This window comes from Ruditapes philippinarum, unplaced genomic scaffold (assembly GCF_026571515.1).
Source record: "Ruditapes philippinarum isolate M1 unplaced genomic scaffold, ASM2657151v2 ctg1338_1_1_1_1, whole genome shotgun sequence".
NCBI lineage: Eukaryota > Metazoa > Mollusca > Bivalvia > Venerida > Veneridae > Ruditapes > Ruditapes philippinarum.
Window position 1 is genome coordinate 20402 of NW_026858838.1, and position 72089 is coordinate 92490.

At 32.5% G+C, this 72089-nt stretch overlaps 8 protein-coding genes across 10 annotated transcripts in view; 5 read left to right on the forward strand and 3 right to left on the reverse strand.

The window, feature by feature from the left end:
- Positions 1 to 1696: 1696 nt before the first annotated feature.
- Positions 1697 to 5298, forward strand: LOC132754447 (uncharacterized). Its single transcript, XM_060745074.1, has 5 exons — positions 1697 to 1838; positions 2340 to 2497; positions 2920 to 3027; positions 3815 to 3997; positions 4303 to 5298. The coding sequence occupies exons 1-5, from the start codon at positions 1830 to 1832 to the stop codon at positions 4577 to 4579; spliced, it is 735 nt and encodes a 244-aa protein (XP_060601057.1). The 5' UTR covers positions 1697 to 1829; the 3' UTR covers positions 4580 to 5298.
- A 4748-nt stretch (positions 5299 to 10046) lies between these two features.
- Positions 10047 to 13981, reverse strand: LOC132754448 (uncharacterized). Its single transcript, XM_060745075.1, has 5 exons — positions 13843 to 13981; positions 13434 to 13636; positions 12595 to 12702; positions 12075 to 12239; positions 10047 to 11527 (listed from the first exon to the last, which is right to left on the reverse strand). The coding sequence occupies exons 1-5, from the start codon at positions 13939 to 13941 to the stop codon at positions 11056 to 11058; spliced, it is 1047 nt and encodes a 348-aa protein (XP_060601058.1). The 5' UTR covers positions 13942 to 13981; the 3' UTR covers positions 10047 to 11055.
- A 7741-nt stretch (positions 13982 to 21722) lies between these two features.
- Positions 21723 to 30547, reverse strand: LOC132754450 (cystatin-B-like). Its single transcript, XM_060745078.1, has 5 exons — positions 30443 to 30547; positions 30127 to 30220; positions 27174 to 27278; positions 25607 to 25674; positions 21723 to 24049 (listed from the first exon to the last, which is right to left on the reverse strand). Exons 2-5 carry the CDS (start codon positions 30196 to 30198, stop codon positions 23986 to 23988), a joined length of 309 nt encoding a protein of 102 aa, XP_060601061.1. The 5' UTR covers positions 30199 to 30220; positions 30443 to 30547; the 3' UTR covers positions 21723 to 23985.
- Positions 30548 to 30549: 2 nt separating this feature from the next.
- On the forward strand, positions 30550 to 38593 carry LOC132754449 (xaa-Arg dipeptidase-like). Its single transcript, XM_060745076.1, has 5 exons — positions 30550 to 31010; positions 31559 to 31707; positions 33002 to 33144; positions 35194 to 35348; positions 37162 to 38593. Exons 1-5 carry the CDS (start codon positions 30627 to 30629, stop codon positions 37537 to 37539), a joined length of 1209 nt encoding a protein of 402 aa, XP_060601059.1. The 5' UTR covers positions 30550 to 30626; the 3' UTR covers positions 37540 to 38593.
- A 5371-nt stretch (positions 38594 to 43964) lies between these two features.
- LOC132754451 (ganglioside GM2 activator-like) lies at positions 43965 to 48599 on the forward strand. The gene is made up of 4 exons (XM_060745079.1): positions 43965 to 44271; positions 46253 to 46451; positions 46924 to 47095; positions 48139 to 48599. The coding sequence occupies exons 1-4, from the start codon at positions 44190 to 44192 to the stop codon at positions 48250 to 48252; spliced, it is 567 nt and encodes a 188-aa protein (XP_060601062.1). The 5' UTR covers positions 43965 to 44189; the 3' UTR covers positions 48253 to 48599.
- A 7424-nt stretch (positions 48600 to 56023) lies between these two features.
- Positions 56024 to 66584, forward strand: LOC132754452 (ganglioside GM2 activator-like). Of its 3 annotated transcripts, none has more exons than XM_060745082.1 (4): positions 56024 to 56184; positions 61073 to 61277; positions 61761 to 61947; positions 62369 to 62507. In XM_060745082.1, the coding sequence occupies exons 1-4, from the start codon at positions 56109 to 56111 to the stop codon at positions 62492 to 62494; spliced, it is 594 nt and encodes a 197-aa protein (XP_060601065.1). In that variant the 5' UTR covers positions 56024 to 56108; the 3' UTR covers positions 62495 to 62507. The 3 variants fall into 3 exon arrangements, with proteins under 3 accessions (XP_060601065.1, XP_060601064.1, XP_060601063.1); XM_060745081.1 differs by lacking the exons at positions 61073 to 61277; positions 61761 to 61947; positions 62369 to 62507 and adding exons at positions 65049 to 65253; positions 65806 to 65992; positions 66446 to 66584 and having other exon boundaries at positions 56046 to 56184; XM_060745080.1 differs by lacking the exons at positions 56024 to 56184; positions 61073 to 61277; positions 61761 to 61947; positions 62369 to 62507 and adding exons at positions 63861 to 64021; positions 65049 to 65253; positions 65806 to 65992; positions 66446 to 66584.
- Positions 66585 to 69607: 3023 nt separating this feature from the next.
- LOC132754454 (ganglioside GM2 activator-like) lies at positions 69608 to 71385 on the forward strand. Its single transcript, XM_060745084.1, has 4 exons — positions 69608 to 69765; positions 70379 to 70592; positions 70929 to 71115; positions 71255 to 71385. The coding sequence occupies exons 1-4, from the start codon at positions 69690 to 69692 to the stop codon at positions 71378 to 71380; spliced, it is 603 nt and encodes a 200-aa protein (XP_060601067.1). The 5' UTR covers positions 69608 to 69689; the 3' UTR covers positions 71381 to 71385.
- An 84-nt stretch (positions 71386 to 71469) lies between these two features.
- Positions 71470 to 72089, reverse strand: part of LOC132754453 (uncharacterized) — a 5275-nt gene continuing 4655 nt past the window's right edge. Inside the window, exon 7 of the mRNA XM_060745083.1 lies at positions 71470 to 72089. This exon is cut by the window's right edge and continues 21 nt beyond it. Within this exon, the coding sequence (XP_060601066.1) occupies positions 71922 to 72089 (168 nt within the window). The 3' untranslated portion in view covers positions 71470 to 71921.

Sequence of the window (72089 nt, forward strand, 5' to 3'; positions counted from 1 at the left end):
GACAGGTGTTATAACCATAGAAGGACATGCAAAATTATTAGAACTGGTAAAATACAGATTAAGTGGGATTCAGAGACTTTTCATTTTGTTACGATATATACAGCCATTCTGTGATTTTCATTTTGCAGTAGCATATTTGTTTAGTTATTTTCTCTTTTTCCGTGTCAATGAATTGTGAATAAAATTCTAAGTAGTAAGTCTAATATGTTGAATTTTGTATGGTCCAAAGTTGAACAAAATCCGTTCACAAATAACCAATTTATATCGAAAGATATAAATGTCGGTTATAATTGCTTCTGAGTGTATAGCACGTGCATGGACGCCGACGTGTTCCTACAGCAGTGAGGGGTTTAAAAAAAAAGAAAGAAAGAAACTGAGTTGTTTTGAAATGATCTTCACGGAAAATAATGTCTTCACAGGAAACTACGTTTTCACAGGAAATCACATGTGTTTCCTTTATCCTCATTTATTGATGTATTTTATTGCTGAACATGTCAGTTACATTATTTACAATCAATATAGCAGACTGAAATATACATAATGGTGTATGGTAGCAACATAAAGGTGTATTTTATTAATCATTTTAGCCACACGGAAGAAGCATAACGTCTATACATATTGAAATTATGGTGGCTTATTTGTGCCATCTCGTTTGATCGCCTTGCGCCCCATTGAGCGAAAGTACGACTAAGTGGTGCCTTTGGCGCCCCGCAGGGTGAAAACACGACATGTCACAAATCAGACACCATAAGAAATTGATTGCATCAGAACTTTCATATAAAAAGAGCATGTCTTCACGAAGTGTACCGATTTGCTAACAACAGATACAAAACAGATACATGAATACAAAATGTAATTTTAGGTAGCGATGAAAACATATAAGTCCTAACGAAGTTACAGAAAAGTTCTCCAGTTTGGCTACATTTTGAACATACATGTACATGTTAATATCTTATAAAACACGTTCAAACCCAGATCCCATGCTTTTCTTTGAGGCTGTAGGGGCATAAAATTAAGTCTACGCGGATTTTACGTTCTCATCAATTCTCAACAGAAATTAGCTTTAATATATTTTCGTTCAAAATTAACCAATCGTTCACTTAATAAAACAATCCGGTTGAATGCAGAACAAATTTTTTTTATTTGAAAATGAATAATTTTGTTTATGCAAACGCTAATTAATCAACATGAAAAATCTCGATGACACACAATATTAATTAATATTAATTATTATAATGCAGTGTATATAATTGTATAAATGTGTTTAACATTACCATCACAAAATAACAACCATACCCACAAAGGTATGCTTAAGTGATACAGAAAATGTGAAATAGTCTTTATTTTGAACTTTTGTTTACCTCAATGTAATATAAAACATAGAAATATACATTTAAAAGCCTCTTAAGACTTTGTTTTGATTTCCTTTTCTCCCATTTCCTCTTCTAATTGTTGTTTTGTTTTCAAATCTATTCAATGCAGAAAAAAGGACTACGTATTAAACGACTGCGTAACAAACCGCTTTTTTGCTGAATCGCGGTCGAAGATTTTACACTCTAGCATTAAATTCGTTTAAAGCACTTGACAAAAATAATATATTTAATGAAGACAAATGGCAATTAAATTGTCAAAAATACGCAAATCGTCGAAACAATTAACCTGCGTCAACACATTGCCCGAAGCTAACGCTCATTAACATGAAATTGACGTCAGAATCGTTATCCAATCAAATGCTCCGTTGCAAAAATCGAAAAGGTCAAATTTGTTGTACTTGTTAATATATAACTCGTGAAGTGCATGAATGAAAACATAACATAGGACTTAGCGAAATGTACCTGGTAAGTCTGAATCTATTTAGTTATCATTTCTATAATTCCAACAGGGGAAAAAACAACTTGTTCGCAAATAGTGAACAAGATAAAGTTCATATTGAACCTGCTAATATACTAATGATTTATATTCATCAATATTAAAACTTAAAAAAAAAACTTGAAATGTTTGAGCATTCTTTTTGCCGCATCTTTTTTTCTCGTAATTTGATATAATTTTGATGGCTTAACAGTAGATACGTTAATGTACAAATTTCAGTTCTGAAGAGGTTCATAACAAGCACAAAAAGGACCAAACACTTTCTTAAAGCGTAAATGTGTACATCTTTTGACAAAAAATGTTCATTTATATATGCTTGGATTTTGCTAATTACACTATTTACAAATTACATAAAATGATTTCCTTCCATTTTAATGGAAACGACTTTTGCGATGCTCAGTCAACTAATTTTTGTTACTTTCATTTTAGCTATTTAATCCTTATACAAATGTTTGTTCTTTATTTTACAGAGCACGCTTTTAACATTGTCCGTGGTGATCGGAGTCTGCCAGGCTCTGTCATCCACTAGTTACATCCCAAATGCACGCAGCTGTGAAGTGACATTTGGAAAAGTACTGAAGCCACACAACTGGGTATGCAAAGACAGCCAGTTCCAAACATATCCAAAGTAAGAAATGTTTTAGTTCTTAATTATTATAGTATCTATAACTGATTATCTCAGAAAATTAATGTCATAAAAATGCTTTTTTCTTCAACAAAAATGTACTTTTATGAGTATTAATTTCGTAATTTGTTTTCATTTAACTACAATGTACATACTTTAGGCAAAAAGTGAGACTAAAAAAGTGTTGGTGCACCGCAAGGCGCTTGACTAATTAAATGCTAAAAATCTCGCCTTTTCATCCGCCGAAATGCACTTTAAATCGTCGAATTCAATTTTATTCGATAATGAATGAAAAATGTAAGAATCGGCGGGATCTTCTTTGCAATCATGATTTCTGCAAGTGTCTAAGGGTAATGCTCTAATACTGTAGTGAGTTAAATCCTAGGCAACTGAGTATTTTAATAAATATTTAATTCTTGTTTCAGAACAAACGTGGACAATCTTTTAATGACTGATAGATATAATGATACCTACGATTACCTAATGGTCACTCAAGGTTGCCAGAAATACAACGATCGTGATCAAGTGTATGGGTAAGTTTCGTTTAGAAAATAGTCTTTAACAATGTATCATATAAGAATAATAATGAATGACTCTAATTGTAATTACTGAATGCCTTTTTACAAATGTACATAAGATATCTATTTTCGTGACTTTGTAATTTCATCGATATTGATAAGTAAAGGTTTTTTTTTAAGAAAAATTGCAAGACGTATTGAGAATAAAGTTTCATTTAAGGTTCGATTTCTTAGCATTGTCGAATTAAATTAAGTAACTTGTCTTAGATACATATAAAGAATGCATTTACAAAGCATTGGTTTAAACATGTTTATATTTATGGAAAAGGATGAGAATGAAAGACAATCCTCAAAGAATTCTTTTATAGCATGATACTTTTAAATTAAAGTGGATTGGTCTACAATGGACATATTTTCAATATATATTTCAAATATTGATGAAAACAATAGAAATATATCGTTTGGATATTTTTTAAACATATCTTAAAAACAAAATGTTGATAGAGTTCTAAGTGATTTAGTAGGAGCATTTTTATGACGAAAATTAATATTTTGTTCTTGAATAATTTATCAACTGCTATCTATATAAAGATATGCAATATCGCATCATGTATTTCGCAATCATCAACAGTATCCATATATAATTATTTTATGGTTTGTTGTCAATTATGATACTTAATATCATCAGCATATTTATTTATGTTATTACAGACCTTCCTTTATGGACCGTTTCACTTTAATGTCAATAGATACGTAAAACAGTTCAAGTACTGTAACTAATTATTGACATTTTGCATTTTAGGCAGAACCAATATTACACCTACGAATCCATATGTCAGATGATCCGGAAACCAATCCGTGTTATTTGGGCACAAGTACCACATTACACCGTGCCCCAACATCTCATGAATCTAAATGGTGGTCTGCTACCGTGTCACGTGCTTGAAGGTCAAAACCTTTTTGACGTTGAATGTGTACATCCATGGTAAGTTTTATATCAAATCCTTCTAAATCTGCGTCATTTATTTACGATAAATTATGTACAGGAAACCACGAAACGTTATACAAATTTCACGTGAAATTTCAAACGCATGTGTAGATCTACTAACTTATTTAGTCACCACATTTAGTCATATCAGTCTCTATCTAATAATACTTTTCATTGTCATTTCGAACTTCTTTTTCTTGTATTTTTACATTTATAGAAATTTTATTGATAAAAATAGTAAAGTGTTATTTTCAAATCATTTCTCGGGAAAAATTATAACAGCATCGTTGTTTTAATTTCAGGGCTGTAAGTATACCTAAACATTACCCAAGAAGAATGCAAAGGCGTTTGAAGCGTATCAGGTTTGATGGAGTGAAGCGAAATCTTTGCCTTGTCGGGTACTCCTACAACTATAATATGATCTGTAAACCGACGGGATATATGACCAGAGAGGTGCTCGTATACAGTGAGCATGCCGACATGATCTTTACTGCAGTTATTGATGACGTACCCACTTCTTGCGCATGCGCGTATTGCAAATGTAATGACAAATTATCACAAACACCGGCAATTGTATAAACTATTGCTTATTTTATTTTTGTTATAAGAAAAAGAATCAAATATTTAAAAAAAAAACAAAAAAACAATTGAAAATCATTGACATCAAATGACGCCATTGTCTAAAAATAAAATATTTATTTTTTAAACAAACATTAAAAACTGGAATACATAATTCGAAATTAGTGACTTCTAAAGTTGTTAATAATGTAAGATTGCTGTAAATATTGTAAATAATTCTTTCGATGTATTGCACTTAAAATTTATGTTCTCTGTTTTGTTGTGATATCGGGACAGTGCAATTTTTGATGCTTGTTTTTTTTATTATTATTGTTTCCATTTAATTGTGTATGTTTGTACGTATACTTGGGTTGAGTTGTGTGTCTGTCATTTTTAAACAGCAGTTGATTTTTTTATCTAAATACAATAAAAGTATAAAATTACATAAAAGATTGTGACGAATTATCAAAGATTTATGTTTTATCATTTTTTGACAATATTCACTGAAATTCATTTATCCTATGTTCAAAGAAAATCGAAAATGATGGAATGTCCCGAGAACTGCATTTGAAATTCATATACAAATGTAAAAAAGTACACTATCTGATATCTTATGTGTCATAAATCTTTATTATTATGTTTGAATAAGAAGAATGCTTTGCGTGTAAATTATGGATCTGTGTTATGTAATATGCTAAAAACATTTTATGAATGTGAAATAAAAAGTGAACAACATAGAAGTGTTTGTTTTACAATATATTGATCAAAGCAGTTGTTAATAACTGTATAAATCCTAAATTTTAATCCGTATTTTAATTCTTATACCAGGAAATATTCTTGCATGACCTCTATGTTATAAGAAAGATTTGCTGAAAGAATAAATATATTACTTAAAAAGATGCTACTTGGCATGGCAAAAAGCCAGCTGTTTCTTCAGGAACAGTAATTTCTTTATCAGTTGCACTTAGACCCAAAAACATAAAAAATACTGAGTCAATTGCCCGTTTAGGCCTCTGAAGTCGACGGATAATAAAAGTATATCACATATGTGAGCAACTATTCGAATACCTTGTAAATGAGAACAAGTTAAATGTTGATGCTGCACATCAAAGACGCCGCCAAATGATGTGAACAGTCAATCAACATTGAAAATCGTTCACTATTACAGTTGAATATCCGAAGCACAAATCAATTTTTTCTCCATGTTCTTGGTATGTGCTGGTTGTTTAATATTAAAGTTGCATATTGAACCAAATGCATAAATTCACAAAGTAATGCCATGTCTGAAATTCTAAAATGTTTTTCTGTTGCGACAAAGATTGAAACGTCTGGTCGAATCAAAATAAATTGGATAACAAGTAAAATTTAAATGATTGGTATACCTAAAATGAATTCAAGACAATATGTGCCGAGAATATATCCATTTAAATATTGGTACGAATTGCATAATGTTCGAATGATTTTGAGGACGAACTGTTCTGCAGTGATATCCCCTTACTGGCCGTAGCGTAACGAGTTTACGGTTGCGAAAGAACCGCCTCTCTGATAATGGGCATGATTTAGGCTTTGTAATTTAATGATTCGAAAAGTGATATTGATCAAAGTTGTCCTGGTATGCATACGGAGCATCATTTTAAATTTTTTGCGACAATTTAAGGCGGAGCAGAACTTCAAAAGAGGCGGAGCAAACGAAGTAAGTGACACTGCCTCAGTTGTAACCTCTTTCAACGGTTAAGTTTTAGAACGATTGACTATAGACTGGCTCATTGGCACGTTATTTATTATGTAGTTATGATAAAAAGAATATGATATTCAAACATGGCATTATAATTTCAGTTAGGCGTTTATTCAAATCCCTTAAAGCAACGTGACATGTTGTACATCAGAAAAGCTTTTTTTATTAGAAAATGTGAGAACAGTGTGACTTTGTTAAAACAAAAAAATACACAAAATCAAGTCTAAAATTTTCCCCATTGCTGTATGGACAACTGCATATCTACACGAAGCCGCTTGCAAGCGGCGTCTAATTATAAACTACGTAACGTGACGGAAATGGTTTAATCAATGCAAGTCAACATCGTCCACTTTAATCCGAACTTCAAAGGGTTACAGGAAATAACATACATGTACGTCATGTAAAATGGTGCTAGTATTTGAAAATACATGAATTTTGAACAAATCAGGTTGATCATCTCATTTTACCACAAGAAGGCATTACATGAACAAAGTTACAAAAACGAGACATCTGAGTTACAAGAAATAAGGGTATATATAAAATACACGGCCACAAAGTGCGATCGGTTTTCTATTTTTACCTTCTTTTTTTTCGCATTGTTACATTGTCACTTTCTGCATTGTTGTTGTGTTGCAAAATCGCGTCACGGTGGCAGAATTATGGCACACGTGTCACATGTCACAGCACGGGAATAACGGTGTCGAATCAGAAGAGTAAGATGATTTCTTACTGAAACTACAATTACGAGATTGATTTGTATCATGTAAACTATACGATGTTATCACATTTTAAGTCCTTGAGTTGTTATTGCATGCCTGGTTAACGATAGAGCTACCTCTTTCGGAGGTCTTTCGGAGGTATACGGTAAATCGCTCTGTCTCTACTTCCGAGCTAGAGCATGGTGCTAAAACCGGGTGTCAAACCGGGTGTCAACAAAGGTAAATGGTTGTCATTTTTTATATATTTGTAAACACTACATCAAATTTCGAAATTCGGAGAATGCTATACCATGTAGATTTCATTATAGTTTCCAGAAAATGTAAAGTTGTTACATTCGTGTTTGAAATGCAGTTGTGGCAACGTTTCCCATTAAAGGAATTCAGCATTGAAATAGACCATTTCATCTTAAAACAGATTATTTTTCCTAAACGGCGATTCAGATTAGAAACAAACACGTTTCAAGCAGATAAAATGTCTTCAAACCAAATAAAATTGAAATCAGATCAAAACATTACTTATTGAAGAAAATATGGGATATTTGCACTGCGAGACAGCTTGTGAATTGACTGAACATGCCGCAAAGTAACAAATCATGTTTTCGTATTTTCGAAACGTAAGCGCATTATCGAGACGTTAAAGCGAAAATATGAAAAGGGCGGATATACGATGCAGCATAATAATTATGTCTTTGCACTGTTGAATATATATTTGTTAAATTTGTCTTAGTGTAGCATTTTCGCATAAAAGCATCTAAAAATCGTTGCATTGCTGCTTTTTAGCATTGTTGTATTATCTAATCTTCGCGTTACGGTTATACATGTGCAGATTTATTTCACATAATATGTCATATGCCAAAGCATGGGCATATCGGTTCCAAATTTAATGACTGAAACTAAAATGGTTTGCATAACCTTAAACATTTGAATTATATAAATTTGTCATCTCATTCTGTATCCTCTCCTTGTTTCTATCGATGTGCACGTGCACTTGTAAAACCACTGGAACGCGATAACGCCAAAACGCAACAAACCGAAAACTCGAAAATGCAATATCAAAATGTAGCTATCGCCTCGAAAATTCTACAATGTTTAAAATACTAAAATTGAAAACAATGCAAAAATGCAACTATGCGAAAAAAGCATATGTAAATATAAATGATTTCAAGTCTCCAATAACAGCAATATATTCTGTTAAGTATTGCTCTACTGAGTTTTTAAAAGTACAGAAGGAATAGAATAACTGTAAGAAAAGGTCAACAAACATTAGATAAAGAACAATTTGCATATTATCTCACGCGTTGCCATCTGCATTAATCATAATTCTCAAAAAGTGTGATATATCTACGGATTTATACAAAAATAAAACCATTTATGACTTTATTTAAACATTTTTTATTCAAATCGAAAACAAGTTTGCAGCTCGGAGGATTTTATGACAGTTTTTTTTGCTATAAACGACATAATTTATTTCCATCATGTCGTAATTAAATGTATATCTTGATGACGCTCGACATTTAGAAGATAAATAAAGGTGAAATATAATATAAAAAAAGACAGGTTAAGAGCTTTTGGATGAAAAAAAAACAACAAAATTTAACACAAAAGCAATTTCAGTAAAGCAAATGCAATTAAATATTTTCATTTATAGTACGACTCACGTGGGTACTGCGGTCCTTTTTGCCGACCCAAAATGTAATAAGAACAACGACTTTCATTGTTTTTGTAATGTGTAGAATAGGTAAGATGCCTATTACCTGAAGAAATTAATATTGAATATGAAATTATTTGTCGTTAAAGTAGCACAATGTAAACAAAGTATCATACTAAATCACTATAACTGTACCAATTGCCAAAAATGCGCCAGAAGCGTCATATGATTCAGGTTATAGGAGAATGAATAACATTTTGGAAACTTTAACAGAACACTGAAATAAAAACAGCTTTTTTGGAAATAAAAGCTTTTCTAGGTGTAATGGGCCTTTTACAGGTACATGTATAAATGAATATCAGTGAAATTACACATTCGTAGGTGGTGGTATAATTGTGTGCGCAAGTTTCCAAAAACATTTCATTTGTAATCTGTATCGCAGTTTTTCAAAACACTGAGCTTGCCCATAGTTCGAAATAAAAAAGAATAAAAACACTAAGGTAACGTCAAAGAAATATTTTGACATGTATCTAAATGTATTAGAATGTATCAACCTTGCCTAATCAACCACCAATTTGTACATGTGTGTCGTGAGCACATGATCTTTGGTATTCGTGTGGTATGCGACCCCACCAAACATAACTGAATCTACAGTATTTAATAAATAACACATAGGTTTACATATAGGCTAACGCCATGGTAACAGTATTTTCTTCGGAATGATATTTTTACTGCGACCCACAAACTTTTGTGATTTTAACTTTTTCATAAATCATTTTACAAACCTTTCATTATGGACTAATTTAATTCAATTTAGGCTTATTTGGTTTATTGTACAAAGTATTACATCACAAATCTATATTTGTTATGGTAATCAAAGAAAAGAAAGAAGTTGCAAAATGTATAAAAAAAGTAATAAAGATTAAGAAGATGTATTTTTTTCTCTGTAACAGATGAAGATGTATATAGATTCGGTTATGTAAAATAAGATGGCGGAATTTGGCCACATTTAAGGATTGTGGGTCAGGATTTGAAAATATTATATTTTTAGAGCTTCTTATCTCTCTGTAATAAAAGTCTCTGATTACATATACAACGTCAGACTTCTCTTCAGCTTTATTAACTAACCCTGAATATGCTGAATATTTTAAATGGACTTGTCCCACTTCCATCTTTGGGACTGTCCATTATCAATTTTAGGGATATCAATTTGAATATTTCAAGTTTGTCAGCCAACAGTATAGAGCCTGGTAAGACTGCACGGATATGCAGGCTGGCCTGGCTCTATACTGGTGGCAAAGGCTGGACGCTTTCGGTTCCAGCACTTTAAGGGTTAAGCAAAGAAGTCATTTGTTCTGGATCCAATAAATAGTAAAGACAAAAAAGTTGTTTAAGAAAATCATCATTTTATTTCTGTCAAAATATTGCACTTAAAATTATATACACAAATTTGTACATGTATTAAATAACAGTAACAGACAATGTTGTGATATCGGGAGCAAATTGGCACAATATATTTTCATTATTTACAACTATTTACACATGACATACAAACGACATTTCAATACATGTATATATCAATATACAAGAACAAGATCAACAAGAATCAACGACACAACTCAACACTTCTATACTAACACAACTACAACGTACAACACAACACAACACATTCCATCAAAAATACGTTTAAAAAATCACACTCACACACACATAACCAAAAAATAATTTAGACTTTAAGCCTCGAAGTTGCTGCAAAAAAATGCAAAATGTGTATTTAAGTTAAGTTAATATCGTATTCTTGTTAGTACAAACAATTTTAGTTGCTTAAATTTCCTGACAAACAATATAAATTCCTGTAAATGCGTGATGTAAAATTTCGTTAGTTTAGCGTTGTTGATGTATATTTTCCTTGTATAAATTTAAATATTAGAAAAAAATTTAAATGCCGATTTATAATATATCTCTTCTAATTCTTGGCTTTGCTAGAAACAGCTGTAAAATTATTGGTACTAATAAAGCAAACTTCATTTCAACTCAGATACTATTTGTAATCATAAACAGCTTTAAAATTTCGGATTTCAAAGCAAGTAGTCCTGTTACTTGTCGTCTATAAATATTTACAATTGTTTTAGAAGAAACGAGTATGACTGACGAAATGAGTAAAAATTACAAATATCTGTTTACAATATTGTTTGGTAAATTTCTTTCTGTATTTCTTTAAAAAAAACATTTACATTTTAACTTGCTTCTATTTAAAATTTCTGTAAACATATGTCTGTATTTATAGATATGCAAGAAAATTGCACTGAAACAAAGGCGAGTTGACGGTGAAAATATAAAATTTGTCTTAATTGTTTTAAACAGAAATGATATGTTGTTTCGGCTGTAAACAAATTTACTTGCCGCCATGACCATGGGGGTCTAAACCTGAAAGTTGGCCTGCTCCAATTCGAACAGGACCTAATGGTACTGGTCCACCGTGTGGTCCACCGTGTGGCCCACCGTGTAGTCCACCAATCGGTCCACCGTGTGGTCCACCAATCGGTCCACCGTGTGGTCCCCCATGTGGTCCACCAATTTCCATTTCTGAGAGGAATTTTGGATCCATCGGAAATCCAGGATTTATTGGATCCCAGTCAATTGGCTTCATAGGAAGAACTGGAGTAATTGGTAGCGGTTGTATTTGTGGTAGGTCTTTCTTGCATCGGAATTTCTTGCATGAACATGATAAAGGCAAATCGAATTTAATCTTGTGGCACTTCTTGGGTTTCGCGTCGGGGCAGAAGACCCAGATGTCAATAGTGACCACCACGTCCGGTACACAATAGCTGTCTCCACTACCACCATAGGGCAGTTTACACTTGCCTCTGTAATGTATGAAATAAAGACTATATTAATATGTGTTTTTCTATTCAAATTTTCTCACTCATATGGTAATTATTCCGGCGATGAGAGTAAATAAACCTAAACACACACTCTATAGTTGGATTTTCACTTGGAAGTCGAGTGTTTATTGACACCAGAGTAAATCCGCATTTACTTCCACATTTATTATTTCTTCATTTAAAAATGTCAAAATTGTTTTCTATAGCAACATGGGTTACATTTATTTGAATTTTAAATTTTCTGCAGTAACTTAAGATAAAATGATTTTTAAAGATTTCATTAATTTTCTGGCGGCATTTTGTTATTGGTATAAAAATGATATAAATAGTTTGTTTAACTTTGTTAATATGCTGTCAACCCGATTTTCTAAAAGATGCAATTAATTAACCTTTCTTTGGTTACAAAACATCAATAACTAATGAGTTTTATTTTATATCAGAATTTGGTGGGGGTTTATTTTGGCATTTTTGAATGTTAACAGTATGGTGGGGCATTATAACCATTAAAGTAAAAAAGTATGGTACATACTCGCACTGTTGATAATAGATATCAGGTCCAATAACGATACACATCAGCCGTTGTGGCTCCATAGAGTAGGTGTTTGGATTCATCGTGGGTATGTTAACAAAGACACGCTCTAATTGTAGAGATCTAGCGTTCTCCTGACACGCGCCTTTACACGAGTAGGGAAGTCTGAAATCATCAAAGAAATTTACCTTGATGTTGTGGGTAATAATATTCACATTATCATTTAATTCTGTTAATTTGAAATGTAACGAAAAATGATTCTAGCCTTATCGATTTATAAAATAGATTTCATCTAATACAACCGTTGCAAACGATATCGAAAGTTAATTTTTAATGATTTTCTTATAAAAAAAAACAAAAACAAACAAAAACACTTACAGCGTCGTAAGAAAAAAATCGAAAAGAACAAAGTGAGAAAATGTCAACTGGAACATATTTTATAAGAAAAAATGCTTAAAAAATTGTTAATGATATGTAATTATGATTGTTAAAAATATTAATATACCGAAATTTAACTTACGTATTTCTTGGTTGGGGGATCATGGTGTTGAAGTACTTTTTAAGGTATTCTATTTCCATTAATATGTCTTCAGGCATATGACCCATTGCTTGATCCATAATATAGTCCCTGAGATAGACATATAAATATACATGTATATATCAGAAAATATTTATTATAGTACGAACATCAAATAGCGAAAAAATTATTGTTTAAGAAAAAACGCAGAAAATGGAAAAAAAAACGAAAATAATTCAGGCTCGGTTTGATAGAGTCCGTTTATGAACGGTAGTTGAAAATTGCACAGCCGTGTCAACGAGTTAAAAAAACAGTCACAATTGAAATTGAAATTAGTGTCTATTTGAAAGACCCTGTTGAAATGTATATAAAAAAATTTAAGTCCGAACGAAAGGAAAATTGTATTCTAAAAAGCATTACTTGATAACGGAAATAAAAAAGAGAAAACATTTTAAATGCTCACTCATACTGAAGACGCGGAAAGTACAGTTATCGGTCATATTAAACAATAATATGATTTTTATTGGTAAAATTCTTCAATGCTTTGTCATGTACGTTTCATCTTTTATATATATTGACGTTCTTTAAAGTTAAGTCTATCTGTTTACGCTATACATGAATTTAATTTTGTTCGTCTTCAAAACCCAAGGAGGTCCGAAACAGTCATATGACGCTCGGTGCATGCATTATTTATAAAATTCATGTTTAATAATGTCAAAATAGACCTAGTTCTAAAGCTTATCATTTCTAATAGATGAATAAATAGATTTCTACCAATATATATTATGTAAGTTGTTACATGAAAACTTAAAAACAAATTGTCAATAAAATCTAAAACTTACTTTGCAACACCGCATTTTAGCCATGGATAAGTTTGACACAAGGACTTAGTACAGATATTTTCGTATCCTGGCCAATAAAACATGGAATGCACATCGTTTCTAAAGTTCAAAGAACACTTTTTATGCATGGCGCTGCCTGGTCTCCTACGTATTTGCCCCTCCACGACTGCCGCGCAAAAGAGGGCAAAGGCTAATAACAAGTTCTGAAAATAAATGCATCATATGAAATCAATGATATCATAAAAAATTAAATAAATTAAAATTCAGATACAGACATTGATTTTATTAACATATTTTTGTGCTGAAATTAGAAAATGCATCAATCTAAGACGAATCTTAATCTGAAATTTTAAATTAATTGTTATGTTAACAGTTTCTTATTGATTTACTCAATAATATGATTTCTTACCACTTTCTGCATGTTCATCTGATGTATGTTGGTAAAGAAACGACCATCACAAGTATTTAAGTAAATCAGGTTTAACGTCAACGCGCTTGACCTTTTCATTCGACCAATCACAGCCTTCGTTACAAATAATCTAACCTGCGTATACCATTAACGTAACCTTCGTCAATACAATTGTCTCAGCTCGTTCATAATTAATGTACAATAATTACGTTAAATGTCATACGTCGACGAGGACTGTTCAAAACGTTTAACGTTTTACGTCTAGACTAGTGAATCGTCATGTAACGTGATGATTGCACGTATATATTCAACGTTGATGGTGTCGACGTTAAACCATAACATCTACACTTTGATTCTCTTAAAATTACGATGATTGCACGGAAACTAGATATAATTTCTACAGTATTTTTTGTATCTATAATTCGGTTTAATAAAAGCAAAGCGAAACGATTACTTAACAATTTAAACAATATGCAAATGTCTATTTAAGATCACTACATGTCATTATCAAAAGGGGGATTTGAGGCCTGTTTTATATCCCCTACTTTTTTATGAAGTAAATTCACAATGCAACAAGTATGCGTCGCTTTTTATTATTATGTGCATGACAAACCACCTTTAAAACTCCGTGTTCTTAAAGGCCCATTGTGCATCAGAAATGTTTTTTCTCATCAACTTTAGTGTTCTTTTATACTGTCCAAAAAATAACTCATTGGCCAATTTCAGAAACCATCTTTTCCATCTGTTGCTTTTATGTAATAAGTGCAATTATAGTGAATAAGTAAGTATGAAAGGCAAAATATAACTTTGTTTACATTTTGCTACTTTTATGACGAATTATTTCACATTTATCGCTACTTTTAGGTAGTCAGCATCTAAAATTTCTCTAAAACCATTATTTTAACATTTTAGAATTCTGTTCAACTTTTCTAAAGAATTGCAAATTTATTTGTTTCTGCGGCATAATGTGCCTTTAACGTCGCTCTCATAAAAAAGATGTTGATGTCATTTAAACGAATTGGCAAATTTACATATAAAAAACACAGGCACGCACAAATACACACATAAAACAGTTTTTCTCATTTGTGTTTGAATAAAAAAATAAAGGAAATCTAAAACTTTGTGACCGACCCTTAATAAACAAAACATGCTGTTTAAGGAAACTGTTATTATTTCTATGGACCGCAACGTTTCCATGAATACATGAATTAATTACGTTGAATACGTCTGAAAACATTGCGTTAGCAAAGTTAAGCTAACCCATAACGATTAATTAAAGCATTTTTTGAAATTATAAAAAATGCAAGTTTAGCATCATTATTGCACAATTTAAATACATTGTACATGTATCTTCTGCACTTGTAACTCGCCACATAAAAAATATAATAATACAATGCATTTTGCAATTTTCGATACTTAAAAAAGAAATGATAAACGACTAAGCGTTACTTAATATGTTTTCTTTCTTTTTTAATAGGATTTTTTTCTCAAATATCTATAATTTTGCATTAACTTAATAATTAAATTTTATTATTAATTTATACATTTTAACCACGTTCACTTCATGGTGTTTGATTAAATATTGCGGTTTTTCTATTAAATCCCTTAACATTCAATATATATTTGAAAAATGATAAACAATGTAGCTGTTAACATGTGTTATAATAAAGTTATAGGCATACAGTAAATATTTACCAGCATATATTAGTATTTTCATAGATATAACAAATACACACTAAGTCATTTTAACTTTGAATCATTTATTCTTTAACAAAAGAGATGTCTTGTTTTCATCATTACTCTCCATTATCATTTTCATCATTACTATCATCAAAAACATCATATTGATATAATTCACGACATCCTTAGACTATATGATATATTCAGAAGAGGCAGATGATGATAATAATGATGATGATGATGATGATGATGTAGATATGTTGGTGGTGGTGATGATGATTATAAAGATATAATGCTGCTGCTGCTGCTGCTGCTGCTGCTGCTGCTGCTGCTGCTGCTGCTGCTGCTGCTGCTGATGATGATGATGATGATGATGATGATGTTGATGATGATGTAGATATGTTGGTGGTGGTGATGATGATTATAAAGATATAATGCTGCTGCTGCTGCTGATGATGATGATGATGATGATGATAATAATGATGATGATGATGATGATGTAGATATGGTGGTGGTGGTGATGATGATTATAAAGATATAATGCTGCTGCTGCTGATGATGATGATGATGATGATGCTGATGATGATGTAGATATGTTGGTGGTGGTGATGATGATTATAAAGATATAATGCTGCTGCTGCTGCTGCTGCTGCTGCTGCTGCTGCTGATGATGATGATGATGATGATGATGATAATAATGATGATGATGATGATGATGATGTAGATATGTTGGTGGTGGTGATGATGATTATAAAGATATAATGCTGCTGCTGCTGCTGCTGCTGCTGCTGCTGCTGCTGCTGATGATGATGATGATGATGATGCTGATGATGATGTAGATATGTTGGTGGTGGTGATGATGATTATAAAGATATAATGCTGATGCTGCTGATGATACTGCTGCTGCTGATGATGATGATGAAAATGATGATGATGATAGTAATGAAGATGATGATGATGATGTAGATATGGTGGTGGTGGTGATGATGATTATAAAGATATAATGCTGCTGCTGCTGCTGATGATGATGATGATGATGCTGATGATGATGTAGATATGTTGGTGGTGGTGATGATGATTATAAAGATATAATGCTGCTGCTGCTGGCTGCTGCTGCTGCTGCTGCTGATGATGATGATGATGATGATGATGATGATAATAATGATGATGATATGATGATGATGTAGATATGGTGGTGGTGGTGATGATAATTATAAAGATATAATGCTGCTGCTGCTGCTGATGATGATAATAATAATGATGATGAGATGATGATGATGATGATATGATGATGATGTAGATATGGTGGTGGTGATGATGATGATTATAAAGATATAATGCTGCTGCTGATGATGATGATGATGATGTAGATATGGTGGTGGTGGTGATGATGATTATAAAGATATAATGCTGCTGCTGCTGCTGATGATGATAATAATATTGATGATGAGATGATGATGATGATGATGATATGATGATGGTGGTGGTGGTGGTGGTGATGTTGATGATGATGATAATGATGATGATGATGATGATGATGATATGGTGGCGGTGATGATGATAAAAAATATGTTGATGATGGTGGTGGTGATGGTGGTAGAAAATCTGGTTATAATGATTATGCCATTTATGAAGGTTAAAATAACTACGGTAATGATATAATGAATCTTTAAATAGTGGTGTTTTAATCTGGGACCCGTTGAAACAAATAAAGACGTGTAAGGATAACAATAATTTAAGGTCAGAAAATGGTCAGTGAATGTCCGAAATCACCAAACATGTCTACGATATTTATAGTTGCTGTCAAAATCAGAAAGAAACTGTTTCTATATCTATACCAATAGGTCAGTTATTGGTCAGTCATTGGTCAGTTACAGTTATATACATGTAAATGTTTTGAATTCGATTGTGGCAGCTATAGTTAAAATTTGAGATTGGCAAAATCAAATTAGGCTTATTTATTCTATATATCTAGATCCTATATTGTGAAATGTACTTGTCGGTTATACTGTAGATGTTGCACTTTAACAGATGTAGATCCCTTCGTGGGCTCTATATCGGTTGTAAACCAGGGGTGGTTTCAATGACAAGAAGATTAGGGTTTCACTGTATGGAAGAGAAGAGGACACAGTATCTTCATTTAACACCCGACTTCAATCATTGACTGAAATATCTTTGAAGGAACAGCACAAGCAAAGAAAATCTTTAGTTACTGATAATTGTCAGATTAATTTTTATGGCTATGCACGGCTGAAATTACAGGCTGTAATGTATACAAATCACGTGGCTTTCATTCATTTTTTCTTTAACTGAAATGTGATCACCCACCCAGTCTATAATTGAATGATATTTTATTGCATTGTGGTGTAGAGGTTTTTGTTTTATAATTATAGATTATAAAGATTGCAATTTTATTACATGGGGTGTCACGGTTCAGAACTGTTCACTATGTAGGAAAGATTTGTAAGCGGCCGGATAGCTCAGTCGGTAGAGCCCCCGTATTTCGAGGGTCCCAGGTTCGAGTCCCGGTCAGGCCGCACATTTTTCTCACACTGTGACATATTGATGATCAGTCATTATCAAGCAGACTATAGACAATTTTCCTTATAAGGCACATTTTGCCTTAAAAATAAATGAATATTTCCTTCTTTAGAAAGGGCAAGCTGTACTAATTGTCAAAAGGAACAGTAGCAAAAGCTGGTTCGGTAATTTGCCAATGAGTAACTTTTGACAGGTCACCAAAAATAAAAAGCATTTGAGATTTAAAAATAAAAACATTTCTGATCCATAATTGGACTTTAAACCATAAAATTCATTGTCGAACCCTTATTGTGTCATAAGGACTTATTATCATGACATTCTATAAATGTTTGCCAGTGTTTTTAATGGCAGAAGGTCGTGCGTGACCCATTTTGCTATACTAGCAAATGAAAGGCCGTGAAAAAAATATATTGTAACTGCATACAGAGTTAGAGTTAAGTTGCTATGTTAACTAATTACGGTGAATGGCGAATTTTCTTTTCTTAAACAAGACCAAATAAGTACGAGGATTAATTGAATATTAGGGTATTAATTTACAACTGAAAAAAATAAAATTATCGGCAAAGGTTGTTGCCAAAGTGGATAAAAAATGTTTCTTTATGTTTATTTAGTGAACGCTGTACTTTACTTTTGTCTTTTCAAGGTTTTCCGAGTTTTATAATGCATCACGACTTTGTATAAATTATTTTTTATATGTTAATTTATACAAAAACAAATATGACAGAAAAGTTGGATCAAGAGAAAGGTCGTAACAATAGATATTTCAACTTTTATGAAAACAGATTAAGTCGCTTTTCGACATTAATGATTCTTTTTACATGTTGAATATGGCACAGGTTAATGAACTCTGTATGTAGGGCAGAATCTGCCGCCGCATATATAACATATCTTCAAATAATAATAATAATAATAATAATAATAATAATGACGACGATGACGATGACGATGTATAATAATATCTTATTATGATATATTTGAAGTGTATTCATAACTTTAAAGGACCTATTTTTTATCAGAGCTCTTCCGATTTTCAACCGTTATAAAATCAGAAACGTTATTTGAAACTAAGACTACTTTTTTCTCTTCTTTATTTTATTTTTTATCCAATTTTTTATTTTGAAGTGTTGTCAAGCGAATGTTCCGGATTCTTGACCGTTTCCGTCAAACTTCGGATAATGACAGATTATGAGTTATTATATTTGTATATAGTCGGTTGCATCACCACGTAAAGGTACAAAAATAGCTTTCTGGCCAGATGTCCCTCAAGATTTAGTAATGAAACGCAAGTCGTGGTATATTTTACCTCCGTGCATTTTCCACCGAGTTTTGAAAATAAACTAATTTTAAACAGAAAAGTTGGTAATTGTGCAGTGGCCTATGGTTCAAAAACGTACAGTAACTTGTGACAATTACTAATGAGCGTAAGAAACAGGAAAACACTGTCGGGTACGTGAAACGGTGCGGTTTCTCCGTAAAAAGCTGTAAGAGGTAAATTGCATGAAACCACGATCCCTTGGTAGAGGCAGCCAATTTTACCGCCCTTGACCCTTGCGAGCTAGGCTTTAACACAATTTAATTAAATTTGCTGGAATTTTTTAAATACCGCTTAACACAATTCATTTATTTTGGGTCACAAAAAGACTATATTTATGCATAATTTTTCCACTACCAGTTTTTTATTTTGCCGGTTTAGAAACAAAATGAGCTTGATGTTTTCAGATTTCAGAAGATTATACCTGAAATACTTTACAAATGTTCACGTATGTTTTGAAATAAACAGATTTGCATGATAGAACATATGCATGTAGAACATGTTCACTTTTTGTAAAACATCCAATTGATATACAAATATATTTATAAATAAAGGTAAGCAACTCTTACGGAAAACATAATCGCATTAAATCATGAATTATTTCCCATTTTGAACCTTTCAACGTGCACTTTAGTGTATGACAGTTCAAGACCTAGCCAAAAAATAATATATTTTATTGCTCGATATGTGACTAAATCACATTTTAATACACGAGTTTATGTTTATAACGGTGGGTATAAATAATTAAATACAAACCGTTAAACAGGGAAAGAAAATATTGTGAAACTGAAAGTATACATGTTTAAATAATGGTCAAATCTATGCAGTATCTTCTTTTAAATGAATATATCTTCACCAATCTTGAGAAAATATGGTATATATTATATATTTATTACTCTTCCCAGGAAAAAGATGTCCTACTACCGGTAGTTGGCCTATAATTATTCAACAATATTTTAAAGAAAATGTACACCTGTAATTTAGTTCAAGTGAAATATGAAGTAAAGCCCTGGTAATACCATGTGAAGCTTAATTGGAAATAATTCAGATACAATCAATGCTAGTGATGGGTCTAGACGAGGACTTTACTTTCAGTAGAGATAAAACTGGCTAGCAAAATGACAAACCATCTTCACTTTTCGGATTACACCAGTAATACAGTTCGGTAAAAGTACCTGCTATTAGGTGGTATTGGTAGTGAGGCTGTCAAGCAGTTCACCAGTACTAGTTGCCTTCACTTTCACAAGGCACTGGAACTTCTGTCAATGCCAGTGCAATGGTACAGTGTGAATGACCGTTGAGAGGATTTCATGATCAATCACAGCGTAAGTGACCTGTGAAGTCCGGACGGCTAAAGTACATGCTATAGTTGGTAGATGATACAACCAGCCCCTTACCGCTGTGGGTTCGAATCTCCGACATTGACTTTGGATTCTTTTATGTGAGGAAGCTATCTAGCTACCTGACGGATTGCCGGTTGTTCTGCTCAAGTGCCCGTTCCTGCCTAAAATAATGCACGGAAGGACACCCGAGGTCTTTCTCCACCTGTAATGCAAGAAAGCCGCAGTATGACCTATGTGTTGTTGCGAACAAACTACAATCACGATCTTGAAGACAAATGAAAACTCGTTTACATTTACATCGGTTTAGGAGGGAAAGTCTTAACCAGGAATTTTCACCGTATAATAGATATCTAGTGGGTTTGTAACTAAAGAATGTTATTTTCGTATTGCTATTGAATCACATGTTATTCAATATAATTATCGACACAGGGTTTTCACATGGATTTTCAAAGCAAGAGTGCTTGGATTTTAAAGCCTGAAAAAGTTGGGGATCTAAAGAAAGATGCAATTACATTACGCCATTTTTGCTGCATTTTGTTTTTGATAAATAAGTGAGAGGTTGGTAAATAAGTGAGAGGTTGGTTGATAAGTGAAATATATGTAAATAAGTGAAGTTGGTAATAAGGGAGGGGGGCTTGGTAAATAAGTGGAAGGTGAAGAAAGCAAATGCCAATTAAGAAAATAATGGATTTATATAGTTGTACCCATTATCCTTCATGCTTTAAGTTAATTCCATACATAGTTTTCTTCCAAATGTTCATGTTTAATTGTTCAATAGTATTCAAATATTGTAGATCATAAAGAATGAAGGCAGTAACTAATATTCTTGGCAATGGCTCAATACACATATAAAATACAATTTCAAATTCCAAGGCTTAATATCGATAAAGAGAATGTATATTGCATAAAAGTTTCACTATGTGGGGGGATTTTGATTTATACCTGAATGTATAATTCATAACCATTATGATAGTTCCATGTTTCAGGCAAACAAATAACACACATTTCTGACAAATATATTCATTTATTTGTGAAACAATCTTTAATGGTCATAAAGATAATCAACCTGCCTCAAAATACTTTAAAGACCTATCATCATGTGCTTTTATTAAAGTTAGACAAGGTTTTCTCTTAATCATACGTCAAGTAACCAAAACGGTTCGAATCCACACAATGCTCATACTTTTTTTATTTCTGTGTCCCAACGTTAAGATCAGTTCAAATATGTATTACAATTTAAATTTTCAGCTATAAACAGAACATACTTCCTCAATACAAAATAGTAACACATTGCAAACTGTGTTGGTGGACATTGGCCTTTAAACCTTACATCTTTAATCATCTAAATTCATCCTTTAAAGTAAGTCGGACAAAATTATATGAAATGTAACAAATAAGAAAGGTTTTGAACATTTTTTTAATATTTTTTTAATACCCAATGTTAACAATAATTCATGAAAGTTTAATAAATCTATGTGAAGTACCTTTGAAGCAGTTAATTCAGATTTTCATAGTGTTATAAAATATTCTATTTTTAGACTACATGCTAATGACTTTAGTAACCAAAATGATTATTTCTAATTAACCTAAACAGAACAGAAAATTAATTCTAATAATAACATAATAGTTATTGAAAAATGCAGTTTCTCTAATCAGTTAACAAATATATAGAAAATATAAACAATCAATTTCATGTTATTTTATTTTATCAAATATACATTACAAACCTGGACAGAGAAAATAAAAGTGTATTTTATAAGATAATCTATTTTTAGATTATGCTAATGAATTTAGTATCCTATGACTATTCATCAATTTCAAAATGTCAGTTTAACAATATATCAAAAATATAAAAAATCAATTTCATGTTCTTTTATTAAATATACATTAAAATATAAGCCAAAAATAGAATAAAGTAAAATGTATTGTGAACTATAAGCAATATAGCATTGTAAGTTTAAGTTTTATGTAAACATATGATATGTAAATATGGCATAAATATCAAATGCAACAAGAATAAGTCATTAGATTATCATTTTTGAAAGTTCCATCATTTACTTAATATGAGAAAAAAATTGAAATGAAGTATAAAACATGTATGAGTTATTTTGACAAAGATCACATAATTTGTTCGGGTGAAAAAAAGTAGAAATATTAAATAAATATTAAATTATGTGAAAAATTAACTACACAGCTTACTGAACATATAAATGTAACAAACTAACATTGCTCTAGCTGTAATTATTTGGTCCAGTTAAATTATTGTTTTCCTCTTTCTTTCAAATATTTATATAAATGCCACTAGTTCACAAATTAAATGTATAAATAGTTTATATTTCAAATATCTAAGAGAAAATATCATAACCAATAAGTTTCAAGGTAAATGCTGAAGAAAACGGAATGACCCTTATATTTCACTCCTGGTTTAGACCCAGTGTTCACAAAGATTTAAGGATCAAGATCAGGATCAAATTTAAAAACTCAAATATTCTCCATTGTTTATCCTCATAGATTAAATATTCAATATAAAATTGATAAAACTGGACTTCATGTTTATGAAATTTTAGAATAAATTTATTGGTTTTTTTTACAAGAAATGGGCATTTTACAGTTGATACAAATTTTGATCTTGATCCTTAAATTGATCCTCATTTTGATCTGATTATTTTTGTATTTGTTTTGTTAGTTGACTTTATCCCAAAATAGGTTGGTTTCTTTGCAAATAAGCAATTATTTACAATTGGAAAATGTACTTATTAATTCTAGCATAATACAATCAATTTTAGTTTTATAAAACAATGAAAATAAAATCAGGATCACCTGATCCTGATCCTGATCTTTTCTTTGTGAACATGGGGCCTGGGGTATTTTCAAGGATATAGGCAGTTTCAAATAAAAAAAATTAAACCAAAACAAAATTCACATTAATGTAAAGATCTACAAAATTCTGTTAATTGCAGAAATGTTAATACTCTAATAAAAGAATAAAGAAATTGCACATCTTATATAGTGTATCTCTCCCTTAACCTTGAATTGAATGTATCAAGGCACAGAACTTAAATTACGAATCATTATACTTGCTTTACCAAGATGGAATTAAAATAACTTTGCTCTGTGGTCACAAAAATGCATTATATATTTTTTTTTAAGTTGAGTATTTACTATTGTAATATTTAGAGGTAAAAAGAAAGCCCTTAAATCAAGCTTGGCTAATTATTGACCACTGTTGTGCAATCAAGTGTCCCTGCTTAATCTGCCTTTCAACAACTAGAAATATTCAACAGCATCTTCTACTTTCTTATTTGTTTGTACACTGCTCACTTCTAAGTTCCTGGAAAACAAAATAAAGTTGTAATATATATGAAAATTTTGTTTATATTTGCATGCATGACTATAAAAGCCTTTATCCTAAACATGTGCTGCTTTTAAAAATAGTATTGCTAGACTGTACCACGACATCATCATATAGCATAAAGATATGCTAAATATTGGAATACACATAAGTACATCAATGAAAAAGTGATGCTTTTTTACTGTAAACAGTTCTTTTCGAATCAAATATTATTATACACAAGACATTACAGTATATATATATGAATACATGACACATTACAGTTCATAGGCATGAAAACACAACGCATTACAGTGTATAGGGCTGAATAAATGACACATTACAGTTCATAGGCATGAATATACAACACATTACAGTTTATAGGCATTTATACACAACACATTACAGTTCATAGGCATGAATATACAACACATTACAGTTTATAGTGATGAATATATGACACTTGACAGTTTATAGGGTTGAATAAATGACACATTTACAGTTCATAGGCATGGATACACAATACATTACAGTTTATAGGCATTAATACACAACACATAACAGTTCATAGGCATGAACACACGACACATTACAGTTTATAGGCATTAGCACACAACACATTACAGTTCATAGGCATGAAAACACAACACATTTCAGTTCATAGGCATGAAAGCACGATACATTACAGTTTATAGGCATTAGCACACGACACATTACCTTTTTTCTTGATGATTACATGACACATTGCAGTTTATAGAGATGAGTACACAACACATTAGTTTATAGGGATGAGAATATGACACATTACAGTTTATAGGGATGAATACACAACACATGACATTACAGTTTATAAGGAAAAATACACAACAGATTATAGTTTATAGGGACAAATACACAACACATTGCAGTTAATTTGGATATACATGACACAATGCAGTTCATAGGGATGAGAATATGACACATTACAGTTTATAGGGATGAATACACAACACATTAGTTTATAGGGATGAGAATATGACACATTACAGTTTAGAGGGATGAATACACAACACATGACATTACAGGAAAAATACACAACAAATTATAGTTTATAGGGACAAATACACAACACATTAGTTTATAGGGATGAAAACACAACACATTAATCCTGGTCCTAGACAATTTTGTGTAATGGACCTGGCTTGACAACTAACCCAGTAGTCCATAAGAAATTAAAGTGCTTTAACCATTAGACTGCTGGCAGCTTTAGAATCTCCCCATATTATCAGGGCAGACCAAGTTCAGCATGCACATCTGTGCCATCTGATCATGGTCTGCACTGTTATTCTATTCCCTACACAGCCAGTATGAAGTATTTTGAAATTTTCCCTAAAAATGATGTCTTTTTAAGATATTTAGTGTGGTAAGATTTATGCCAATTAATTATAGGTAAGCATCCAACTGTGAAATATCTGGCTCTATACTGACAACACAGGTATGTTATAATTGCTAGTATTGATCCATAGGTGTGCTATAATTTCTAGTATTGGTCAAATGGTTAATTCAGTATCTACATACCCTCCTGTATGAGGAAGACCCTTGAAAATTCTAGCATGTAAACATTCTCCACCAGAGCCAATTCTGATCTGTAAAATAATAAAAGAGTTCTCATCCGGATCCATAAAAAAGTGTCTGTTTCATAAAATTCAAACATAAGTGGAGATTATGGTACTAAGTCAAAGGCATGTATACTATCTTTAACCAAGTGGATTATAAAGAAACTTAACTTAGTCATATAACTTAAAAGCAAAAACATTTATTAATAATTTTCATTGTTTTTAAAAATACACAATACTTCATCTATCAATCATTGATACAATATTCTGGCACATTAAACACACTCAAACTGTTTTGTACAATGGAAATATTCATAACATTTAAATGTTTTAATATTTTAATCAATTCATAGAGTTCCATCTTTTCCCACCCTGCCCTCACAAAAAAATGTCATTTTTCACATAAAAACTATGATTTATAAATGCATGGATTGATGACTTAAGTAAAAAGAAATTATCTCACACTACTAAGGTGTGTTAAATGTACAAACTAGATTTGTGTCCATAGGGCACGGGTGCCCCCACACGCCACTGTTCTGTCAATCTTATGACTCTAGGTCAAATATTTTTTGGACTACATGTGCCATAAGTTGAAAACTAAAAATCTTTTACTAAGTAAAGGGCAAGAACTTTACAAATACTGAATAAATCCACAAGCAAAACCCAAGGTGCATTAAGTACACATGCTGACCAACATTCTTGTAAACTTTCAGGCCTACAAGTCAAATACTTTTTGAGCTATGCATGAACAAGTTGAAAATTGCAAATTTATACTACTGTAAATCAAAGGCAATAACTCTAACAAAACTGAAAAAAATCCACATGCAAAGTCCCAGGTGCATAGCTTCAAAATGATGTTGATCATTATTCCTGTAATTTAGTGATGTTGATCATTATTCCTGTTAAGTTGGTTGATTCTAACTCAAGCACTCAAGGAACAAATAACACAACATAATGAAACGGTTTTTACTAAGTCAAGGGCAATAACTCTACAAATACTGAGTTACATGCAACACAAGTTGAAAATTGCAAAATTTTACTAACTCTAAAAATACTATATAAATCCACTCAAAAATACCCAGGTGCAAAACTGCACATGCTGATCAACATTCCTGTAAAGTTTCATGACTCTAGGTCAAATACTTTTTGAGTTACGTGTGACACAAAAGAGAACGGACAGACGGATGGAAGGACAGATGAACGGACAGACAAAGGTAAACCTACATGCCCCCCTAAAGTGGGGGCACAATAAAAGTAATTTGTATACTGTATATTAGATTATTCTACACCCTCACTTCCCTGAATGGCTCCACAATGTTTCTGATTCAAATTTACATTCCTGTGTATAAAGTTTCATACTTAAACCCAAATAAATCATTTCAAAAGCAAACCTTACATTAATTAAAAATTAAATCAAATTCTCTTGAACAAATTGATTAAACTTTCTCATCAAATGATTTAAATATTTCAGTTTTATACTGATCTACAAAAGCAACTCCTCACAAACTACAGGTATTTTTCAAATTTACCTTTACAAAGTAATTGACTCCAGCTACAACCTGGCTTCTGTAGTGGACAGGTTCAAATATTTCCACTGAATCTTTTCCTGCTTTCTTCAGTATGTCAGCTTTCACCTGTAAGAGATTAGTACATCTCTCAGTGAAACATAACACTTCTAAATTGTGCGAATCAGTTCTAAATATTTCTTCACTTGAAATTTCATTTCTCTGAATTTCAAACAAAAGAATTGCAAATAAATCCTTTACTTGAAATATCATTTCTGAATTTCAAACAAAAGAATTGCAAATAAATAATTGCTTTCAATTTTGAAAATGCTAGTGTTAAATTCTAGCCTTGATGTTGGAAATTTTTTTTAATTAAAATTGGGAAGAAGAAGGTTGTTTTGGATCAAGAATGGGGGCTAAAACCCCAGTCACACTAGAGCTTACGATTACTTGCGACCACCGGCGACTTGTAAAACTGACGATCATCAGCGATTGTCTGCGACCGAAACCATTTTTGCACAGATAAATTTACTTTTGCAAGTATCGTAAGTCAAGTCATCATTGACAATCGCACGACAGGTCATAAGTAAACGTACGATGGTCTCAAGATTGCCTGGGATTACTTACGACTACCCGTGACATAACATGCGATCGCCTACAACTTGTCGTACGAGCATCACACGATTACTAAAGACTACTTAAGATTATCAGTGACTAGTGGCAATTTGTAAAGACTGTCGTAAGATTGTCGCACTTCCGAACGACCATCTTGCGACAGCCTTAAGACCTTATAAGATCACTAGCGACCTGTTTGATCGCAAGGAGGTTTTTGTGCAAGCTCAAAAACCTCTCTACGACTGAAATTGGTCGTGGGACCTAAATAAGATAACCTGCGACTGTCAAAGATCATCGATGACCATCGTAAGACGTTTTAAAGATTGTCCGCGACCAGAGGTCACTGGTGATCGTGAACTGGTCTTCACTGGTCGTAAGCTCTAATGTGACTGGGGCTTTACATTTGTATGTATTGACTTTGTTCCTCTGTGATATGGCAAAAATGTCTATAAACAAATGCTTGTAAACTTTTACTTAATGATTTGAATACTAATTGGAACATTATTGAATTTTATTTCAATAAACTATTATTAAACTATAATTGTTAATGCTGCTGTGGATAAATTTTATTAAGATTACTTTGTATCTATCAATGAAAATCTCTTAATAAATTAAATTTCAAATATGACATTTTTTTTGTACACAAATTACTCCTCATTCGTTGTTTTAAAAAATTCAAAAACATATTGGAATGAAAGTAATTTAGTTATTATTAACAAATAGTTAATACCGACATAAAATTGATCTTTAAAGCTTCAAAGGTAAAAATATATGTATACATCTTAAGAATGATTAATATTATGATAAAAATAACAGTACAAATGAAACACTCCTCTAAAGGAAATATGTACTTCTTCATTTCCTGAATCAATAACGAAAGTTCAGCTACTGTCCATCAATTGATAATCTTAAAGTATTTCCTATTTCACTATAATATTTCATGATTGTAATTATCATTACTAGATAAAAATTGCAAGAAATGTTAACTCAAGTTTAGAACTATGTTCTTTTAGATATCATCTTTAAAGTGTTTAATAGCAAGCTTTACGGTGAATACCTGCTAGTGATGGTTTTGAAAACTTTCGTCCGAAGTACTGAATAAACGCATCGCAACTTTTCAAATTATAAGATAACCATAAAAACCAAGGAATTCCGATTGAAAAGGGGAGCGTAGACTACTAGTATCCTGCGCACTTATATGTGAACCATAATTGGACAGGGAACCAGAATAAACGGAAGCAGTGTATAAAATACCAAATGACAATTTTAAAACGGAAAATGTAAAATAAAAATGACAATTTTAAAACGGAAAATGTAAAATAAAAATGAACGATTAATTTATACTATTTCACGGTAAAAGTAAATCGAGCTCGCTTCGAGGCTTTGCCTATTTTCATATTAATATAAGGAAGTGGCTAGCCGTACGGGCCCGTACGGCTAGCCAAAAGTTCTAGCCGTACGTGAGTCACGTACGACTAGCCAGGACTCACTGTATTGTCTAGCCGTACCGCACTTTTCAAATTTATATGGAAGTCGAACATGCATATGTTATTTTATGCCTCGTGATTATAGTTTGTTGTTTTATTTGTATGAAAGGTGAAATTTTGTTAATTAAGCACAATCATGGATCGAATAAATAATGATAGGAGTGGATAAAAAGGACATTGAAAAAAAAAACCAAAAAAAAAACCGGTGAAATGCAAAATAATTGTATAATTTTCAAAAACAGTAGAAAATATCGAACATAAAAGCACAATCAATTAATTAGCCTTATTTAAAGCCTACCCAGGGACTGACAATAGAATTTTAAAATGCGTTTCACAAAACATGCAAACTTTCCTTATGTTAACAAACTTCTATACCGTCGGTAATTGACGCAATTTCAGAGCCCAACAACAATAATTTTTGTTTTTTTGTTTCATTTTAAAGGTGTCGAAAATTAAACTTAATGAAACAAAAAATCTTATCAAAATTTGTAAACCATTTCAATTGATGTTATTTAACTGCAGCCAAATGCGTATTTTTTCTCAACGTCTTGAGATGACAAAGATCGATATTCGTTCTTTTTTTACTGTAGCCAACAAGGCGATTTATCTCTACAAAGTAAACATAGGAAGACAATTGCTGTTTCTTGGTTAAAATCCTCGCTTAAAGTCATAAAATCACATATGCATTTTCGACTTCCATATAATTTTGAAAATGCCGTACGGCTAGCCAATACAGTGTGTCCTGGCTAGTCGTACGTGACTCACGTACGGCTAGAACTTTTGGCTAGCCGTACAGGCCCGTACGGCTAGCCACTTCCTTAATATAATGATATTATATTAATGTGAAATACATAAAAACATATGTATTGGCCTACCTCATTGCAATAACCTTTCACTTCCTCATCAGCTGGCATAACATCACCTGCACCTCCACACATTTGAGCCATATTAATTTGAATCTACAGTAGACTGAAACAAGGAAAAATATAACAATGACTCATAGTCACAACTGATATACTCATGAATGTACAAATATCATGTATATCAATTTATCATACAAAAATTTTATATCATGAATATCCATTTGTCGTCGACAACAACTCGGCTTGCATTACAAAGCCGTATAAACGACACAAATAATTGAGTACAGTAACAAAACATACAAACTGACAAATATAAATTAATTCTTACAACGGAAATTATCACAAACTGTTCAAAGCAAGACGAAACCTTTACACTTTCACCTTTCAACTTTAATTTCCGCGTCTGTGTCTATCAGATGCTTGAACGGTGTCAAAGTAAAATTTTGATTGTACAAATTATCCGCACTGTCACTCCTGTCAAACTTAAAATTTAAGGAAATTCTTGATTGACAATGGATGACATCATGAATATTGTGTCAAGTACGATAGATCAAGAGAGCACTGACTTGAACCGACTAAGCCAATCAATCTGGAATCAACCAGAGCTTGGGTTTAAGGAACATTTTGCCCATACAGAATTGACAGATTTTTTGGAGAAAACTGGATTTATTGTGGAAAAGTCCTTTAAACTTGAAACGGCATTCAGAGCAACCTACACACACAATGTTGAAAAAGAGTCGGTTCCTGGTCCAAATATTGCTGTATTGTGTGAATATGATGCATTGCCAGGGATCGGACATGCATGTGGACATAACCTTATAGCAGAGCTTGGTGTAGCATCAGCACTTGCAATTAAGGCTGCAATGATTGCAAACCCAGAACAATTCCCAGGAACTGTTAGTTTAATTATCTTATCTGTTGTTAACCATTTTAAATTTCTTATGCGCACAACTTAGTTACTCGTATGCAAAATCTTGTGCACACAACTTAACTGCTTAATTATCTTGAGGGCACATCTAAGTAACTTATTCGCATGGGGTACCGATTCGCATGACATAGTACTCATGCGCACAATATAAATATAAAAAAACACATGTCACCTCTGTGCCACAGTACTATTGGCTCATTTGTCTTACCAAAAATGATTAAGTTATGATAATCTCCTGTTGATCTGTTATATATAGTAAACAGGTACTGGCTAGTTAAAGATATACTATGTACTATATATGTACTATGCTCAAATATGATATTAGAAGAAAATACTGGTTACTGCTACACTGCAGTCTCTTTGTAAATATAGAATAAACATGTTTTGACTTCACAGAGAGTAGATATGTTGTGTTAAAAATCCTTCACACTATATGAATATATAGTGTCATTAAAAAAATGATAAAATACAAGCTATAACAAAAACATTTTCTTATAATGTATAATTTATATCTAGTTGACAGTGTTAGGATGTCCAGCTGAAGAAGGGTTGTGTGGAAAGGCTGATCTGTTACGTCTAGGGGCATTTGATGGTGTTGATGTTGCTATGATGGCCCATCCCTCACAGACTACACTTGCTACACCAAACTATGTCTCAATGTCTCCGTAAGTATTTGTCACTGAGAAAACATATACATGCACTCTTATTTTAGGGACTTAACTTCCTTTTTCTTGAAAAAAAAATCCTGACTAAACTTATTTAAGCAAACTCTTAAAATGTGTCACACCCACATTCATTTTTGTGTCGCCTTGAAAAAGGGGACATATAGGGGTTACTTTTGTCGGCAGCGTTGTTGTCGGCATCCCCTTAAGCTTGTCCAGAGCATAAGTCAGTCATTATAATCGGATTGACTTCAAACTTGGTTATAATGCATGCTTCTTATAATGACCTGAAGTGCAGTGCACAAGTACCGGTACTCTGCATTTCTTATTATTTGAGTTATTGCCCTTTGTTAATTTTCATACTTTATTTTTGTACGGGCCATTTCTCTTAAAGTATAAAGGCTAGGACTTGAAACTTCATAGCATGATAGATCTCATTAAGAAGAACTGCAGTGCATAAGAACCGGTACTCTGCATTTCTTATTTTTTGACTAATTGCCCTTTGTTAATTTTCATACTTTATTTTTGTCCAGGCCTTTTCTCCTTAAGTATAAAAGCTATGGACATGAAACTTCATAGCATGATAGATCTCATTAAGAAGAAGTGCAGTGCACAAGAATCGGTACTCTGCATTTCTTATTTTTTTAGTAATTGCCCTTTGTTAATTTTCATACTTTATTTTTGTCCAGGCCATTTCTCCTTAAGTATAAAAGCTATGGACATGAAACTTCATAGGATGATAGATCTCATTAAGAAGAAGTGCAGTGCACAAGAACCAGTACTCTGCATTTCTTTTTTTTTTAGTTCTAGTTTTACAAAGATTTTGCACATAATTAAAGTATGCACTCACATTATAATTTAAAAGCATGTTTTGCACTTAGAATATTCACTGCACATTGTTTAACATATATACTGTACTAAGTTAAAGAATGCACTTCAGATAGTTATTGTATTTTTACAATAATGGCACTTAGTTAAGGTATGCACTATACATAGTTAACAATTTAAGTTAAACTATGCACTACATATAGTTATTAAAATATGAGCCGTGTCACGACAAAACCAACATAATGGGTTTTTGAACAGTATGGATCCAGACCAGCCTGCATGTCCGCGCAGTCTCATCAGAATCCATGCTGTTCGCTATCAGTTTTGCTACTTGTAATAGGGTTGGTAAGCGACCAGCATGGATCCTGATCAGACTGCGCCGATGCGCAGGCTGGTCTGGATCCATGCTGGTCGCAAACGCATTATGTTGGTTTTGTCGTGATGCGGCTCATATGTATTTCTATTACAGGTTATCTATAAAGTATTTCGGTAAAGCATCTCATGCCTCGTCGTATCCATGGGAAGGTTTGAATGCACTGGATGCTGCAGTGGCTTGTTACAACAATATATCTAACCTCAGACAACAAATGAAACCCACCTGGAGAGTTCATGGTAATAAATTGTTTAAACATTTTTAGTTAAGCTTGATTGGGAAAACAAGTTCTTGCTTATTTCAATCCTTTTAGAGTCTCCTTCCTGGAACCAACCAGTGATTGGTGTCATATAAAGAAACATAGTTGTGACCCGAGTAGGACTGAAACCCATAATCATAATGATAAAATCAAATCTATTCTTAAGTAGGATATGCCTTCAGATTTATTTTTGGAAAAGCGAGGAATGTTTTCATTACTTATCAAATTTTAAACAGAAATAAAGAAGTCTGAACTGTGCTCTGGTAAATTTAAGTGGTTTTTCTGCTGTGATCCAGAGGGTAAGCTAAATAAACACCAAGCAACAGAGAGAAGGAAAATGTGATTGTAATGAAATTATCCCCTAATACATAGAGGATATTGAATGAGTGTAAGTTCAATACTGAATTTATTGCACGAGAGGCTCGCATAATATAATTTTATTCAACGAGTGCAATATATTCAGTATTGAACTTACACGAATTTGATATTCTATATATCACATACCCAAAATAAAGACCTTTAAAGTGAAATAAGAGTCATTTTTAGCTCGACTATTCGATAAGAATAAGTAGAGCTATTGTAGTCACCCGAGCGTCGGCGTCGGCGTAACCACTTATGTTAAAGTTTTTGTAATAGTTCAAATATTTTCAAAGTCCATTGACATATGGCTTTGAAACTTTGCACACTTGTTCACCATCATTACCCCAACCTGTGAACAGGAGGAGGTAACTGTATCAAGCATTTTGACAGAATTATGCCCCTTTTTCGACTTAGAATTTACGTTAAAGTTTTTGTAATAGTTCAAATATTTTCAAAGTCCATTGACATATGGCTTTGAAACTTTGCACACTTGTTCACCATCATTACCCCAACCTGTAAACAGGAGGAGGTAACTGTATCAAGCATTTTGACAGAATTATGCCCCTTTTTCGACTTAGAATTTACGTTAAAGTTTTTGTAATAGTTCAAATATTTTCAAAGTCCATTGACCTATGGCTTTTAAACTTTGCACACTTGTTTACCATCATTACCCCAACCCGTAAACAGGAGGAGGTAACTGTATCAATCATTTTGACAGAATTATGCCCCTTTTTTTGACTTAGAATTTATGTTAAAGTTTTTGTAATACCTCAAATATTTTTAAAGTCCATTGATATATGGCTTTAAAACTTTGCACACTTGTTCACCATCATTACCCCAACCTGTGAACAGGAGGAGGTAACTCTATCAAGCATTTTGACAGAATTATGCCCCTTTTTGGACTTAGAATTTACGTTAAAGTTTTTGTAATACCTCAAATATTTTCAAAGTCCATTGACATAATGGCTTTGAAACTTTGCACACTTGTTCACCATCATTACCCCAACCTGTAAACAGGAGGAGGTAACTGTATCAAGCATTTTTTTTTACAATCAAGCACTAAGAATAGTCAAGCGTTGCTGTCCTACCGACAGCTCTTGTTCATTGACGCACCTATAGTATAACGCTAACATTTAGCGCATCTTTACACTATGTTTGTGTAACGCTAATGACGTCACGTCAAAATATATGCAAGCCCGTGCAATACCATATTTACGGAGTCGTAAAATCAGCACGGGTGTGTGATAAATGTATGTTTGACATACTTTCTTATAGCTGGGCAATTTAACATTCAACAGTGTTTTTTCATGGTATGGCAGTTATACAATTGTATGCGGAAGGAATTTCCTAACAATTTTGGTTTTTCTTTTTAAAATTATTATCTAAGAAACAGAGTTGATCTTTTTTTACTAGACTGGGAATATTCAATCAATAACCAAAATGATGAAAGGAAAATTACTAAACAACTAAATGGAGGTAAATACTCTGTATAATGGAAATACATATATGAACTATTTTAATTGAAATTGAAGCTATGATGTAGGATATATCATATATGTTTTCTTGAAGAGCAGTTAAGACATCATGAATGGATTTTGATATAGTTTAACAATTTTTGATAAAACGTTTGTTATCTATGAAATATAAAAATCTTTGTGTTATACTATAGGTGTAATCAGGAATGGTGGTGCTCAACCTAATATTATACCAGAGGAGACAGAGTTAGAATATTATCTGCGGACACCCACCGATTCAGAGATGGTCACCTTGAAACAAAAGGTGGAAGGCTGTGTACAGGGTGCTGCTTTGGCAACTGGTTGTACAGTAAGTTATAAGTTCATTTACATGTATATCTATTGCTGAGCAATAATTATTTCCCAGTGAATGGTAACAGAAAGTCCTTCCTTCCTTCCTTCCTTCCTTCCTTCCTTCCTTCCTTCCTTCCTTCTTAATCTTTCATTCCTTCCTTCCTTCCTTCTCATGCTATTCATTCTGTAAAGGATAAATGTTGTTAAATACATGTATGTTTTATTTATGTGGTTAAAAGAACATGGGTATAAACAATGGGTTTGAGTCACACAAGTGCCATTTTGTAAAATATATCCTTTTGTTAGTCTTTACACTTACACTAGGACATGAACTTTAACTCAATAAAAGCTATGTTAGTTGCAAAGTAAAATCTTCTTTAATATTTACATCTGATGGTCCCAGTTAAAATGTTTGTTTTGGATATTTTATGAGACATATATTATGTTTTTAAATTAACAATTATAAGATAAGATAAGATAAGATAATCTTTATTTAAAGTCGGTTTCATAAAAACATATAAACATTAGCTATATAAGCTATTTTCCGACAAAACTTATTATCCTATAACAATTCAAACAAACAATCTGTATAAAAGAAAATATATAAAAGTATTAAGAAGATCAATGTACATTTATGAAAGACTCTGTAAAACAGTTAAGATTTATCAGCACATATAAATATGGGTAAGAAAGCATTAAATGATTAAAAGCAAATATACATTACAATCAAACATCACATAAAATTACATCATACAAGAATTCTATTTATGTACACAACCCTAAAATCAGAAAAAGGATTAGAATTTTTTTTAAAATTTAAATTTTTAAAATAAATTAAAGTAAATGATTCAATTTTATTTTATTTAAATATAGTTGACCTAATTTCCAGTATGATGCTTGAGCACATATCAGTAGCAGCATCTGATATGTACTCAGTCATGAAAATATGGGTGTAACTAAAACATGTACAAGTATCATGATAATAGAACTTAAAATGTTGAAATGTTTGTGTAACAGATGCTGATCTGAGTTGGCCTAGATAAATTCATGGTCTAAGTTAATTACTTAATTAATTAGAACCAAAATAAAATAAAAGTAGAAATAAAAAGGTAAAAATAGACTTAAAGAAGCTATTGTCCCCTTTATGGGATATATGAAAAGCTGATCAGCAGCTGTCACATATACAAACACTAACATGCACTGACAAATGACTATACAAATATACACACAAGAAGCACATGAAAAGCATTACATGATAAAACAGGTCTTATACAGCATTACTCTATGGCAGACAGAAATACACAAAAAACAAAAGAAGAAACAAAAGAAGCATGCAGATTCATTTGATTCACATTTCAAAACTCAACAAAAAACATAACACTTAGGCACACATAGAACATTTGCATTTGAAGCCACTCCAGGTTTGGATAAGCCTCCGAAATTCACCGTAATCAGTTTCTGTTCTTAGTTCATTCGGGAGGCTATTCCAGACCTGGGTGGCCTCATAGCGAAAGCTTTTCTTACCATAAGTCTCTGTATTTACTCTAGGAACTTCAAGTGTGTTGTTATTTCTAAAAGAGTAATAAGAGGAATAATGTAATAATAATGTAAATTATCAATTTACATGTTGATGTTTCCACAGTTTTGTACAATTTATACCCTTCATATGTAATAACTGAATATAATTTCCATGAATTGTGTAATAAATCTTGATAATTATATTGCTCCTGCTTTAAACTTGTTTCAGATTTTCAATCCAACTTTTGGCATGTAACTTTTTAACTCTAAGAGTTGAAGATTAATTTAACTTTTCCTCTGCTTTTTTTCAGGTTGATTTCAAGTTTCGTGAGAAGTCCTATTCAAATCTGATATCTAACAAAACACTTGTTGATTTGTTTGAAAAAAACGGAGTGTCCATTGGTATTGAATTTGAAACCGATGAAGAAAAAAGGCGGAAATTTGGTGGCTCTACAGATATGGGAAATGTTTCACATGTGATCCCAAGCATTCACCCGAAGTTCAGCATCGGCACAACTGTTAGTAACCACTCTAAAGAATTCACTGTGGCTGCAGGAGATATGAAGGCGCAGAAGTATACTCTGGATGTTGCCAAGGCTTTAGCAATGACTGCGTTAGATGTGTACAATAAACCTGAACTGTTGGCTCAAATAAAAGCTGACTTCGAAAAAGATGTAGCTGAAACATGAACATGTTTAAATGATATAGATATTTCAAAGAAAAATTTTATATTATTTATTCTAGAAATGATGTGCATGAAAAAAAAAAGATTTACAAAGATCTGTCCGCAAAGAAGGATCTGAATTTCTGAAAGGTTAATCTGCTTCTTACTTTCAGACCTATATTATATTGTTAATGATGTAGAAGAGAGATTATTGCATTTACCTTTTTAAGCTCATCTGACATTGTCATTATTATCCTTCATTTCATTAAACATTGCAATTCTTACACTTACCTTAACGTCATCTGGCCCTTCTACTACAGTACATGTACTTACATATATGTGAAATTGCTGAAAAATGTAATGAAAATTTTTGTAAATATTTGGTTAAAAGTTACCATGTCTGATTTATATCATGAAAATATAACCAGATTTAAAACAAAAGTAAGGTGATAGTAACAATTGAATGAATAAGTTGTTTTGTTTTTCTTAATGAAATCTTTTAGCAAGCTCTTTTTAGCCACATAAAACATATTTTACAAAATGAATCATGTATCGATTGAAAAACAAGAAATTGTATCAATATATTTCATGCTTACAATATTTTGAAGCCATGTTTCATTAAACATTTGAGCCATTTCATGACAAAACCAACATAATGGGTTTGCGAACAGCATGGATCCTGATCAGACTGTGCGGATGCACAGGCTGGTCTGGATCCATGCTGGTCGCAAACGCACTATGTTGTTTTTGTCGTGACGTGGCTCATATCATTTCAAACTTTTTGAGAGGCTTATTGTATAAGTTTGTGTGTTTTGAAGATTGATTAGAATTTTAAAAGTGTTGAAGGCTTTTTAAAATAAGATTAATATCATAATTAAGCAATGCATTTTACTTTTGTTATTTTTTCAAACAAAAAAAAATTAAGAAATTAGATTATAGAGATGACTTTTAAAGATGTTATGAATTTGTATTGGGTAATTTTATTACGTTATTGATATTATTGGTTAAATTTCCACCATTTGTAATCAGGTCACTCAGCATTGTTATATTTAAACAGCTGAATAAAATATTTATGAGTATTATAAATTGACTAGTTATAGTTTTCATTTATTTATTGTTTGTTCCTAATATATAGAGTATTTCAAATCTTCTTGTCATGTTGAATTGTTGTAGATCTTTTTCAGAATTCCTTGGCATTTCCCATACCTATGTAGATTTTAAAGTTTACCTGTAAATTTAATAGAATACACTACAAATGTGTTCAAAAATGCAATATTACGAGGCAAACAGCCTAATATTTTTTGATACTGTACAGAGGTGAAGGCCTTTAACTTGTGAATATATTTTTGCCAAAATAGTATTCAGAAGTTAAAATTGTTAAATTTCGATCTTTTAAGTATTTCTCTGTCGGTCTGTCCGTCAGTAGACCACATGGTTTCCGCTGATTATCTTGAAAACTTCATATTCCACATATTGATTGGTCATAAATAGTAGATGACCCCTATATTTGGGTCACTAGTCAAAGGTCAAGGTCACAAAGGCCTTAAATGTCAGAATGGTTTCCGCTGATTATTTTGAAAATTATTCATCACAAAGTCTTCATATTTCACATACTGATTGGTCATAAATAGTAGATGACCTCTATTGATTTTGGGGTCGCTTGGTCAAAGGTCAAGGTCACAAGGGCCATAAATATCAGAACTGGTTCTGCTGATTTTCTTTAAAAAATCTTTATCACGAACTCTTCATATTTAACATATTGATTGTAACTAGTAGATGACCCCGAATGCTTTTGGGGTCTCTAGATCAAAGGCCAATGTCACAGGGGCCTTAAATGTCAGGTCATATGTTGGTCAATTTTTTTCATAACATTTATAGCATAATTCTATAAAAAAAATTATCAATAGTATGAGTCAAGGGCTAGAAAGGGGGGCATAATAATTATTGTGTCGTTTGACATTCTTGTTTTTTAGGTAATTACTGGATGAACTGTCCTGTTTTACAGAAACATTGTTATCATGGTTGCTTGGTAGCCTAACAGTGTTTTTCAAATGCATGTTCCATATTATTAGAAGTGTCTTCTTACCTTTTGAGAAGTTTCAAATTAAGTCTTTCAAATTCTACTTCCGGTCTGATCATTAGCTCACCTGAGCACAACGTGCACATGGTGAGCTATTGTGATCCCCCACCGTCTGTCGTCGTGCGTCGACAACAATTTCATTAAACAATGTCTCCTCAGAAACCAGTGACTGCACAGTAACCAAACTTTACAGGAACCTTGGGTGGTCCCCTGCCAAAGTTGTTCAAATGGTTCCGGTCTGTGGCATAAGTAGGTCATGGGGCCAGAAAAGGAGTTTAAAAAATGCATAATTAAAAAATCTTCTTCATGTATATAATAAATACTTAAAAAAATCTACATGTCTGAAGATACAAGGCTTAGAGCTTAGATATTTGGTGTATGATATTATCTACAGGTCCTCTACCAAAGTTCTTCAAATTATAGCCCTTGGGTCAAAATTGGCCCCGCCCCAGGGGGTCATAGGTTTTCCTTTTATGTATATAATAAAAACTTTAAAAAATCTTCTTGTTTGAGGGTACAAGGCTTAGATATTTGGTATGTAATATCACCTCTTATCCTCTTCCAAAGTTGTTCAAATTATAGCCCTGGGGTCAAAATTGGCCCCGCCCCAGGGGGTAATAGGTTTTCTTTATATGTATATAGTAGAAACTTAAAAAATCTTCTTGCTTGAAGGTACAAGGCTAGTTAATCAATTTTGCATAGATAGTCCATATAAACTTATTACTGATGAACTTCAGCAAAGCTTTTAATAAAGTAGACCATGAGACACCCTTTTCCAAAATACTTTGTATCAATTCTTGGGTTATCTCATGGACCAGGTCATTGTTATATTGTATCACTTAGGAGGTGGTTGTTGATTGTCAAAACTTTGGCAATCTTCCGATCTTGACCGGTGTCCTTTAAGGCATGGTCTCTCTCTATTCATTACAGTGTTTATGGTTAAAGCTAGGCTATTTGCAGACGATACAACTATTTACTTTATAAATCAACCATCAAATCATAAAAAGATGCCCAACCCTCAAGAGCTTTTTAAACTGGAAATCCTATTGGTTTATGGCGTTTAGCCCAAGTTAGTGCGAAATCCTTAGAATCAGCCCCAAGAAACAAACCGTAAGTTTCCCTTACTACTAAACTCTACAGAGAGTGCTAAACAATGATTTAACAATGAAAAAATATTTATCCTGACTCAATCGCATAAAAAATAGACGAGCTTACGTCAACTGCTGACTCAGATTTTTTTTCAAAAATGTAAAAGTTTTAAACAAAAAGGTCCGAATTACACTGCTTATGAAACCTAAGTAAAACTCCAGTTAAAATATTCTATGGTTTGGCATCCTAGAGTGAGTGAAGCTTTGTGGTAGAGGTAAGGAGCAAAGACAACGCGGTGCACGAACCTACACGTGCAAATCAAACATTGGTTATTCACCACTTTGATTTACCTTTAAAAGGCGTGATTTACCTCTAAAAGGCGTCGACAGGCCAGTTGATTTAATTGCAACCCTGCAGACAAATTTACGGACATATGGCTAAAGTCAACGTGTGTATGATTATAAAGTATTACCAATATACTGGTAAAGAATTAACTGATTCAAAACGAAACTAAAGCATAACCTTAAAGGAGCTCCACTGAGGTCTAAAAACCTTAAATAATAAAACTTGAAATTCTTACATAGGTCAAGTGAAGCACTTAAAATGGGAAAAGCCCGATTAGACACGCTGCAACGCTTTTCATTTTTAGGTCATTTTTGGACAATAGAAATGAGAATTCCTGAAAAGGGAATGACGGAATCCTCTTAAAATTTACACAAATGTTATTTGTCCAGACCTATATTAAATGGTACTCAAATCTCGAAAAAAATCAGCCCTGTTGTGTTACAAAAAAAACTTAAGTGGAGTCCCTTTAATTAACATTGAAAATTCAAACATGCAAGTGTTTGATACAAGTTTGTTTCTAAGTAAATATACTACCATATATACTTAAGGACGCAAATGGGGCACATAAAGGAGGAAATTCTTTGACGGTATATACATGTATTTCCATGTATAATTCTTTGAATGGCATGTATATATAATTTTTTGACGGTATATACATGTACAGTCAGCTAATCATAGCTTAGTCGGTTAGAGCGCGAGACTTGAATACTCGACATTGTTAATAGGTTCGATTCTCGGGCTGGCCAACTAATATTACCAAGCAGCATTTAGGATAAGACTTTAAATCGAGGTCCCGTATATAAGTGCTTAAACACTTAACACTCTAAAGAAACAGGAGAAGTTTCTGGAATTGGGACATCTTTCTGTATCCTGCAGTATCCTCCCAATTCTAAAATGATTATCTTCTGGAGGACTCGCCAATATAAATGTTTATAAGATAATTATTTGTAACAAACTGGTCAGCCAATGCAATTCGAGAAATTAATTTCTTTAAAGTGCTACTTGTCATATTTTGCTTACATATACACTGGATGCTGGCTGTTTTACCAGAAAAACAAACAAGGAAACACTTCAAATAAGTTGATGTTTTTAAGTAAGAGTACTTCTTGAAAATATTAAAAGTTACATTTCCTTCTAAGAAAAGAAAAGGATGTATACGATAATGAATTTCGTATAGACTTTCATGTAAATAGCTGATGTAAAAATTAATTTCACCTAAACATAAACTTGAATAAAGTGTATGTAGTACACGAATGTAATAAGATACCACTTTTTAAAATGCTCTCATGTACTTTAAAGTATTTTGGTTTCTATTTAGTTTAACATCGAATAAACTCTGCTATTTTCAAAGCATTTACATGTTGGGCATTTAACTGCAGGGGTGTACAGAAGAACGACTAGGGATATATAGAGAAAATTGTTGGTTTTTTTTGTGGGTTTTTTATGTATAGTTAGTTATACATGAATTATTTTATAATTGTAGTTATTAAATAACTATACGTTATTAGTCCTATAAAAAGCACCTGCCACGCTCAATAACACGATGGCCTGCCTTAAAACAGGACCGAAGGCCTCGGACTAATACGACTGCCATCGGACAAATAACCGGGCCAATATCAAATCACTTATTTATTAACATATATAATCAGAAACAGAGCTAACGTTCAACCAACCACAAAAGCAATTAGGTATTTTGTATATTTTTCAAGTGATAAATTTTATCATAAATACTTAATTTATAAGACTGTATTGATTTCTAAAAAACCTAACCTGTTCGCTACAAAGTAATTCATGGTAAGAGAAAAAGCCCCAAACTAGATATAACCAAGAAATATCTGCCCGTCTAAACTCATTTAGAGCAACTGGTCAATAACTTTTACAAACATATAGGAAAAAGTATTCACTGTATCTTGATATAATGCCAAAAAGAACAACAAAAGACACACGCACGCACGCACGCACGCACACACACATACACACACATTTAAAATCACTTTTGTAAAGGTTAGAGTGCTTTTCCACTAATTGAAAATAGAAATATGCTAATTGTAGAATATTGAACACAGTGAGTGATATTGTTTGATTTGTAATTCAAGTTATATTATAGAGGATGAATACCAGTGTTTTTGGTACTTGTAATGTTTATTATGATATACGTAAAAGAAATAATAATAGTAGTGATATTAATAGTATTAATTTATTATTATTATTATTATTATTATTTTTATTATTATATTGACCTATCGTTTATAAATCTGTTGAACTAATGCAGAGAAACAGCAACATTAAACTTTAATTATGAAAATACATACAAATAATTTACTATGTTATATCATCAAAGGCGCCCTTTAATGTTTAACTTTTACAGTAATCTTAAAAAAGAGGTATGATTAACTTATATAATACGCACTGAAAAGTTTTTCTTTGAACACTTGTCTTCAAACTAGACATACTTGTATTTCACTCTTTAACAAGAAAAGACACAAAGCTGTTATTGTTGTATTTCCCAATTATAAACAACGTCTGTACTTGAAAGCTTAGTAAATTGATAATGAATAAGTACTTTGGAAAGACTGTATGAAGCTTCCGCAGTAGGCGGCCATGCATTACTAAGAAAATGCATTAAACATTGCATCATCAGTGTTTTATAACTTTGTGCTAGAAATTAAGCGAGTGTAGTTATCTAATACACGTATAAAAACTCATGTATGTATCTGAATAGAGGAGCGTAGTAAAGTACATAATAATATGATATGTACGAAAATGAACTTCGACTTTCAAAGCCATGCTTGACACAGTAATTTACTTATAAGTCAAGTGTTCTGTTTACGTTACAAGTTTTTTTGTTGTTTTTTGTTTTCGTTTTTTTTTTTTTGCTTTTTTCTTTGGCCTTTTTTTGTATGTGTGTGTGTGGGTTTTTTTCTTTCGGAAAATAAATCAGTACATTTTGATATGAACAGGAATTACAAATTCAAGCGTTTGTCAGATGTAACAAAATGATCAATTGATCAGTGTCAAAAGTGGTCAGCATCATTTAACTATTTTGATACTTTGCCAAATATAGTACACATATAATTGGCAAACAATTGGTTTTTATACATAGACAGTTGCTAACTCTGACAGTGTTCCTACAACCTTTATAGAAGTGAGTGCAGAAAAAAATGTTACTTATAAAAACATTGTTAGTGGTTTACTTGTCTAGAATTATCGTGGCTTATACACCTTTCAGCCTCACAGATTGCGGTAAGTATTCTTTCAAATATTTATTTTTCTATCTATCTATTCAATTGATTATATGATTATATATTTAATTGATTAATTGATTAATGAATTGATTGTTTGTTTGATTGTTTGATTGATTGATTGACGAACGGACGCACGCACGCACGGACTGATTTATTAATTAATTAATTAATTAATTTATTTATTTATATTTACTATTACAAATAATTTCTTTTCAAATGCCTTATTTTGTATTTTATAGTTAGAATATATCTGTACAGAACGATCACTTACGAGATCCTTTCATCTTTAACCGACTGACTTATTTCTACTTGTTCTATATTCCGTATATTGATTTAAAAAAAAAAAAAACATTTCAAAATACTTCGCGGTGTCATTTCTGTACATATTTCCGTCCTATTTCTCATAAATGACGTAAAATGTAGAGGTGAAATTTCAAAGAAAAACAAAATAGTTGTTTCTTATATTTAGTATGAAATTGGTCTTCCATTTTCTGTTTGAAAGACCCTCGCATGGACCATACCGTATCGAATATGAATAGATTTAGATTCATGAGTACTATAAAACAATTTGAATGCCGTATTTTCTTACATGAATCCCATGGTAGTATTCTGTTTTTTAGCTTTAATGCACTAAAATAGCCTTGACTACCAATTTTAGAACCGCGAAACTCATCTTACACTTAGTCCAACTGTTTGTACTTTGCAGTGAGATTTTGTTGGGCAATATCTCCCCTCGAACAAGCGAGATTCTGACCCAGAACAAACATATCTCAGAATCTAGGTTTGGCGCGTCAATATATTTTGACAACACTAACACTTAGAAGTGCTACAATGTCCTTTATTACTGTTTTAGTTCTGTAAATATTATTGTAGTATTATTTACTTAGGCTAAGAAGAACTGAACTATCCTATTTTATCGTTTTAGTTATCTTGTGACATTTTGCTTACTTATAGGCTAAGAAGTACTAAAATATCCTTTATTTAAGTTTTTAGTTACGCACAACCCATGATTATTGGCTTGCAGCCACGGCTGCAAGCCCATTTGTTTTGGAAAACTTGTTCCGGTTAGGTGGTTTCCTGCTTACATTTGTTAGTGCATGATTGAACGAGAAACCAACTGCAATCGTGCCAATCGCAACTTTTTGGCCCTTTCCGTCACTCTTCGGTTTAATGATTATAGCCGATGTAGTTCCGTTTGCAATCGTGACAATTAGGGCGATTCCGTCATACTGCGGAATCAGACGAGGTAATATTACGGAAATCTAAGCTATTTTAGTTACTTCGGTAATCCCAGTTTGTTTATATAAATAGGATTCCTTTTTTCACTTGATTTATCGGTTTAAACCGTAATAAATTATAAACGAAATTGTTACGTTTCAATTCTTTTTCAAGACGCAAAAGTTAGTTTCTTTTATAATTGTTTTTGTCTGTATTAGTTTTGTATGTTAATTGACATATATACCTTATACAATAGAGGATGGTTACGTCTCCAAAGGGTGGTCTTGCTTACCAAATCACAGAGAATATTAGTGCATGATCGAGTTATATTTAGATCTAATGAACGCAGTGAGGTAATCTAAAAATAGCCCATGCATATCATTAACCTTACCGTATCTGTGGTTGTGTAACATAGTTGATACATGCTTATTAATTGGTACCACGTAACGAAGTATTTTAGTGCATTTACTTGTCCATAAAGATGCTATATAAATGAAATTAGCAACTGCCAAAACGAATGATTTCTCTTGAAATGAAATGTTCACAATTGTTTCCTTTTCAGTATGATAGAATAGTTAGTATTTTTATGATTGATTATTTTCTTTACAAGTTTTATACAATAGAGAATAGATTTCAAATTGTTTTGACAAAAAAATATTCGTTTTTACAAAAAAAAAACAACTAAAGAAACACTTTATGAAGGCACAACTGTGCAACCCTTTCCTTTTAAAAGGAAACTTTATTTAGTGTTCTGATTACAGCTGAGAATAGACTGGTGACACTAACAGGGCGTCTCACACAGCACCCAATCGAATTTCCAGGAGATATTCGGGTGACAGCTAGAGTTGATATAAATAGACCACTCACTGCCACTGGACATCTGAGGTTGGACGCTGAAATCCAAAAATGGATCGTATTTGACTACTTTACACTACCGTGCATTTCAAACGTTGGTAGTTGGTATGTTACTTGTTTTTACCTATTTGTTAATTAGTATGATTTATTTTAGAATACGGACCCAATTCAGTCAAAACCACGTGTTTTTGATGCCTTTTGATACAATCTTTTATAAATTTGTATTTCATATTTCAAGAGTTATACTTTAAAAGTTTACATTTTATGCTTTTAGAAAAAAACGTTTGAGAATGAGTATTAATTATTCTATCTATTGTAACTTCATCAACGATGAATGAAAAAAAAACAACTTTTTGATACCTAGTGTATAACACATTGTTCCGACATTTTCATACAAAATGCACAAAATTCGTATTTAATAGAATCATATAGTACATACAAACTATATTTTATAATAAATTCTCAATTATTTTCAATATGAAAAAACCAGGGCTCATTTTTATACGAATATCATTGTTTTGAATCTTTCAGCGAAATGTTTTCTGCGATAACCTCTTTTTATCTCTTTTTACTACAGTTCATATGACCTATGTGACCTCCTTTCATGGTTTGAAGATCGTGGTTGTCCATGGCAATTAGAAGAAAGCAATTTTCCATGCACGTGTCCGTTTTCAAACGGTACATACACCCTTGACCCTCATCCATTCTCCGTGCCGACATTGAATAGCGTTTGGCAATGGATAGCATATGTAAGTTCCAAATATGGAGGAAAATACAAGTACATGTACATGTATTTAAATAAAATGATATGAGCCGCGTCACGACAAAACCAACATAATGGGTTTGCGACCAGCATGGATCCAGACCAGCCTGCGCATCCGCGCAGTCTGATCAGGATCCATTCTGTTCGCTATCAGTTTCTCTACTTGTAATAGGGTTTGTAAGCGAACAGCATGGATCCTGATCAGACTGCGCGGATGCGCAGGCTGGTCTGGATCCATGCTGGTCGCAAACCCATTATGTTGGTTTTGTCGTGACGCGGCTCATATTATTATTATATTGCTGTGAATAAGTGGGGTTAACATGCGTCTGTTTTTTGTTGTATCTGATCCGGTAATCCTGTCGGACAATTGCCGTAAATGAAACTGTCAAAACGAACTTTTTCTCACAGTATCGACTTTCGATTTCGACATGTTTTGTTTCGTTATTCTTTTTTTTTAATGTTTATACTGTGAATTTTTACAAATTTAAAAGTTGTTAACACTTTAGCAGTAATATAAATCACTCGAATGTAATAACCTTTTTCTGTTCTGAAATTAACAATAATATTATTATGTATTTACAAAATCGAGCCATTGAGGGTGTTCAAAATGATATTTTAAAAATGAAGATTTTTAAATATTTGCTTGAGCGAAAGAAAAATAAACATGAAATAGATTTCGAATGAAAATCAAAAACTTGATCCACATGTGATGATGTTTAACATATTCAAAGCTAAGAAACCATTTTTTTCTTTTGGAAGGAAAAATCAATGACTGACACTAACAGCAAAAATCCAAAGTAACTAATTCTGTTCTTAATTTGATTGTAGTGGATCGTTTGGCAGATTGTTACAAGTTTCTGTGCGGTACCCGCGTCTGGGAGAGTACTTTGACACCTTGACGGCTTGCAACCAAAACAAATATTGATTTTCATATATTTAAACATTTCGTTTCGGACATGCTCTCCTGAATTCATACAATTTGGAAGCTGTAATTAATTTTGTTTCTTATCTTTATATTTATCATTTAAGGGCGATTTTCGTGTGACTGGCAGCCTAATTGATGAGAATACGTCAGAGGTGGTTTCTTGTTACGTCTTAGAGTTTTCCGTTCAGAGAGCACCAATCAGGTGGCCTTGGTGGTAGGACAGCATATTCCGGTGCCGTGTTAACAACTGTGGCTGTAATTATGTGGCACTCATTTTGACACTTTTAGATACGGTGTAATTGATATTTAGTTAAAGTCTTGTCTGTGTGTTAGACACTGTGTTTTCTTTGAAATTGAAATGAATATGTATAAACATAAAAAGAAATGTTAATTTGTTATTTTAAATAATATGTTAAAACAAGATATTTTGTTAAAAGTTATTTTGTTGCAGCAGAAAATATAGTTTAAAAAATAGTTATTTCACTGCACCTGATATGTTTTGTACAGTTTAGAAAAATACGTTATAAGATATTTTCTACACGTAATAGAATTTGTATTACATTTATTAGATTCTTTCATTATTTATTCTTAAGAAAACCCCAAAGATGATTATAATAAGATTTGGCATACATATATGCCAATCGTTTTAAAATTAAGAATATATAGGCCTTACAGATAGGCTTATTATCTTTAACACCATAGCCTTAATATTTACCAAAAACAGGCACAATATTACAAATGTGACCGACTTTTTGATCGCCTTTTAGAAATGTTTTGTGATGTACTTCTAGCCTTTATATATTTACATATGATGCTTTTTTCGTTCAGTAATGGAGATTGATATTTTGATATAGTATTAATTTTAATATAGTCACAAATTCTTTTTAATTTATTGTTTATTTATCACATTGTTAAAAATTATTACGTTAATGTACATTAATATTTTGGTTATGTACAATAACATTTTATTTTTTGATATGCACAGTAATGTATTGTTTATGTACAATAACATATTATTTTTATTTATTTATAGTTAAAGTAACGTATTGTTTATTTCTTAAACAGTAACGTAAACTAAAGTTTTCGCGGCGTTTATCAATATAAACATGCATTCGTAAATAGTAGGCATAGTTTTCACAATCATTTTCTTATAGCGACCAGTGTAACAAGGACCAAGATTTATTGTCAACTAGAATAACAAAATAAACATAACGGAGTCGACAGAATATAGACCGACTCGGAGGTATACGTGCCAAAGACAGATTAATTATCTTACTTCTACAATATAGTCTAAATATACTTTTGGAATTCAACCAATTGTCTATTGCTTGGACCGACGTGACTTCCTTTTTGCTCATTTTATTCAATTAATAGTCAACACCAGGTGTGGAAAAGATAACGTTTTATTTGGAGTCATCTAAAAGTATTCTATAGCACAAGGTCGCCTTTCATGTTACAGTTCAACTTTCTAGTTAAAATTCTACATGGTTTTCTTAAACTAAGCGCAAGAGCCTGTAATTGAGATCATTCTTACAAAGTGCTTTGCGAACTACATGAACTAGAAATAAGGTTACATATTTGAGTTAGAATCTGCTGTGACTTCATATACTCACTTGCGAAAGAAAGTGCGTACTTTGTTACTTGGACATTCTGTTTTCGTATATCATAATTTGCAAAAATGTATTAACCGTATAATGATTTACTTTGTATTGAAAGTTGTCAGTATTGTGGCTTCATGTAAATAGCTGAAGGGCGAAAAGTAAAAGTTGCAGAATTGTGACTTTTTAACGTTTAATTTGTCTAATATCGTGAATAGAAAATCAGTATCTGCTGCGCCCATCTCGTAAATGGACCAACAAAAGTATTTAAGACTACATGGAACACTCATAACGTCATATGAACACTGTGTGTCTGTATATTTAATGAAAAATAGTATCAAGCTTATACTTGGGGTCCTGACAAAAGCTTAATGTCAAAGACGCTTTTGTCCGTGACACTATAAAAGCTAAATATGGTCATTATTATGGATCGAACTTAAAACCAGATAAGAACGGTCGTTTTAAGTGTGTCAATCTATATCGTTATAGTTCGGGGCTACAAGAAAAAAGATCTGGGCTAGAGTATAGGAAAAATGAATAAAAACAAATTTTGTAGAAATATCGCAAATCTATGAATGAAACAACATTGAAACTGAAGATGTAGAACTATGGAACGCCATAGCTGCCTCATGTTATTATATTTCTTTTTATCTTGCCTAGAAAGCGTCTTATTATGTTAAATATAAGCGTTATAATGCCATTGTAATTTGTCGACTTGTCTAAACATTGCCTTATTATGTGTAACAGTAGTCTTATTTCTTTAAAATGTGATGTTGACTTGTCATAACATTGTTTAATTATTTCAAACAGTAGTGTTATCATGTCAAAATATCGTTTTGGCTTGTCTGAAAAGTGTCATATTATGTCAACTAGTCGCGCTATTTGGTCAAATTGTGGAGCTCTTTTGTCAAATGACTGTCTGATCATTTGAAACGGTAGTGTTCTCTTCTCGAAATACGGTATTGACTTGTAAAAGCACAGCTTATTTTATCAAACTGCCATGTTATTTTGTCAAAATACGGTGTTGAAATGCCTTTACATTGTCTTATTGGGTCAAACAACTACATGTATGTTTATTTGCCAACGTTCACTACTGAATTGTCTTTTTATATCAAATATTCGAATAATATTGCCGAAATAGGGTGTTTACTTGGCTAAATCATGCCTTATTATGATAATCTGTATGCTATTTTGTCAAAAAGCGGTTTTGACTGGTTAAAACTCAGTCTTATAAAGTCAAAAAATTGCGGTATCTTGTCGAAATGTGGAAATGACTTGTCTAAACTCTTTCTTATAATGTAAAACAGACGTGTTATATTGTCGAAATTTGATGTTTTCTTGTAAAACACAGAAACAGTCTTATTATGTCTAATAATTGTGTAAATTTGTTCAAATTTAGTTCTGTCTTGAGAAAGCGCTGTCTGATTTTAATAAACTGTCCTTTTATCTTTTTTATGGAACGCCGTAGCTGCCTTATGTTATTACATTTCATTTTATCTTGCCCAGAAAGCGTCTTATTATCTCAAATAAAAGCGTTGTAATGTCATTGTAATTTGTCGACTTGTCTAAACATTGCCTTATTATACCAAACAGTAGTCTTATCTCTTCAAAATGTGATGTTGGCCTGTGTTAAAATTGTTTAATTATTTCAAATAGTAGTGTTATAATGTCAAACATGTCGTTTTGGCTTGTCTGAAATGTGTTTTATTATGTCAACTAGTCGCGCTATTTGATCAAATTGTGGAGCTGTTTTTTCAAAAGACTGTCTGATCATTTGAATCAGTAGTGTTCTCTTGTCGAAATTTGGTGTTGACTTGTAAAAGCACAGCTTTATTTTATCAAACTGCCATGTTATTGTGTCAAAATACGGTGTTTAAATGCCTAAACATTGTCTTATTGCGTCAAACAACTGTGTTAATTTGCCAACGTTCACTACTGAATTGTCTTTTTATATCAAATATTCGAATTATCTTGCCGAAAATTAGTGTTGACTGGGCTAAATCCTGCCTTATCATGATAAACTGTATGCTATTTTGTCAAAAAGCATTTTTGACCGGTTAAATCTCAGTCTTATAAAGTCAAAAAATTGCGGTATCTTGTCGAAATGTGGTAATGACTTGTCTTAACTTTTTCTTATAATGTAAAACAGAAGTGTTATATTGTCGAAATTTGATGTATTCTTGTAAAACACAGAAACAGTCTTATTATGTCTAATAATTGTGTAAATTTCTTCAAATTTAGTTCTGTCTTGAGAAGGCGCTGTTTGATTTTGCTGAACTGTCCCGTTATCTTTTTTGCTCTATCTCTTATCGCTCCGCGCGCGCTCTGGTCACGTGATGCTAAATTTTGACAACATCACATCTGGCAGGATAACACGATTATCTGACATAATGAGACGGCATTAAGACATGTTAACGCCATAAACTGGCAAGTCAACGCCACTGTATTACATAATGATACTGTGTTTCAATAAGTAAACACCACATTTGAAAAGGAAAAAAAAAGATACTTCGCCTAAAAGGACGATGTTTAGTAAAAATAACACCGAACCTTGACAAAATAAAATGACACTTCGACAAAAAGATTTTAGACAAGTCATCACCACGTTTCGACAAGACGATATAACTATTTGACACAATAAGACGAAGATAGACAAGTTGAATCTGCATTTGGACATAATAACATGACAGTTTGACAAATTAAAATAGCGTTTTAACAGTTCATTACAATAATTTGTAAAGATACCATCATTATTTCACATAATAAGACGGTGTTTAGGCCGGTTAACATAAAGTTTGGATAAAATAGCATGGCGATCTGAGAAAATAAGACAGTGTTTAGACATGTCAATACCATTTTTCGACAAGTCAACAATACTGTTTGACATAATAAAATAACGTTTACACAAACAAACAAAATTTATTGGCAAGTCAACAAGAGCATTTCACATAATTAGTATATTTTTAGACAGGATTACAACAGTTTTAGACAAGACAGCATGATGTTTTGGCATAATAAGACAGAATGACACCACCTCATACAAAGCAACATAACAGTGTGACAAAACAGGACAGCACTCAGCCAGGTCAATATAACGGTTGAACACGATATCACTACTATCCGACATAATAAGACATGAGTTTGACAATTGACAGCAAGTTCCGACAAGATAACACTACTGTTTCACATAATAAGACAATTTCTAGACAAATTACCACCACAGTAGGACAAGACAGCATACTATTTTGACATAAAAGACATTCTTTAAGCAAGATAACACCGAATTTGAACACAATGACATGGCAGTCTGACAAAATGTGACGGTGTATAGACACATCAATATCACATCTGGACAAGTCAAAACGACAGTATAACATAATACAACAGTGTCATAGCATACCAGGATCACATTTGGACAAAATGACACCAACTTCCGACAAGATTACACTACTGTTTCACAACAATTCAACACCACATTTAAACAAGTCTTTGTACGAACATAATGAAATCATAATTCGAAAAGTTGGTGTGCATTTTAGACATATTAAGACTTCCATTCGGCATGTTAACACCGGATTTGCACATGATAACATGACGTTTTGAAATAATAAGACAGTGCTTAGACAAGTCAGCACTACGTTTTGACAAGATAATATGAATATTTGACCTAATAAGTCTTCGTTAAGACAGATTCCCATAAAATGTTGGCAAGCCAACACTTCTATTATACATAATAAGACGCTTTTATGGAAAAATAAAACGAAATGTAACAACATGAGGCAGCTATGGCGTTCCATATTTTTTGCTCTTTATCTTTTTACGCTCCGCGCGGGCTCTGGTCACGTGATGCTAAATTTTGACAACATCGCATCTGGACAGGATAACACGATTATCTGACATAATGAAACGGTATTTAGACATGATTACGTCATAAACTGGAAAGTCAACGCCACTGTATAACATAATGATACTGTGTTTCAACAAGTAAACACCACATTTGAAAAGGAAAAATGATACTTCGCCATAAAAGGACGATGTTTAGTAAAATTAACACCGAAACATGACAAAATAAAATGACACTTTGACAAAGATGATATGAATATTTGACATAATAAGACGAATAAGTTGAATCTGCATTTGGACATAATAGCATGACAGTTTGACAAACTAAAATAGCGTTTTAACAGTTCATAACCATAATTTGTTAAGATACCACCATTATTACACAAAATAAGACGGTGTTTAGGCCGGTTAACATAAAGTTTGGACAAAACAGCATGGTGATCTGAGAAAATAAGGCAGTGTTTAGACATGTCAATACCATCTTTCGACAAGTCAACAATACTGTTTGACATAATAAAATAACGTCTACACAAACAAACAAAATTTATTGGCAAGTCAACATTAGTATTTCACATTATAAGTATATTTTTAGACAAGATAACAACAGTTTAAGACAAGAAAGCATGATGCGGTATTGACTTGTCTAAACACCGTCACATTTTGTCAGATTGCCATGTCATTGTGTTCAAATTCGGTGTTATCTTGCCAAAAGAATGTATTTTATGCCAAAATAGTATGCTGTCTTGTCCAACTGTGGTGGTAAATTGTCAAGAAATTGTCTTATAATATGAAACAGTACTGTTATCTTGTCAGAACTTGGTGTTAACTTGTCAAACTCATGTCTTTTCGTGTCGGCTAGTAGTGTTATCTTGTTCAACGGTTATATTGACTTGTCTGAGTATTGTCCTGTTTTGTCACACTGTTATGTTGCTTTGTACGAGGTGGCGTTATTCTGTCTTATTGTGCCAAAAAATCATGCTTCCTTGTCTAAAACTGTTGTAATCCTGTCTAAAAATATACTTATTCTGTGAGATACTAGTATTGACTTGCCAATGAACCTTTTTTATATTGTGTAAACGGTATCTTATTATGCCAAACAGTATTGTTGACTTGTCGAAAGATGGTATTCATGTCTAAACACTGCCTTATTTTCTCAGATCGCATTGCTATTTTATCCGAAATTTATGTTAACCTGCCTAAACACCAACTTGTTATGTGAAATAATGGTGGTATCTTTACAAATTATGGTTATAAACTGTTAAAACGCTATTTAAGTTTGTCAAACTGTCATGCTATTATGTCCAAATGTAGATTTAACTTGTCTAGATTCGTCTTATTATGTCAAATTATCATATCATCTTGTCGAAACGTGGTAATGACTTGTTTAAAATTACTTTCTTTTTGTCAAAGTGTCATTTTATTTATCAAGGTTCGATGTTAATTAGACTAAGCATCGTCCTTTTATGGCGAAGAATCATTTTTCCTTTTCAAATGTGGTGTTGACTAGTTAAAACACAGTATCATTATTTAATACAGTGGCGTTGACCTGACAATTTGTTACGTTAACTTGTCGAAATACCGTCTTATTATGTCAGATAATCGTGTTATCCTGTCCAGATGCGATATTGTCCAAATTTAGTATCACGTGACCAGAGCCCGCGCAGAGCGTGAAATGATAGAGCAAAAAAGATAACGGGGCAGTTTAACAAAATCAGACAACGCTTTCTCAAGACAGAAGTAAATTTGAACAAAATAACACAATTATTAGACATAATAAGACTGTTTTTGTTTTTAACAATTAAACATCAAATTTTGACAATATAGCACTTCTGTTTTACATTATAAGACCGAGTTTTGACAAGTCATTTACCACATTTCGACAAGATACCGCAACTTTTTGATTTTATAAGATTGAGTTTTAACCAGTCAAAACTGCTTTTTGACAAAATAGCATACAGTTCATCATAATAAGGCATGATTTAGTCCAGTCAACACCCCATTTCGGCAAAATAATGCGAATATTTGATATAATAAGACAATTCAGTAGTGTGCGTTGGCAAAGAAACACTTCTGTTTGACACAATAAGACAATAAACAAAATATCATAGCAGTTTGATAAAATGAACATGTGCTTTGACAAGTCAACACCAAAGTTCGACAAGAGAACACTACCGTTTTAATTTGATCAGACAGTCTTTTGACAAAACAGCTCCACAATTTGACCAAACTTTGCGCGACTAGTTGACATAATATGACACATTTCAGACAAGCCAAAATGACATTTTGACATGATAACACTACTGTTTGAAATAAAAAAAACAAAATTGAGACAAGTCAACATCACATTTTGCAGACATTAGACTTTTGTTACGCATAATCATGCAATATTTAGACAAGTCGACAAAATACTATGACAACACAACACTTTATTTGACATAATAAGACGCTTTCTAGGCAAGATAAAAAGAAATGTAATAACATGAGGTAGCTATGGCGTTCCATTAAAAAGATGACGTAAAATGTTTTTATCGTTCGACCTCGCGCGCTTATCTGTTTGGCAGCACCAGATCTAAATTATATGACCAATTTTGGATACATTTCATCATAGGGATTTTGATGTTTGAAGTGTAAAAATGTTCCGACTTGTTATTTTCCTGTGTGCGTTATCCACTTCATTTGCCGTTCTTCATCTGAAACTCGTGGACTGTAGTAAGTAAACTTCTAACTTTATTTCTATAGACATAGAGAATATGTATAAACTATTCACGGATATAGCGAAGCCGTTTTATTACGAAGCCATTTTATTAAATGCTTTTCTTTGATTTATAGAAATATAACAGTGAAATATAAAACTGATATTTCACTGTTTGAAACAGTGAAATTATCAATTTGATAATTTCACTGTTTTGAATTTTTAAAGGCCCGTAACGTTGTTTCAGTGATATACCAGCGTGTACAGCACTGGGAACCAAGGTAATGAAGTGACGTCGTAAATGGCGTTACGATGTATTATTTTTGCGCGCTTTTCATTTAGTTTTAGGTTAAACTGTCTTTTTAAACGTTTCTTTGCATATAATAAAAAAAATATTTAGTTTAGTGTAAGATCGAAATATATTTCACCTCGTCAACACCAAAAGTTACTATTTCACTCGTGGCTCTGCCACTCGTGAAATACACCTAATATTATAAGAATCTTACACTGGCTGCCGGTACAGACCGGAATATCTAGCTCGAGGGTAATTGTTTACGGCGGTAACGAGGCTCTGTCGAGATAGCCGGTGTTTGATTCTCTTTCTTGCATATTACATATCAATTATTTTCAGAATAGAAATTACAAAAACGGATATTCTTGTAACGCACTTTTTTCTTATAGAACGCTAATTCTCAATAAAACACAGCATTTGATGTTCCACTGGGTAGCTCCTATACGAAGGTTTTTCTTGAGGTCAAAATGTCGTTAGAAAGGTGGCTGCCACTATTTCTAATAGGGACTTCCTCAGTTTTACATTTCTATCTGTTATTTTTCTTTTACAAGTACCATTAATGCCCTAAAATGTAACATACGTTACTGTCGCCAACTATAATTTTAAACTTTGAAAATGTGTTTCAGAAAAATAAGTTCCAGAATAAACGAAACCGATGTGCAATTAGTCATTGCTGCGTGTATATACACTGATTATTGGTAAAAATTTAATTTGACTGTTAAAACCTCATTGACATAATGGATGATCAAATGTCGCCAAATGCATATAAATAAATAGTGACAAACCTAAAACAGTTAGAAGTGAAACAGAAATTACATAATTAAATCGATACATGCTTAATAATACAGCATATATGTAATTATAATTAAAAATAAGCTTGCAGCCTCTCAAATATCATTCTATTTTCGGAATTCTTTATTTTTTATTCACATTTTTTCAACAGCATTTTAAAAAGAAACATACGTTACCATTGTTTAAGAGCTAATCCATTCAAAGAAGACTCCAAACAAGAAAGAAAATTAACATGTGTGTAACTCTGATATATAAACCTCAAATTATGGCGGGTTATACGCTCTCCCATCATTTTTCAACCCACTTTCATTATAAAAATGAAACATACGTTACAGAAACATACGTTACCAACTTTTTAAAGTAATTTTATCAAAAGGGAAATTGAAGTCAGAAAGCACGTATAACAGCAACACAAACTTCAATTTGACATAAGTAAGTAAATTTTGTTAACTTTGGTCGAGTTTTAGCTTGTTTAAGTAACCACAGTGAAACAAACGTTACTTTTATCAAACAGACTTTATATTGTTTACACATGCACATATAAAAACATAAAATCGCATTTTTATGACAATAAAATGATGTACATTTGATTCCTAAATAAAACAGTTGATTTCAATTCCGTTATAAAGTTCATAAATAAGCCAGTGTGAAACATACGTTACTCCAACTTACAATTCAACAGTTTTTGAAAATTAAAGATAAAATTTGGATTAGCATGCCTGTTAGTAACGGTTACCTTGTATTAGATGTAAGAAGATACAAAAGTGTTTTTGCAAAGGAAAGATATGTTAATAATATGTTGATGTACCAGCAGAAATGTTAAAAATATATTACAAGATATTGAGGTTCTCAGCAACAACTGATTGGATCTGCAAAGAGCTTATACTGGCCGTATTTCATTCTATATATAATAATGTTAAAATAATATCCATAAATACAAATTATTTTACAAAAAATAAAATTGTTTTCGTAACCTTTACTTGTATTTGAATAAAATGAAACATACGTGACATCCTACATGGGGATAAATATAGAACTGCTTAGCAATAAATTTTCCTTATATGAAGAAAGTGGAAAGTTGAATGTTTTCTAAAAAAAATTCTAAATACAACATTTATGTATGCATTCGACCTCTCATTTATTATATATGATATCTATCCTTTGAATGAAGACATAAAATAATCATTTCCAAAATTGACTCTTTTTGCTTTCTACGAGTATTTAACTTTGAAGAAATTAACTGAAAATTAGCAAGGTACCCAACTTCCTTGAATTTTCCTGGGTTAGAAAGTTCCTCTAGATAGAGAATTTACAGATTTTGATATATTTTACAGACATTTGTTATTCATATGCAGCCAATATGTTACAATATTAGATCTGAAATCTACGTTACCGAGGAAATACAGTGTCATTACCGAAATAAATGCCATCCTGTTATATTATAACTTCTTGTTGAAAATATTTCTTTTGCAAACTTGCAAAATATCCTAAACTTTTACTTCAGCGATAAAAAATGACACAATGACAACATCAAATTTTTAATATTTTTCAACCTCAAATGCTTTATTTTATTGAGAATGGGCGAGTAGCGTATGATCTTACAACTTCATTGTCGCGTCAATGACGTCATTTAAAACACGCGACTTGTCTTACATGGGGGTGTAAGATAGAGTTTTCTAGCACCGGTGAAAACGGTAGATAATCCTGTCTGATATGCAAGAAATTCCGAACTTACACTGAACCAAAGAAATATCCTAACATCCAAATAGGATATGGCACATGATAATGCGATACCATACACATATGATGGCAATGCGATATAATACTCCACAATTATAAATTATAAACGACAAATCAAAAGGACAAAAACAAATTTTGAAACGGTAATGCAATGAACAAAAATAAATATTACTAAAATCAAATAGTTTAATTGGTACAGTTTGCACACGACACTGAGCGAACCCGAAAGACCGGAAACAACATTCAGATACTACTATAACAGCTGCCGCACAACACTTGACACTTGCTGATATGGAAAGGGTAAAAACCCGAAAAAGTAATGTCAACAAAATCAATTACGCAAAAATGTTTTAATGTCTAGCTTTATTTGTCATCCAATGAAAACGCTGTATTTCTTAAAAATTCTGTGCGTTAATTTTCATAGAAGAACAAAAGTCGAAACTATATCGAATTCCGTTCATAGTCGACTTCTATTTTTCATAGTACTTCATAGAACGGCATAGTGACTTAATAAAGTGAATGATTATGAGGCCAAATAAAGTTTGACACTAAATATGTTAGTATTCATCCGTAGCTGTTCCACAGAAATTAGAAACATACTCCTCCCGTCGAAGTTTCTAATTTCTGTAGAACAGCACGGATGAACACTAACATATACGTAAAGATGTTTGACCGAGTCTGTTCATAAATCGTAAAAAACGTAAAAACCTTAGGATTTAATGACTTCATGAATTAGATTACATGAAGTTACGCGGAAAAAAAATAGTAAAATTACATTATCACGGAAATTGTGTAGTACCATGTGTCTGTTTTTTACATTGGTCAAAGTTAACTTATCTTTTTCATGCAACTTAAAAAGAAGTTTTCAACCAACATACTCTGTATGTCAAATTTCTGTGTACCAAAGGAACAGAACAGCATTTTACTCCTTTCTTTAAAACAAATAACAAATATTCATCATTTATATCCAATGATTTTGTTCTCTGAAAGAATCCCCTAATACTATTTGATGAATACAAAATGTTGTATAGCCCTAGGTTAATCTAACCTCCTGTTATCGCACTGCTTTTTTGTATAGGGACAATGCGTTTGGATGAGCTACTATAAGTCGTCTGTTTAAGACAAGTTACATATGGCTAATTGATAAGGAAACAAAAAAGAGCTTTTCCTATAGAAGGGCTGGCCATTTGACTAAATATCTAAATATGACGCTTTGAATAGTGATTAAATGAAATCTTTTGAAACTGGCTCAACTGACCCTGTGCATGCATTGGTAGTTTAAAGCACTCATTGTGGTTGACCGAGCCAGTTACAGTATTTTTATTCGCTAATGTAATAAAAACACCGCTGTCCTACTGGGAAAACGACTGTTAGAAATTGACCTTTCTCCTATGGACTCGGCCCGGTGAATTTTGGTATTATTTGTTCTTTTGTAAATCAGTCACATTTGAGGTTTAATTCTGAATTCCACTGTTCTTCACTTGATGAATTAAATACTGTCTTCAACTTTAAACATTTACACTATCTAAGTCCAATGAGGCCGAAAATATAATAGGTTAGCCATCTACTTTTTTCAGAAATTTTTATGCTGGCCGGTAGTAAATTTTTAATCCATCCGCCAACAAATGAGTTCCTGGAGAATACACAAAAACAACTTTTAAAGTCATCATATAACACACAAAAACTACACAATATAATAAATACACTTTAATTATGACCAATCTAACTAGAGATGACTTAAATTGGGCCACTTCAAATTTTTAAAGAACTACTTTCTAGACACGGTTTGGGTCTAATTCCGTACCGGGTTGAGACCCTATGTGGGAAAGATGGTTGGTTGTATTTTAAACTTTCGTTATGTTGTGCCATTTTTAAAGTAAGAAAGGTGTAGTTTGCATCATTATATATATACTACTTATGTAGTCGTGTATAAACGAATGTTAGCTATGTATCCCTCGACGTGCAGATCGGGTAATACAAGCTAATAACCGTGTTCACTGAGTCATATGACCAACCAACAGTTATAATTACTAATATTGGAGTATAGGTAATAAATTAAATAATGTTATCTTTTTTTCTAGACCACAGTCCAAATAAAATCATACACTTCGAACATGCACATCTGAGCGCAGATCCAGTCCACATTCCGGGACCAGAGACTGGTTCCATTGATGTTCAAGTCCTGCAGCCAATTGCAGGAAACCACTTCCAGCTGAATGTACACGTGGCCAAGAAAGTTTTATTCGGATATGTGGGCGTTCCTTGTATAAGTAATGTTGGAAGTTGGTAAGTGTCTGAACTCTGTTGTGGATACTTACGGTCAAAAACAAAAGTCTTTACAAATAACTTGGCAGAAAAAAAAAGTTTAATAAGGACTTTTGTCTGATTATATGTAACACAACGTTTCATTTGTTAAAGGAAAGATAAAAACATTCTGTAATATATCCAACCAATAAGTGAATTAACAATAATCATGAAACAAGAACATTTTGTTGTATGTCCTCTTAATTTCTATAGTTTCTAGTTGATTTTAGTTCGAATGTATTGCAAACTATAAGCTTGTTATTTTAAAACGCTCTAGAATCCGTTCCTGGTATCAACCAGTATTAAGCTATGAGTGTAAAGTTTCCTGCTCAATGAAACAATGAAACTTTCCCTTAATGGGGTTTGAACCCACGCGGCCAGCAATCATTAAATTACAAGTCCGACGCGTTAACCACTCCGCACGAATCTATAGATTTTGTAAACATTTATACATTTTTTGTAAAGTCATTACGAGCTGTGTGATTTGTTGAGTGGCAGAAGTTTTGACAATGCCAATCATTGTCCAAACGAAATACTGACATCGACACCGGACTTCCCATGCGCATGCCCATTCAAGCCCGGAACTTACCATCTAAACCCAACTACGTTCATCATCCCGGAATTAGCTGGCGTCTGGAAATTTCTTGCCGCGGTAACACTATTTTTAAATTTATAATTTTTCATGTATATTTTTAGTATGAATATCATGTATATAGACTTAAAACGAGCATCTTTGTCATTTAAGTGACTTCATATTTTCCTAGTCTACTTGTTACCTGTCCTTAAAGCACTATTTAAACAGAGTCAACAGCTATATTGTTTTGCTTTTTTTTCAATAACCCGATAGACCAAATCGTATTTTCATATCAATTCTTTTTACATTGCATAATGTAAACGTTTACACATGTAAGCGATAATTACACTCAAGGACTATGAAAACAGAAGTTTGTAAGACTCAGGGTTGGAATTTACATTTTTATGGAATGTATTTATTTAGAAATGTTTATATAGTTCTACAATTCAAAATGTTTTACGGAAACATTTAAAGTTTTAACTTAGCATATTGTCTGCAGGGTGACTACAAGGCTCATGCTGAAATCAAGGACACATCAACTAACGAAATTGTCGGCTGCTACGACGTGCAGGTATCCACTGCGGCCGACTGTAGTGGTCTTGGATGTATTTTCGGAAAGAAATAAATAATTAACTGTATACTGACTTGTTTATAAATCATAATATAACTTACGTACAATTTCTTTCTTTTACTTAGATACTAATTTACTAGCATTATAGTTAATCAGCTCGCTCTATTCAAAGTTTTGTAAAACATATTTTAGTTTAATTCATAAAAATGTAATTCATTTTTCGAATTGTAACGATAAAGGCGATTTGCCAAAGCCAACCAATGAGGAGTTTTATATATTCTATTACGATAGAAAAAATATAGAACCTATATGTCTTCTAGGTGTATTGCCAATAGTTCTCTCAAAACTTCCTGTGATACTAAGAAATTAACAGTGATATGATACACTTTAACAGGTGATATAACTTAAATACTTAGTTAGAATTTGGGCTCAATGTCATGTTTCAGCATGTGAAATGAAAGATGATGTGTCTTATGTTAAGATACAAAGGCCAAGGTACAATCATTGATTCAAAACAAGATTGCATTTGTGAACAATTACACAAGGTCGCCTTTCAGATTACAGTTAAACTTTCCTGTTAAAATTCTACATGGCTTTTTTAAGCGCAAGAGCCTGTCTGTGATTGAGACCATTCTTTATAAGTGGTTGGTTACTTGAAGATTACATATTTGAGTTAGAATCTGCTATGAATCTAATCATGTACTCAATTGCAAAAGAAAGTGTACACTTGGTTACATGGACATTCTGTTTACGTATTTGAGGCAAACTTGGTATCACAATTTGCAAAAAATGTATATATATTGACCACATAATGGTTTACTTTGTATTGAAATTTGTCAGTATTTTGGCTTCATGTTAATACCTGAAGGGCGAAAAGTAAAGTTTGCAGAATAGTGGCTTTTCTTATTTCGTGTTTAAGTATCAGTATCTCGTAAATGGATCAACAAAGTTATTTGAGACTACATGGAACACTCATAACGTCATAAGGACACTTTCTTTTGCAACAGTTTCTGTGTATAATTAATGAAAAATATTATCATGCTCATACTTGGGGTCCTGACAAAAGCTTGATGTCAAAGACACTTAATTTGTCCGTCACACTATATAGGCTAAATACGGTCATTATTATGGATCGAACTTTAAACAAGATAAGAACGGTTATTTTAAGTGTGTCAATCTATATCGTCAAAGTTCGGGCCACAAGAAAAATAATCGGGGCTAGAATATAGGACAAATGAATAAAAACAAATTTCGTAGAAATATCGCAAATCTATGAATGAAATTACATTGAAACTGGCATTAAGATGTAGAACAATTATAAAGGTAACCTTTGAACCTTTCATCACACCGTGCTAGAAACAACTTAATTTAGAAAATAACGATGACGTCAAATGTTTTTATCGTTCGACCTTGTGAGCTTATCTGTTTGGCAGCACCAGATCTAAATTATTTGACCGATTTTGAAGACATTTCAACATACGGATTTTGATGTTTGAAGTGTAAAAATGTTCCGACTTGTTGTTTTCCTGTGTGCGTTATCCACTTCATTTGCCGTTCTTCATCTGAAACTTGTGGACTGTAGTAAGTAAACTTCTAACTTTATTTCTATAGACATTAAGAATATGTCCAAGCTATTAACGGATATAGCAAAGCCGTTGTATTACAAGGTTTTCGGTGGTTTATAAAAATATAACAGTGAAATGTAAAACTGATAACAATTTGATAATTTCACTGTTTTGAATTTAAGTCCGTTACGTTGTGTCAGTGATATTCCAGCGTGCACAGTACTGGGAACCAAGTAAATGAAGTGACGTCGTAAATGACAACATCAAGATACTATTAGCAGCTGCCGCAAAGCACTGGCACTTGCTACTGTGACTACAGTATACCAATGTAGAAAGGATAAAAAAACGAAAAAGAAATGTCAGCTGTTTTAATTACGCAAAAATGTAGAAATGATGTTTGACCGAGTCTGTTCATGAATTGTAAAAACGTAAAAACGTTAGGATTTTATGACGTCATATATAAGATAACATGACGTTGAGTGGACTAAATAGTATTAGTGGATTCCTTCAGAGAACAAAATCTATGGATATAAATGATAAATATTTGTTATTTGTTTTAAAGAAAGGAGTAAAATGCTGTTCTGTTTCTTTGGTACACATAGAAATTCGTCATATAGTGCATTTTGGTTGAAAACTTCGTTTTAAGTTGTATAAAAAAATAGGTCAACTTTTACCAATATAAACAACAGACACATGGTGCTACACCATTACTGCGATATAAGTGATTACACGAATTTGACTCCTTTCTTTAAAGCAAATAACAAATATTCATCATTAATATTCATAGATTTTGTTCTCTGAAGGAATCCACTAATACTATTTAATCCACTCAACGTGATGAATATGAATTCTATGTCACTTTCTAATCGTATTAATAACTTATATAGTTGTCTGAAAACGAATGTTTGCAACCCTAGACGTGCAGCTCGGGTAATATAAGCGTATAACCTTGTTCACTGAATCATGTGACCGATCGCAAATCTTTATTACTAATATAAGAGTGAAGATACTATTAAATTAAATAATGTTCTCTTTTTTTCTAGATCACAGTCCAAATAAAATTGTACACTTCGAACATGCACATCTGAGCGCGGATCCAGTCCACATTCCGGGACCAGAGACTGGTACCATTGATGTACAAGTCCTGCAGCCAATTGCAGGGAACCACTTCCAGCTGAATGTACACGTGTCCAAGAAAGTTTTATTCGGATATGTGGGCGTTCCTTGTATAAGTAATGTTGGAAGTTGGTAAGTGTCTAAACTCTGTTGTTAATACTTACGGTCAAAAACAAAAGTATTTACAAACAACATGACAGAAAATAAGTTTTATAAGGATTCTTGTCTGATTATATGTAACACAACGATTTCATTAGTTAACGGAAAGATAAAAACATTCTGTAACATATCCAACCAATAAGTGAATTAACAATAATCATAAAACATGTCGTCCAGTTGACCACTGAAAAGAACTTTTTGTTGTATGTCCTCTTAATTTCAATAGTTTCTAGTTTATACTAATTTATTTTAGTTCGAAAGTATTGCAAACTATAAGCTTATTAAAACCCTCTAATATCCGTTACTGGAATCAACCAGTATTAAGCTATGAGTGTAAAGTTTCTTGCTCAAGTAAAACAACGGCTTGCCCTTGACGGGGTTTGAACCCAAGCGACCAGCAACCCTTAAATTACAAGTGTGACTCCGGTACGAATCTATAGATTTTTAGTCATCACATGAAATTTCATGAATATTCACCGAAAATGTTTAGCTTAAATGGTAAACATTTATACATTTTTTGTAAAGTCATTACGAGCTGTGTGATTTGTTGAGTGGCAGAAGTTTTAACAATACCAATCATTGTCCGAACGAAATACTAACATCGACACCGGACTTCCCATGCGCATGTCCATTCAAGCCCGGAACTTACCATCTTAACCCAACTACGTTCATAATCCCTGAATTAGCTGGCGTCTGGAAATTTCTTGCCTCGGTAACACTATTTTCAAAATTTATCATTTTTTTCAAGTATATTTTTAGTATGAATATCATGTATATAGACTTAAAACGAGCATCTAAGTCATTGTTTTAATTTTTTAATTGACGTCATACTTGCTACCTGTTTGACTAAACAGAGTCAACAGCTATTTTGTTTTGTTTAAGTTTTCAATTATCAATCTTCTAAATGTCTTAGACAAGATCGTATTTTTTTATCAGTTCTTTCTTACAATGCATAATGTAAACGTTTACTGCACAGTTGAAATAAGCAATGATTACACTCAAGGACTACGGAAAAAGAATTGTTAGACTCAAAATCATGAAGATTGGAATTAACATTTTTATGAGTTGTACTATATTTACTAATGTTTATATAGGTCTACAGATCTAGAATTCAAATGTTTTGGGGAAGCATTTAAAAAAAATCAATTTTAACTTTTATCTACAGGGTGACTACAAGGCTCATGCTGAAATCAAGGACACGTCAACGAACGAAATTGTCGGTTGCTACGACGTGCAGGTATCCACTGAGGCCGACTGTAGCGGACTTGGATGTATTTTCGGAAAGAAATAAATAATTAACTGTATACTGACTTGTTTATAAATCATAATATAAGTACATTATAGCATTATAGTTAATCAGCTCGCTCTATTCAAAGTTTTGTAAAAGATATCTTAGTTTTATTCTAAAAAATGTAATTTATTTTTCGAATTGTAACGATAAAGGCGATTTGCCAAAGCCAACCAATGAGGAGTTTTTATATATTCTTTTACGATAGAAAAAATTGATATAGAAGCTATATGTCTTCTAGGTGTATGCCAATAGTTCTCTCAAAACTTCCTTTGATACTTAGAAATTAACAGTGATATGATACACTTTAACAGGTTATATAACTTAAATACTTAGTTAGAATTTGGGCACAAGGTCATGTTTCAGCATGTAAAATGAAAAATGATGTGTCTTATGTTAAGATACAAAGGCCAAAGTGCAATCATTGATTCAAAACAAGATTGCATTTGTGAAAAATTGCTATGCGACGGCACTATACATGTACATCAATAAATAGTAACAACGGAATATAAGTATATTTTTAGTTTTTAAACAATGAAACTTTGTGATGATCATAATGCAGTAGAATTTACTGAATTTGGAAGTAGGTCACTAGGTCAAAATATAGGTCAACTATTATAGCAATTCTTTATCTTAAACTGTACTACGGATCAAAATGTCGAATGATTTGCCGAACAGGAGCACATAAAAAATCGACAGACTGGAACCCAGGCTAATGAAAAAGTGCTCATGACCCCAAGGCACGGCTTATATTGTTCCAAGGGCCATAAATTGAACAATTTTTGTAAAGGTTCACAATGTTTCATACCAAATATCTTAGCTTCAGCTTTTGAAGCTTCAAAGGATAATTATCCCAGAAGCTTTTACTATAATTATGTTTGAAATGAAAATCTATGCCTCCAGGACAGCGCCAATTTTTACCCCATGGCCATAATTTGAAAAACTTTGTAAAGGTCAACTGCACAATGTTATATACCAAACATCTTACCTTTAACCTTTGTCATTTCAGTGGTTTTTAAAGGTCACATAACAGGGAAACCTTTTGGTCAATTTTGACACGAAAGGCAAAATATTAACAAAATTGATAGAGGTTCACTTCCCACTGTTTCATGCTAAATATCTTAGCTCTAGCCTTGTCATTTCAGAGAAGTTTTTTTAAAGATTTTAATATATATACATAATACTAGTAAAATCTATAACCCCCGGGGTGGGGCCAATTTTGACATTAGAGGCAGACTTTTAACAACTTGGTAGAGGACCTATAGATGATTTCATATATTAAATATCAAAGATCATGGTCTTGTATTTTCAGACAAGGAGTTTGTTCCAAATTTTTACTATATATTCATAATGAAGATCAATGACCACCCGGGACAATATTGACCCCAGCTGTATAATTTGAACAATGTTAGTATAGGTCCACTACACAATGTTTCGTGGCAAATATCTAACTTTTATCTTTTGTCAATTCAGAGAAGATTTCTCAAGTTTTTACTATTTACATATAAGAAAAAACCTACGGCACCCGTGGTCGGGTCAAATTTTACACTGGGGGCAAAATTTGAACAATTTTGGTAGGTAGTGGACCTATATATGATATTATATACCGAATATCAAAGCTCTAAGCCTTGTACCTTCTGACAAGAACATTTTTATATTTTTTTCACTATATGTACATATTGAAAATCAATGACCCACGGGGTGGGGCTGATTTTGACCCCAGGGCTATAATTTGAACCATCTTGGAATAGGGCCACTACAATATATTTCAAACAAATATCTAGCCTTTGTCATTTCAGAGAAGAATATTTTTTACTACATAATAAAGCTTTTACTACATAAAAAGAAAAACCTATGAACCCCGGGGCGGGGCTAATTTGATACTACAGGCAAAATTTGAAGGACTTTTTAGAGGACCTATATATTATATTATATACCAAATATCAAAGCTCTAAGCCTTGTATCTTCAGACAAGAAGCTTTTACTTTATGTAAATAATGTAAATCATTAGCCCTGTGGCGTGGTTATTTTTGACAATCTGAGACAAAGCCAGTCTTTGATTATGTAAAAAAAGAAAGAAACAGAAGGGAGTCCTGGACAAGAGGTTAACGTATTTGCCTATCAAATGGTTGTAGGCTCGATCATTATTCCAGTCGTTCTATGCGTATACACAGCTATACCAGGTCGTCATAGATAATTGTATTCTACAACAATCGTTCTGCTTCATATATATATATGGCAGGTCAAAGAAAACACCTGACTAATTTATTAAAACTATGTAGGTCGAATAAGATAAGTGGCGTCCTTGGTGGATTTCAAATAGATAAAATGACATAAATATAGTTAACATTTCTTTACAGTCGGTGGACGTTTTCGGGAGTAAGTCTGTTTACAAAACTGAAACGGCTCGATAAAAATTGCGTACAGAAATAATTTTTAACTAAGAAAGGACAATTGCTTTAAAATTGGAAGACATGTTCTTTTTAAACCAAATGGTCCATGATTATTAAGATTTTCTGATCTAATTTGATAGAAGTCTTGCTGAAATGTCCATCACTTACCGCCGTGGAAAAAGGTCATGGTGTTATGAAAGTACTCAATTAATTTTGAAAGACACAATCAAATATACCAAAAATACACACGAAAAAAATAGAAAAGTAGTATGTACTTCAGGCAGTGAATTAGACGAGTATTTTACAAACTGTATGGTCATAATTAGACCTCTGAACAAACTTTTATGCTAATGCCAGAAAAAACGGTGCGTATTAGTATGTGTATTTGTAAACTATATATTTATTGGCAACTTTCGAACTACTAAAAGACATAAGTGAAAGCTTTGACATTCCTTAATTGACCGATGAAAAAAAAAACGTTTATATGACAGTAGCATAATTTCATATCTACTTTCAAAACGTTCAAATATATATATACATTTGAAACATTTGAATGTCGAAAAAGTTCACCAAATACATTATGTACAGACGTCGTTAGGTCGAATGTTTTCTTATCAGCTAATATCGTGATGGTTTCAACAATGAAGAATTGGATGATCTTATAATGAAGATAAGAACGGAAGGAACTATCTTGTAATCAGTTCATCAGGGAATATTAGAAAGTGAAGATGTTGAGAATTTTGGTCTGTCTCGGTGCTGTGTCTGTGGTATCTGCTTTACTTCCCTTTAAATTAACGGATTGTAGTAAGTTTATTTTTGTTGCTGTTTAGACTACATTTGGTTTTATACAGAATTTATTTCAGTTCGATTGTGTGGAAAGCTATGACACACTCTCGAAACCGTTCCCGGAACCAACCAGTATTGAGCAATGAGTGTAAAGTTTCTTGCTCAACCAAACAACGGCTCGCCCCTGATGGGGTTTGAATCCGCGCGGATAGCGATCATTAGATTACAAGTCCGACGCGTCAACCACTTGACCGTGCCGCCACTAAGGCTTGACTGCATTTATGTCTTCGCCTTATTTACTTTGATGGTAGTGGTATTGGTAGTTTTCACTCAGGATCACGACAGTAAGCCACATTGAATTACCAGAGCATAGTTCAGCCACCGGTTCCTGGGCAGGCGGTCAAGCAGTTTACCAGTACTTGTTGCCTTCACTTCTGTAAGGAACTGAAACTTCTGTATATTCCAGAGCAGAGGTACAGTGCGAATGATCGTTGAAAAGAAGGAAAAATTAAGCAATACACTCTATTATATTGAACACAGTATATTGGTAGATGATGGTCAGAATTCTGTATATTTAGGCTTTAATTTGGAGGGAAAAGTTATGATAGTGATCTTGTAATTTTCTTTTCAGGCAAAAGTTCTAACAAACTTGTAAACATTAGCAACATACACATCAGCAATATAGACCCAATTCATATACCTGGCAATGAAACAGTGTCAGTAGACGTTGAGCTGTTTAAACCTATCGACGGCCGTCATTTACGAGCGGAACTTACTATCGTGAAAAAGGCATTCTTGGGATATATTGTTATTCCATGCTTTGAAGATCCTAGTAAATCAGTCTGGTGTGTAGTATACACTTCATAATTACTTCTTTGATTAGTTGTATTTTGTTTTCTGTTTTTTTTTATTAATATCATGATGCTATGAATCAACTTTTTTTAAAATTTTGTGTCTTAGATAAGTCTTTCGCAACAAGTATTTCGTATCCGGCGTTACACTTGTGTTTCTGAAATATACGAATTTGCAATTGCTTATATGACTGAGTTATCTCATCTGTCAAAGAAGTTCACTGTTATTTGTTTCTCGTACAAAGTTTCAAGCCTTAATAAATCGGTTTTAAAATTTATAATGCATGCGCTATTGGCCTGCCTCTATTTTGAAATATATGTGCCTTTCAGTTCATGGGAGTTGTGCGATATCTTAAGCGGCCGCCACTACAACAATGTCCACCATTGTCCAATGGAAGTAGTGGCCAGCTCACCAGATATAAACTGCGCATGCCCTTTCACTCCTGGAACATATCATGTCAATCCGACACATTTTGTAATTGATGGATTACCTCAGGCTGTCAAATTCCTTGCGCAGGTAAGGTTAAAATATAATTAATATAATTTTTTTTTGCTTTGTTGTTGCTTTTTCTCTATAAAAACAGCATAAAAGATTCTATTGTATAAATCACCAATTCTTTTCACACTTTTGCGGTCATCATACAAAATTGTTTCAGGGTGATTACAAGGCACATATTACAATCACGGACACGGACACCAACGAACAGGTCGTCTGCTATGATTTACAACTATCAACGGGAACAGACTGTGTAGGACCACTATGCGTCTTTGGAAAGAAATAAATAAACTTTATTGAATTCTAGTGTATGAATAAATATACTTTTCACCAGCTTTTGTTAATTAATTATATGTAGGTCCTCTGATTGGTTATATTAGTTGAGTTATGAATAATGTTAAAGGAACTCCACTTTTTAAAGTCTAATAGCCTGAAAACATCAAATTAATAAAATTCGACTATTTTAGCGATTGTTTGGCCGAGTCTAGTGAAAAGTGACCACAGTAAGTGAGCGAATGGTCAAGTGAGCGAATGTTCACAAGTAATTGGTCCAGCTATACATCCAGTTATATAAAAAATCATCTTAAAATATTTTTGGTCCTTTTATGTCCTTTAGTTCCTTCAAGTAAATTGGATTGTAATGTACATAAGTCTGAACAAAATGTACTTTGTTTTTTTAATGATAAAAAGGTAGAAAATAATTACTTGTAACGAAACGTTCATGAAATATAACTCTTTATTTTTGCTAAATGTTGACCTTAGGGTAGTATGCGTCTGATTTTAAATTGTCATATCATGTAAAATACAGTGACAATTTTTTATCTTCTTTATTTCTTGATGTTCTTCTTTAACTTCTGTGTCTCTCTTTCTACATCTGACCTTGTGTTAATTTTTATGGTTCCCCTTGCACGTGCCAGTAGAACGTTCAGCATGAAATCACCAATGACGTCATTTCCGATTATCTCTAATTCACGTCCACGGATTTCAAAAGAGCG

Coding starts and splice junctions, on each gene's coding strand:
- LOC132754452 (XM_060745082.1), top strand. CDS start 56,109: ATGTTCCGACTTGTTATTTTCCTGTGTGCGTTATCCACTTCATTTGCC. Junction 56,185..61,072: donor TCTGAAACTCGTGGACTGTA/GTAAGTAAACTT, acceptor CTTTTTTTCTAG/ACCACAGTCCAAATAAAATC. Junction 61,948..62,368: donor TCTGGAAATTTCTTGCCGCG/GTAACACTATTT, acceptor TATTGTCTGCAG/GGTGACTACAAGGCTCATGC.
- LOC132754454 (XM_060745084.1), top strand. CDS start 69,690: ATGTTGAGAATTTTGGTCTGTCTCGGTGCTGTGTCTGTGGTATCTGCT. Junction 70,593..70,928: donor GATCCTAGTAAATCAGTCTG/GTGTGTAGTATA, acceptor TGTGCCTTTCAG/TTCATGGGAGTTGTGCGATA. Junction 71,116..71,254: donor CTGTCAAATTCCTTGCGCAG/GTAAGGTTAAAA, acceptor AAATTGTTTCAG/GGTGATTACAAGGCACATAT.
- LOC132754447 (XM_060745074.1), top strand. Junction 2,498..2,919: donor CAGTTCCAAACATATCCAAA/GTAAGAAATGTT, acceptor TTCTTGTTTCAG/AACAAACGTGGACAATCTTT. Junction 3,998..4,302: donor GTTGAATGTGTACATCCATG/GTAAGTTTTATA, acceptor TTTTAATTTCAG/GGCTGTAAGTATACCTAAAC.
- LOC132754449 (XM_060745076.1), top strand. CDS start 30,627: ATGGATGACATCATGAATATTGTGTCAAGTACGATAGATCAAGAGAGC. Junction 31,708..33,001: donor AACTATGTCTCAATGTCTCC/GTAAGTATTTGT, acceptor TTTCTATTACAG/GTTATCTATAAAGTATTTCG. Junction 35,349..37,161: donor CTTTGGCAACTGGTTGTACA/GTAAGTTATAAG, acceptor GCTTTTTTTCAG/GTTGATTTCAAGTTTCGTGA.
- LOC132754450 (XM_060745078.1), bottom strand. CDS start 30,198: ATGGCTCAAATGTGTGGAGGTGCAGGTGATGTTATGCCAGCTGATGAG. Junction 25,675..27,173: donor GAGTCAATTACTTTGTAAAG/GTAAATTTGAAA, acceptor ATTATTTTACAG/ATCAGAATTGGCTCTGGTGG. Junction 24,050..25,606: donor GGTCTTCCTCATACAGGAGG/GTATGTAGATAC, acceptor TTTGTTTTCCAG/GAACTTAGAAGTGAGCAGTG.
- LOC132754451 (XM_060745079.1), top strand. CDS start 44,190: ATGTTACTTATAAAAACATTGTTAGTGGTTTACTTGTCTAGAATTATC. Junction 44,272..46,252: donor TTTCAGCCTCACAGATTGCG/GTAAGTATTCTT, acceptor TTCTGATTACAG/CTGAGAATAGACTGGTGACA. Junction 46,452..46,923: donor ATTTCAAACGTTGGTAGTTG/GTATGTTACTTG, acceptor TTTTTACTACAG/TTCATATGACCTATGTGACC.
- LOC132754448 (XM_060745075.1), bottom strand. CDS start 13,941: ATGAAAAGGTCAAGCGCGTTGACGTTAAACCTGATTTACTTAAATACT. Junction 12,703..13,433: donor CTAAAATGCGGTGTTGCAAA/GTAAGTTTTAGA, acceptor TGTCTATCTCAG/GGACTATATTATGGATCAAG. Junction 12,240..12,594: donor ATCCCCCAACCAAGAAATAC/GTAAGTTAAATT, acceptor TGATGATTTCAG/ACTTCCCTACTCGTGTAAAG.